Genomic DNA, 72089 nt, shown 5'->3' on the forward strand with positions numbered 1-72089 from the left:
CAAAACCCTAAGAATATGGTTTTCAAAGTGGAGGAACATGGAGGTGTGAATATCGAAGCTAAAGATAATGATCCCATGGAAGATGACGATCATGCACCAGAAAACACAATTGAAGATGATGGTACAAATACATTGATCCATGACACATTTAGTACTAGCACAGCTGATCATGATGACCTTGATGTTCATGATTTACCTCTTCTTGAGAAGGCATATGAGCCCCTTTACAAAGGCTCCCAAACAACTCTTCTCTCTGTTGTATTGTTGTTGGTGAACTTGAAGGTTATGAATGGTTTGTCCAACATAACAATCCCACGTATGTTAAGGTGTGTCATACATGTCATTGTAGTTAATAAATGGTGAATCATGTACCATTAATATTCTTTATATTAACACCTCAAACTTTTTTTTTTGCTGTAGATTGATAGGTGAGTTTTTCTTACCACCATCAAATATTCTACCTCGCTCATACCGAGAATTATCTACCATTATGAAAGATATTGGAATGGAGTATCAAACAATAGATGCTTGTCCCAATGATCATATTATATATCATAAACAACATGAATTTGGAACAGAATGCCCTGAATGTCATATCAGTAGATATCGAACAGATCGAATAACAAAAAAGGTGCCTCACAAGGTTCTTCGTTATATTCCCATTATTCCACGTATGCACCGATTATTCAGGTGCACTAGCTTGGCACAATTTATGGATTACCATGCACGCAATAGAAGTCGAGATGACATTATTCGAATGCCTGCGGATGGTTCAACATTTATGGACATAGAGGAAAAGTGGCCACACTTTAAAGAAGAGCCTCGTAATCTCAGGCTTTCATTGGCAGTGGACGGTGTCAATCCATTTGGAGAGTTGAGATCTGTTTACTTGGTGTGGCATATTTTTGTTATCAACAATAATATTCCTCCATGGATGTCAATAAAGAGGGAGCACATAATTTTGGCAATGATTGTTCCAGGTATTTTATCATTTAATAGTCATCTACATTTAATTATAAATATTGCAGTAAAATGTTCATAATAATTATGTAATGTTTTTGTTCATTCCACTAGGCAAGTACCAAGTTAAAGATATGAATGTATATATTGAGCCTCTTATTGATGAGTTGCTGGAGTTATGGAATGGTGTGACCATGTATGACATCTCTAGACCAATAGGACAAAGACAATTTCAATTCCATGCAATGCTTGTATGGACAATACATGATGCCCCAGGGCTAACACATTTTTGTGGTACGTTATAGTGTTCAAGTTGCGCATGATAATTATAATTATAAAAATTAACAGATTTAATAGAATTATACATTATCTTGTAGGTCTTCAAACAAAGGGAAAATTTGCATATCCAGTTTGTGGTCCAAAGATGAAATCCCGTCATTCAAAAAGTTTAGGAAAGCAGGTGTTTGATGAGTATAGACACTTCCTTCACAAAAATCATAAGTACCGGAATACTGAAAAACATCTTTTCAATGGGAAAGAAGAGACTACATCAAAGCCACGAAGAATGACTCCTTATGGAAGTTGGAATATAATAGAATTAATCGTCAAGGTAATGTCATTCCATCTAATGGTTTATGTTTGGAATTTGAATTTTTCTATCGTGTTTTGTTTACTGATGATGTAATTGATGATACTAAAGGTCGTCAAGGCATGGATGGCCACCTTCCAAAGGGACTAAAAAGTTATCCTAGACAATTCAGTAGGTTGCCTTACTACGAGCAGCTACAAATTGTGCATTTGTTTGATACAATGCATATTGGAAAGAATATAACAGAGACATTATGGAAAATATTGGATGGAAGGCGTGACAAAGAAAAAATTGTCAAAATTTGTAGTGACATTGTGGAATCCAATCATGCAATGAAAAATGTCATTCAATCAAATAGCAATGGAGATCAGATTAATATAAGTGCCCTTCCTTGGTTATTAACGGAGCAACAAAGCAATTCTATAAAAGAAGTCATATGAAAAATTCGATTTCCACAGGATTTGCTGCGAACATAAACAATCTCATATCAAAGAAGAGTGAATTTGGGCCAGGGATGAAAACACATGATTGGCATACCTTCATTAAGGTAATTTGCGTTCTTGTGTATTTACTATATATTTGTATACTGTGCATGTACTTTTCATTGTATTATGTTAGAAAACAATGAAAAGATCATTTTATAATTGTTGCAGTACGTTCTACCTCTATCTCTCCCAGACCACTTCGACAATAATATCAAGCAAGTCATATATGATCTTGGAAAATACATGAGGTAAGTAGTGATGTTTGTTCAATTTGTTGTATAGATATTATATTTGCCATTTGTTTTACTTGTTATGCAATATATTGTATATTATTTTGTAAAGTCTCGTTTATATATTTTTGCGTCTTCAATCTCTTTTAGGTGGTTGTCATCTAAAGAAATCCACAAGGAAGATATAAAATATTGGAAGAGAAAAATCCCTCATCTAATGTGTGAAATGCAAAAGTGTCTACCTTCAACTTTTTTCAATGCACAAGAACACTACCTCATACACTAAGTTGAGGAGATCGAATTGTGTGGACCTGTACACACTAGGTCAATGTGGATGGTTGAGAGGCACTTGAAATTTTTGAAGGCTTTGGTTCGACAAAGAGCACATCCTGAGGGTTCTATGGTGGAGGGATATATGGTATACCAAACTATGGTGTACATTACTAAATATCTTCCTAAGTTTGCAGCAAAAATCCACGTAGATCGCATTTGGGATCCCAACCCCATTAATAAATTCGAAGGGGAGCACTTGATGGGGAAAGGTAGATTGAAGAAAGTGAGAGGTAATTATAAGATGTTATTGTAGTAAATTAATTCTTCATCTTCTAAATAAATCAGTTGTAAGTGGTCTATTAATTATTTGTACAGTTGGTCGAGAGTGGGATGTGCTACATTTGTATATTGCAAACAATCTTGATTGGATGACGGTGTGGATTGAACGATGTCAACATTCTGGTCGCACATTAACATGGGATGGTGTCGCTTCATTGGTTAAAGAAGCTCATTGTAATGGAGATTCCAATGTTACACAAAGGGAAATTGATTTAGCATATGGTTTAAGAGATCAACAGGTACGTATAATTTTATTAATCACCCATATGTTTATCAACTCACGATGCAATAATTTTAATATGTTAGACATATTGCAGGTCAAACACCACAAGGCTATGTGTTGCAATGGTCATAAATTTCTAGGGTTCATTGTCTTAGGTTTTATTGGAATTCTTGCTTCTCTAACATGGGCAAATTTCTAGGGTTCACTTGCACAAATTGCTCTTGATGAGAAAGCTAGTATCATGACCATGACTTAAACAAAATTTTAACTTAGTCAAATTATCTCCTCCTCGCCTTCATTCTTCATCATTTGGATGTCTTTTGTCATTGGAAGGTAATTCTTGGCCACCATACCTCAATATTGACCTATGCTATACCCTAAAACCCTAGAACCTAGTCATGTTTACAATTGAGATCTTGGTGACTTGATCACTTAATACAGCTTAATCATGCAGGTCTCATCTAACTCCGACTTCAACACTTAAGAAAATCAACCCTAGCAACCAAGTTCTTTGGGAAATATCTTGCAACTTGACAACATGGGTATGATGGAGGAATGGAAGGTGAGACCTATAGAGGAGAGAGAGAGAGAGAGAGAGAGAGAGAGAGAGAGAGAGAGAGAGAGAGAGAGAGAGAGAGAGAGAGAGAGAGAGAGAGAGAGAGAGAGAGAGAGAGAGGTGGGAGGAAGAGATAACGACCTGGAGAGGGTAGAGAAAGAGAAGTAGAGAGGGATGGAGAAAGAGACCTAGAGAGGGGAGAGAGAAGAGAGATAGTAGAGAGGGATAGAGAAGAGAGATAGAAGAGAGATACCAATGTCAATCTTTTTCTATAAATTTATTTTTTCCGAAAAATCGGCCTATCATCGGCATTCCGACTCCAGACGACGACGACCTCCAAGAGAGTTCTGACGAGGATGCTGTGCATCCGACGACACTCCTCTGTTGGATTTTTATCCTTTGGAGTCAGAATGCCGACGATAGGCCGAGATCACGACGGTATTCTTTCGGGGTATGAGCATCCATGGCAGCCGTCGGAAAGGTTGGAGGTGATGTCGCAATTGCGACGACCACAAGGATAGTCGGAACTTCCGACACAAAGTTTTCGACGGCTTTTTTTGTCAGTAGTGCGATGAAATTGTGTCGGAATTACGACGATTTGCTGTCAAAATTTTGACCCAAATGTACTAGTGACATATTTTGATATTCTTGAAAATATTAGGCATTCCAATACAATGCTAGGTAAAAATATTAATAGACTTCATTATGGGGTTTCCAAAGTCAAATTATCTCGATGTAATCTCTCTTGTTGTTGATAAACTCATCAAGAATGCATATTTTTAAAGACTCTCTCATCTCCTACTAATATTTTAGATTACGTATTCATACAAAATATACAAAAACTTCATGGAATTTACTAAATCAAATTACCAAAAAGAGCCACCTCAAAATTTCTAATCAAGTAGAAGAATTTGCTAATTGAAGACACAACATGGAATGATGAACAATATATTTTAGAGTTGCGAAACATTAAGGGCAATGCTTTTCTAAATGGGAGGAGAATGTTATGATCCTAATATGATATATTACTAACTTGTATATATTATATATTCCTAAGAACAATGTGTTCAATACTTGTGGCATGCTTGACCTTAACATTAATTATCGTTATTATAGTCACATAAATCTGTCCATTTTAATTAAATGAATATTTGCTATTTATTTGGTTAAAAATCCACTAAGCCATCAGTTAATTAAATTAAAATTTAATTAATTCATCTTCAAACATTCTACTATTAATTAAATAAATTATTCAATTTATTTTAATTAATTCTTTAAACCAAATTCAAATCAATTAAATAAATAAAATCTATTTATTTGATTAAATCCCCCTTTTCCTCTTTTAAATAAATTAAATAAAACATTTATTTAAATCATTTATCCCCCCCCACTTGCATTTTCCTACAAATGCAACTTGCACACATTTATTGAAATAAATGAATTTTTATTTTAATAAAATCCTATTTTCCCTCACCCACCAAACCCACTTGCATTCCTAAACCCCTTCTAGATTCTTCTAACCCCTTTCTAATTAGCCTAATCCATTCCTTAATTATTGTCACATTCCTAAGCAACTTTAAGTCACTTCTCAAAGACTCCAAAGTCTTTGAAAAGCATTAAATACTTTGTGTGTTCAACAATTTAACCTCCAAAGTCTTCCAAAACCACTAATGGCTCTTACATGACCATTAATGGCTCTTACATAACCATTTATGGTTATTTCAACTTGCACTCATGTGTCTCCTCAAGCATTTATTGCTTTGACCATATTTATCCCTCTTGCCTTTGCACAAGAGTTTATCCATTGGATAAAAGCTTTATTCTTTGAATAAAGAGTTTATTCATTCAACTAACCTTAACCTTAACTCCCAAAGTCATGTCAAGCATTTAATGTTTATTCCCTCTCCTCTCAACCTATCTCACATTGACACTTGTCATCCTGGGATTGGGTTGAAAGCCCTCACATGGATCTCAAATCATTCAATCCTGACCCTTGTTGAGATTACTCAATCTCAACCATCCTTTGCTCCATTTTTCCTATAAATAGAGCCCATTTCTTCATAATCCAGATCCTGAAAACTTGTATGCATTTAAGCTATAGGCATTTTGAGAGAGCATTTTAGCATAATCAACTAATAATATTGTCATTTTGGTTAAAATAAATCATTTTAGTATCAAAAGCTTAGTATTAGCTTCTTTATTTACATTTAGAGCAATATTTCAATCTCAAACCTCCATAAGCATCCATAGTGCAAAAAGCTGCTGAGAGCTACACTATTTTGGAACTTGGAGAGGAGAGGAACAAGGGAGAAGAAACCAAGAGCATGTTAGAAGGCATTTGGAGATGCCTCATCATATTTACCTTTTTAGTTAGATATTTTATCATGCTTTTGATATCTCTTTTGATATGCTTGTGTAGGAAAGTATTTTGTTTGTGATTTCTGACACTAACGGTTTCCCTTTTCTTCTTGTTTGTGTCTTGATATCATTGACTAACCTTCTCTTTTCGCAGAGCATCATTTGGTGAACCCGACGTGAATCTAAACACCTAAAAAACAATTTTTTTTTTACAACTAACATGTTTGATTGTTGAACTTGACACACAGGTTGCGCTTTAGCGCTATTGATCACGTTGTAGCGCTATTGCAACTTGTTGTTCTAGTGCTATTGCTCTTACAATAGCGCTATTGTACCAAGTTTAGCGCTATTGACATTGTTTGAGCACTTTTGACCCTGTTTTAGTGCTACTGAACATGTTTGAGCGCTTCTGACTTCTCTGTCATTTTCTTCTTTTAGCACATTTGTGTTAAATAGCACTTCTGTTTAAACACAGAGTAGTGCTATTGTAACAGAACGTTGTAAAAACGACCCTGTAACCGAAAAAAGAAAAATTCTTAGGCTTGTGGAAGCCCACCATAGGTTCGATTTTTACTAACTATTTGTCTCTTATGCAGGTCTAAAAACCAACATCTTAAAAATCAAAAACTTCCTTTTGGTGTTTTAAAAATTGAACAAACACAAAATTTGTTTTTTTTGCAAGCTTAGGATCAAAATTTGTGTTTGGTGCTATAAAATTAAACAAAACAAACTTTTGTTTATTGCAGGTTTAGGCTTAACTTTTCATTTGGTGCTTAAAATCAACAAAAACAAATCCATTTCTAGCATCAAACTTAAGCAAAACTGTACAAGCCACACTTCAAATTTTGGTGCAATTAAAACTTACAATCCACTTGTTTCAATTTTTGCAAGCGATTTACTTCAAGCAAATGTGTTTTTTATTAAGTTGACCAGGATTTCATTTTTCTAGTTACTTAAACATATTGCCTTTGAAGTTAAAAAGAACATCATGATTGTTGAAGCAACATCTCCAAATAGTTAGAACACATTGCAATGATGGGTTAAAAAGAATAAATGTTTTTCGTGCTTGGCACACTTGTGCAAAAAGTTGGTCGAGTGGTCCTACTTCTAACAGGCACTATCCTCTCCCTTGGCTTTCGTGGTCCTAGGTGCAAGAGAAAAGTGTTAGTAACGCTCAAATTTTTATCTTTTTAAGAGAGGCTTGCCAAGAGACACATCACTCTTGGGAACGACCTCACGCAGTAAATCCTTCGAGCCGCAATAGAAATCAGGTGAGAGCGAAAGCTGTAGCTTTGGGTATAGCTATTCCTACAGTGTAACTTGTCGAAAGGACAAATGGGCCCCACCACAGGTTACAAGACTCTTAAGTGAGTCACTGCAAAATGAACTTATGTCCAAAGACATCGAAAATGACTAAACACCTTTAAGTAGTAGCCCACCCATTCGTTCTATTGATTGAGAATATTTGAGATATAATTCAGTGCAAGAGCATAGATGGTTTTCTCCCAAGATACTCACCATACATATTTCCTCGAGTAGAAACATAGCTTTTTGAAAAGTCACTTGTGGCTTGATAAAAGTGGTGACTCCCCCATCATAGGGATCATCTATTTGTTATACTTGCGCAAGACTTAGTATATCACATCCTTACCTGCCACGATGGGATTCATAAGGTATGTAGTACCAAAATTGAAGAAATATCAAGATGTAGGCTGAATTTATCACAACTGGCCATTTGACCTTAGGGATACAAAGTGTTTGAAGTGTCTTCGTGTTAGTCAAGACCAAGTACAAATTGAGCTGACTTCAAGCTTTGGAAAGAAAACACCTAAAATACACTTAAAGGAAAGAGTCATACAAAGTCCAAAGATTGGGTTGATCTAGACCCATACTCATTTGTGCCTTTTTAAGGCAACATTCTTGTGTTTGTGTGCTTGCTTTGTTTTCTTGTCAAAGAAGAATCAACAATCAATTCTAAAACAAATATTCATCCAACCAAACATCTTTCAAAACAACCAAAAATTTCAAAAACAAAGTGCAAACAACAAAGTATCAAACTTTATGACCATTCTTCACATCTTGCGAAAGAAGAATCGTCATCAGAACATCAACTTGAAAAGAAGACCATTGAGCTCAAAGGCTCTGATCAAAAGGAGGAAATTCTTCTATCTCAATAGACAAATCTTTGTCTCTCATAGAGTTTTTCTATGTCACATGCGTCTCTACCTTCAAGGCAAAACAAACGAATTTGATTCAGAGTCATTGAACCGCAGAGCTTTTATAGCAATATAGAGCTTTGAGTTATCACAAAAACCAAGGAGGCAAGATTAATCCCAACTTATTCCCAAACGTTTGTATCACGTACAACATAACTCAAGAAATGCCACCAACACCCGAAAGGGAAGAGGTAGAGTTTGTCCCTTTTGTAACAAAAAGCTTTTATTGAAGTTAAAACATTTCATCCATTACCTCATTCATACATCATCACGTCATCATCAATCCATTCCAACTCTCAAAATATTAAGAGGTTCTTGTCCTAAATTCTCTTTTAGATATTGCTTGAATCAAATACATCACATCACTTTTTAGATTGTTTCTACATCTAGGATAAGCTCATCCTAAGAGACACATCTACGCAGGTTAAAACTAGTTCATGAGTGAATCCTCTCATTACTAGGTAGTTAAATCTGTAACACATCTCAGATTTCTCTACACCTTATCACATCAAACCTTATAAAAAATGAACAAGCAATTCAAAGAAGGAATTTCGGTGACATCTACCTTAAAAGTGCTAGAGATCCACATGCAACACAATTCACCAACCATCAATCTCTCATTTCATCAAAAACTCATCATCATTTTCGCTCAACTTCAACAAAAACTTGTAAACAAAATGGCTCAAACCCGATCACAGTCAAGGCAATGAGAAGTAGAAATTGAAGAAGAAGAGGAGGAAAATCTCAATGAATTCCAAGAAGCACTTGGAGGAAATGCGAATGACGAAAACCCAAGTACTCCTACTCCTGCAACAATAGAAAGGGCCCAGCATAACCCTCTCTTTAACAGACTTTTTGACGAAATACTCAGGAGCAATGCAGATGCTCACTTTTTAAAGCTCGCTCAAGAAGGAGCAAAACTCCCCTCTGACTTTGATCTTGCCCAATTAAGACAAGCATCAAAACGACAAAGTCGCCATGAAGAGGAAAGAGGTAGAGATCCCATCAGATATAACATTCCTCGAGGTAACCCACCACCTCCTCCTCCAAATGAAATGGAGATGTTGCGGCAACAAGTCAAAAATCTCGCCCAACAACTTCATAGTGGTGTCAAGACTAACCAATTCTCTCTCAGTGACATCTGTCCCTATCCTTTTGATAGGAATCTTTATATGCCACCCTTTCCATGAGGATTCAAAACACCCAAATTCGAAAAATATAGAGGAAAGGGAGATCCTCACGATCATGTCAGAGAATTTCATTCCGCTTGCCCCGAAGTGGCATATGAAGACACATACCTAATGCGCCTTTTTCCCCAAAGCTTGGGCGGAACAACCACATCATGGTTTTCCCGACTACCAGGTGGCATTAGGACCTTTGAAGAACTAATCGAAAAGTTCTTGGCACATTACTCTCATAACATTGAATGCGATATCACCATGGCTGATATGTGCAACACTAAACAAAAACCAGGTGAACTATTCTCAGTATTCCTGCAACGATGGCGTCAAATGTCTAGCAGACGTTCTCTTCAGTTACCTGAACGAGAACTAGTGGAAATATTCATTTCCAACTTAAACGAAGAAATTGAATTTCACCTGGATGTCAAAGACATAGACTCTTTTAATGACATGATCACCAAGGGTTTGAAATGTGAGTGGGCCCTCATCAAGAAAGGAATTATCAAAATCTATAATGAACCAAAGGATGGTCCTCGGCCACACTTCAATAGTGATAAACCAAGTTCAATAGTGATAAACCAAGCTTCTGGAACAAAAACAAGAATATGTCAACGATGGGGTTGTGGATGCCAGAACTATCAAAAGTACACAACCTGGGGTTCGGTTTGCAGGACAGAATCCTCCACCTCAGAATAACACAATTGTTCCTTCAAATCAAGGTCGCATCAAATCTCATGATGAACCTAGACGTCGTCAGCAAAAATAGAAACAAACATACACTCCCTTAGGGGAACCCATCGAAATAGTATTGCGACAACTCATTTCTCAAAATTTGGTCACTCTACCTAAAACATCAAACTATGAGACTCAGGTCAAACCTGCATGGTGGAGAGATACTGAACACTGTGATTTCCACCAAGGGAGAGGACACAAGACAAGTAATTATCATAGATTAAAAGATCTTATTCAGGATCTTATTGACCGAGGTGAAATTGAAATCGAAGGACATGACCCAAAAACAACAAACAATGATCATCTGATGTTCAAAAATCCACTTCCATCACAAGATCAAAGGGGTCCTTCCACTTCCAGGAGAGGCACTGATACCACTGATTATACACAGGGTGCATATAATTATACTGTAAATCACCTGTATGATGCCAGTGAACAAATTTCAACTATAACCATAAAAAATCCCAACTCAAATTGCAATGTTGTTACATGTCGCGACAAGGTTACCATAAAGGCAGCTCCACAAGGCACCACCTCCATACCAAAGCAGTACAATCTTGTGGAACAATTAGACAAAACTCCTGCACTTATATCCATTTTAGAGCTCTTGCGCTTATCTCCATCTCATAAAACATTCTTGGATCAAGCTCTCCAAGAAGCGTCGGTCCCTACAAACCTGAATACAGACCAATTTCAAGTCATGGTTGGAAGTCTAAAGTCATTCCCTTGTCTCACTTTTTTCAAAAGTGACAACTCTTCCTTCCAGCAACCTCATAACGCCTCACTACACATTGAAGGATTTATCAACCAGAATAGGATCAAGCGAGTCTTGATCGACAATGGAGCAGGCCTGAATATTTGTACATTATAGTTGGTCACAGCATTGGGATATGCCATAGAATTAGTGGATCCCCGTAAGAAGATCACAATTAAGGCCTATGATGATGCAGAGCGTTCCTCCAAAGGAGCGGTGGTACTACCAATCCGAGTGGGCCCTATGGTGAAACACATCATCTGTCGGGTTCTAGACCTTCCTCTTCCATACAATCTATTGTTAGGAAGACCTTGGATACATGCCATGCAAGTTGTTCCATCTACCTACCATCAATGTATCAAGTTCCCACATAACGGTGTAGAGATCACAATCCTGGGCGATGCAAATCCCTTTGCATATTGTCATAACATCAGTCATCAACCAGAGATTACCGTTCCTAATATAGAGAAGCCATTTCCTCCACATCATATATAAGTCCAACCTCTCTTGCCAGTTCGAGCACCACTATACCCAAGCAAGAAAAGCTTAAAATGAAAATAGCAGAGGAAGGTCCTGGGGAATACAATTTGAGTCAACTCTTTTGTGTGGGACAAATGCCCACTTCTCCTAGAACATCTGACAAACCGCAACAGTTACTCCAGCAACCACTGATCACGCTAGCATGTGCTTTAACGCCTTTCATCCTTGGAAAGAGTCAAGAAGAAGAAACCCAAGATGAGAACTTAGCGGAATGGATCTATAAAGATCCCATCACCACTGATATACCGCAAGCTACGTTTCCTACGGATCAATATGACAAAGGCCTCCTCATTATGCAAAGAATGGGGTATGATGGTCAGAGTGCTTTGGGATATTGCAAATAAGGATGACATAAACCTCTGCTGCCGGAATTAAAGCCCAAAGGTAATACAGGCCTAGGCTTTGAAAAGGAGATCTTTCCTAGGCTCTGATTCAAGGGAAAACCCAACAAACCACTATATCAGCCTATTACAAAGAGGACACCTTTCATTATCAAAGCAGTATAAAAAACCATCACAATTGCCCCACCGAGGCTCAAAATCCCAACACCACCATCTACAATGCCAGTCATCCCACCAAACAAACTAGTAATCCCATCAGCAGCAGCAATAACATCAAAAGCACCATTAGCAGCAACAACTGTATCAGAACCTGCAGCCGCATCTACAACACCAACAGTTCCAACAGTAGCAACTGAGTCAACACCACCGATACTACCCGTATCAGATTCTTTGATCCCTATCATCCTTCCTGCAACTCTGATCATTTCATCTACAAAGGTACATCAACCGATCACACCCGCAGTGTTTAACACAACGGACATCCCAGTATGGTATAGTAATCGGATGCTGGAAAGTGATTCAGAGACCGACTCACATGAATGGGAATTTGATTCCATACAGCTTAACACTTCAGATGAGGAAGACACATCACCACCTCCACCTTGCAAAGACATCCCTGTTTACGGAGAAGCACAGATAAAGACCTCTTGGGTTCCTGAGCTGGAAACTTCTTCCACAGACCCTACGTCTCATCCTACGCCTGATTCTAACAGGGAGAGTACCATCAATGACCTTCACCATAATGTCTTAACCCTCACTGATACATCTAATGAACTTAACCTAATTGACGAAGTAATACCCATTATCCATCCCGAACTCATCGAATGGAACCAATCAAATCCCCCATGTCTTGACCTCTTCCAAAACGATGAGGCTATCATTGACTTTTTGGAATTAAGGGATAACCTACCAAGCGGGGATCACAAAGCTGGATTCGCCATAAAACTTAATAGCACAACATACTTCGGGGCGGATGCCAAACCTTTCAGCTGCAAAAATATAACAATAAAACATGGATCTTCCAGTGAAAACCACACCGTGGCACTGTTTGATTCAACAAAAGTAAAAAGAAAGATCGTATCCAACGGTGAAAACCTCTCTGAGGCACCTAAGGATGAAGGGGTTGACATTCTCCCTGCTAGTACACAACAAGAATGATCAATGATTCTCATTGAAGAAACCAAGGAATACAATGTGGGGACTCCTAAAACTCCTCACTTCATACATCTGGCATCTCTTCTAACTCCAGAGGAACAGCCTAAATTTGTCGAATTCTTCCAGAAGCGTCAGATCAACTTTGCATGGTCATATGCAGACATGCCTGGGCTTGATCCTGATTTAGTCATGCATCACCTCACCGTAGCAGAAGGAGCCAAACCTGTCAAGCAGAAGCTTCGCAAGATGCATCATCAGATTGCAGTACTAGTCAAAACAAAACTCAAGAAACTCCTAGATGTTGGTTTCATTAGACCAATTGATTATGCAGATTGGATATCCAACATTGTGCCTGTCGACAAACCAAAAGGGGGCATCCGCATTTGTACTGACTTCAGAGATATGAATAAGGCATCTCCTAAGGATGACTTCCCCCTCCCAAACATCGACATCATAGTGGACCTAACAGCAGGACATGCCATGCTTTTACTCATGGATGGCTTTTCAGGATACAATTAGATAAAGATCGCACTAGACGATCAACATAAGACAACCTTCACATGTCCATGGGGAACATATTGCTAGAATGTAATGCCTTTTGGTCTAAAGAATGCAAGAGCGACCTATCAACGAGCAATGACCACCATCTTCCATGACATGATGCATACTATGATGGAAGATTATGTTGATGACTTACTAGCAAAATCACTCACTAGAGAAGGTCATCTCGACATATTAGATAAAATCTTTGATAGACTGGAACAATACCATGTTCGACTCAACCCAAAGAAATGTGTCTTTGGAGTAACCTCCGGGAAGCTTCTAGGATACATTGTCTCGAGTAAAGGTATTGAGGTCGACCCAGCAAAGGTAAAAGCAATCATGGACATGCCACCACCAAAGAATATCAATCAGCTAAGGACATTACAAGGACACCTTCAATCCATCCAAAGATTCATTACACAACTGGCAGATAAGTGTCATCCTTTTACACACCTGTTACACAAGAACATCCACTTTCAGTGGGATGCCAAATACCAACAAGCATTCCAGATGCTTAAAGACTATCTCATGAATACACCATTGTTGATCCCACTAGATCCAAGCCGACCTCTACTACTCTATATATCAGCAACAAGTACAACATTGGGTGTACTATTGGCACAACATAATGCAGAAGGGAAAGAGTGTGTTGTTTACTACATCTCTCGTACACTGGTTGGCTATGAACTCAATTACACACCTATTGAGCGAGCTTGCCTAGCAGTAATCCTGGCAGCAACAAAACTAAGGCACTATCTGTTAACACACAAGGTACAACTCATTGCAAAGATTGATCCACTCAATTATTTACTCAGCAAAGCAGCATTAACAGGCCGCTTGGCCAAATGGGTGATGATTCTCAGTGAATTTGACATCGAGTATGTAGACCGTAAAGTTATCAAAGGACAAGTCATTGCAGATCAATTGGCCGATGCACCCCTCATAGGTGATCATCCTCTAATTTCAAATTTTCCAGATGAAGAGGTATTCATGATCACAACAACACAACCATGGAAACTATACTTTGATGGTTCATACACTAGGCATGGCTCGGGGGCAGGCATCCTATTTATCACACCTCAAGGTGACATCATCCTGAAGTCTTATAGGCTCACATTTCCATGCACTAACAACATAACAGAGTATGAGGCCTTGATCATAGGACTCAGGCTAGCCGTACAATGGAAATTACAAGAACTACAAGTATATGGCGACTCACAACTGGTCATTTGACAAGCAACAGATAAATATCAGACCAAGGATGATAAACTCATGCCATACAAGCAAATGGTGGACAGTCTAAAGGCCTCATTTACTACTATCACCTTTGAACAGATACTAAGATATCAGAATCGAGCTTCTGACGCTATGGCTACCATCACATCTCTCCTAGATCTTCCGCAGAATTCAACACACTACGAGTTCTTGGTAGAACAACTTTGGATCCCCGCTTATGATATCCCCGAATCCGAGATGATGTGTTGCCTTGTCGGTTCCGAATCCCCATGGTATAGTGAGTTTTACACCTACCTCCGGGATCACACCCTTCCTCCCAACCAATCGAATAACCAACGTAAAACCTTCATTCGCCAAACTGCTCGATATACCATTATTGCCGGAACCCTATACCAACACAGTCTTGATGGTACTCTCCTTTGATGTCTGGAACAAAATGAGATAACAAAGGCCTTGGAAGAGGTACATGAAGGAATTTGTGGAACGCATGCAAGCGGTCCGTCACTAGCCAAGAAACTCCTGCACAATGGATACTATTGGCCATCTATGGAAAAAGACTCCTACTACTTTGTCAGGAAGTGCAAGAAATGCCAAATTCATGGAGGCCTAATACATGCACCGACACAAGAATTGCAACCAATCACAACACCATGGCCTTTTTGTCAATGGGGCCTTGACCTTGTGGGTAAAATCCATCCATCTTCATCTAATGGCCATAAATTCATTATTACCACCACCGAATATTTCACAAAGTGGATCGAAGTTGTTCCACTTACCCAAGTCACCGACAAGCAGATCACCTCATTCATCTTCAATTACATCATCTGTCGATATGGTGTACCCATGTCCATCATCATAGATAATGGTCTTCCTTTCAAAAATCAGGATGTCCGTGAACTCTGTGAGAAATTTCACATCCAACACCGCTTTTCCACCCCCTATTACCCACAAGGCAATGGTCAGGTTGAAGCATCAAATAAAAACATATTGAGAATCCTCAAGAAGACAGTCAATGATGTCGGTCGTGATTGGCACATTCAATTGAATCCAACACTATGGGCATATTGAACTAGCATTCGAACCCCTATAGGTGCAACTCCCTACTCACTGGTCTATGGAGCAAAAGCTATCTTACCTATTGAGGTTGAAATACCATCACTACGGGTTTCCTTGCACAATCTCATCGATGATGAAGCATACAGAGTATCATGTCTTCAGAACTTAGAACTACTTGATGAGAAACGACAAGCGACATACAATCATCTCAAAGCCTATCAGCAGTGTATGAGCAGAAGCTATAATCATCGAGTTCGGCCTCGTACATTCGAGGTAGGTGATCTTGTTCTTCGAGAAAATCCTCGTAACCAACCCAACCGAGAACATCAAGGAAAGTTTGAATCAAATTGGTTGGGTCCATATGTCGTCACTGTTGTATTTGGGTTCGGAGCATATCAGTTGGCTACGTCAGAAGGAGAACCACTAGCAGATCCGATCAACAACATGCACCTCAAACGGTTTTACACATAAGCTACACAGAGCATCAGGCTTCCATGTATACTGGCAAAAATACCCAAAACATCTAGATAAATGTCCTAAAGAAAATACAAAAACATCAAAATATTAAAAAAAAATTATGCATCCAAACGGTGAACAACCACTCCAGTGGCACCTTAGGTAAGTACGATGGTGAAAACCTGGCAAATAGGCGCCACTCGTAAAAGAATATGGCTCCATTATCTTTCAGACTTGTTGCGATCACATCTGCTTCATACATACATCCATCCATCTACCACCATGGCTTGTTATAAATCTGAAATTAAGAAAGTACTGCATGCGTCTTGCATCTCGCTTTTTCGTAGTCATGACTAAACTGGGGGCAATGCCCTTAACCTATTGATGGAAGTGGATTCTACACTGTCTTGTGATTCATTAAAATTCTTCATTCAAAACTATCTCACAAAATACCCAAAACATTCAAAACAAGCATCAAAATACCAAAAACATTCAAAAAACAAATTCAAAAATCCAAAAACATCAGAAAACATCAAAAATCACAAAAACATGGCAACACCTTGTACATACTCATCCGTGCAGATACCAAACAAGCATTGAAAAATCCTCGCACAATGATCACTTCTCAAAATTGACCAAACAATCGACATCAACAATCACACCGTCTTCAACAAGGATGGATCCTTCCTTACCTGAACAAAGACAATATGACGTTTTCTTTGACAAGAAAATTGTGTTAAGCTATCAAATACTTGGTTGATTAGTGAAGTAATTCATTCATTTATATGTATCAGGTTCTTATAGCATTGTTTGTATCTCTTCGGCGCATTATTCTGATGAAGTTATGGGGCATGTACTAATGGTGTCTATGTGGGAAGTTCACTAAGCTACATGATCTTATGCAAAATGCAGTCATAGATCACTACGGCTTGCTGACTACAGCATATACCTCGACCATATGAGCATGAACCATTACTAAGGATCCATATTCTTTATTCTTTATGTACATACTGTTTGCTTACGAGAACAATGCTCTTTCTTTGGTTCCTCCTACCTCATCCAAATTGGATAAAGGCTTTGTTTCTTATTAAGGTATGAACTTGTCTCAGGATATGATCAATTCAAGATCAAGGAGGACGATCCAAGTCATGCATAAACGGAAATGATCCTTGTCTGTTCCGCAAGCAATACTCTGGTCGACTTGACCCTTATATCAAGTCGTTTGTATTAACTTGCTATATCAAATCCATGTAAGAAATACCCAGGTCATCTTGAATCATTATGTCAAGATGCTTGTATTCTCTTCCAACATTTTAAAGCTCAGTGATGAAAATAGAGCACTATGGATCGTCATTTCATCTCATCTGATTATATATTGCATTCCGTTGCATATCACCCATCAATTCACTCATTCATATGTATGATTTATATGCAAATGTGAACAAGGTTCATATGAACGGTTATGTGAAAATTAAGCTGGTCTTGGATACAATCACGACCGAGTACTCTGATACATCATCAATGCATCATGCAAAGTCTCAAAAACCTTGCATTCCTCATGGTCATATCATCATTACATTTAGTTGCATTTTGCATTAAGTACATTCATGTCATTCTTAATTAAATTGCATATAGTTCATCTAGTTTATTGACATTAATCTTCATTAAATCATTTGCATCATTGCATAATCATGATGATTAGATTCATTAATGAGATCAAATTATCCTTGATTCTATTAAACCATTTACTATGCATTCATTTAGTATCAGTTATCCAGTTATCATTTTATTATCCTATAGCCTTTATCATTGCATACATTCATCTATTCATTAGTTGAAAGGTGCATTCATTCATCCATTATTAAGTGTCTTATTATGCTCATTTTAGGATTCATTTACATTGCATTCATTATCCCTTTTTAATTGCATTAAGGTGCAGTTATTAAACTATAAGTTGTAGTATCATCACATTATCATTTTTACTTAATCATATTTAGGCATTTAAAATCATAAAATCATTTGTCTCCAAACATTAGTTCATACCATTTTATATATCCATTATACATATGCATTCATTTAGACATTATCATATAAACATTTGTACTTTACATTTTGTTTATCCATATTACATTCATCTAAAAACATCTAGATGCATAAGCATACATAACATCATTTATTCAAACATTGCATTAACATCATTTATTCAAACATTGCATTAACATCATTGCATATCATTATCTCATCATTATATCAAAATAGGAAACACCAAAATCCTGTTCATAAATCATCATAAGCATACATTATCATCATGGCATTACATACATAAATGCATCACAAACAAATAAAACGTGCACACATGTATAAACCTGCATTCATATGTCAGTATCTAACATTGTAAATCATCATAAAAACATGCATATACGAATCATCTCATCAATGCATACATATACACGTATCCATCTAAGTGATAAACTCATACAAACACCATCATGCATAGCATCCATACATCACAATATGCATATCATCAAAATATGGGATCTCCTCATATATATCATCTCATGTATTAGAGTACAATGAAGTCTACAAAATCGGCTACCAAGAGCCATCCAAGATACAGTCTAAAAATAAATACATATATGCAAAAATGCTCTCTCAGATGCCACTCTAACCAGATGCTACACCACCATCGCCACCTGCTCCCCCATTGGTCCCCGCACCACCTGACCTGTCTCTCCGTGGAGGCCCCATCAATCCCCACTAGCTCCGACACCCCCTAACTTGTCTCTCCGTAGAGGACCCATCACACCCCCACTGCTCTGCATCCTCTAGGATCGCTTTGATCTAGCCTGTCGCATTTGCGAATAGCTCAGTGCTCGCTGACTGGATGGTACCACCTACTCATATAGGCCCCACCAATAATCAACCTCTCCACCTTCTCTCCGTACCTCCCTCGCCAATGCCTCCATAGATGGCCCCTGTCCCTGTACTTCCTCCAAAACCCTCACTCTCTCCTACAACTGGATCACCCTGTCCATGGCCTGATCTCTCTCCTGCAACACTACAGTTAGCTCTAACTTTCGTGCAAATAGTTGCACATCCCTAGCTGCCACCTCCACCTCCAAATCCTCCACCCGTGTCTCAGATGCCTCAAGTCGAGACTGCAAATGTACTATCAGTCGCTCTCGCACATCTCCACCTGATCCCTCTCCTGTCTCCATGGTTGCCTCATTGGTATATCCCTCTCTAGTGGCTCCCTCCCCTCTATCCATCGGTATCTCCCTCTCCATACCTCTCCTGCCCAATCTCACTCCTCCCTGCATCAATGATTCCTGCGATATCCGCAGTGGCAATCCGCCTCTCCCTCTCCGCTGGATCCGACTACCCAACCCACCACCTCCTCCACCACCTCCTCCATCCCCTCCTCCTCCACCATCTCCTCTCCCTCCTCCACTTGCTATCGGTCCTCGACCTCCTACCCTCCTCTGTCTCCGTCCCCTTTCATCCCCAAAATCGGGCATTGGCTCTGCTGGATCAGATATCTGTCGAATCGGATGAGCCGCTAGGTACTGCGTGTACTCATCTGACACCCCTGCATCCACGACCCTCGGTCGTATGTCCCAAGGTCTCGCCTGTAGCATCCGAAACTCCGCCAGTGCTTGGTCATACGAAAGCACTTGCCCCCATGCATATCTCTCTCGTATCACCCGAGCATACTCCCCTGATCCACTAGGCAGTCCCTGCTGCCGTCTGAATTGCCTCATCACTCTGTCGGGCACCTGTCTCTCTACATGGTATGAGGTCCTCCCAATGAGGAATCATGTCATAAACACATAGGGCAATGCCTCCGCATCATCATTCCAGGGTTCGCACTCCAGGTAAGGTCTCCATATAACTGCATCCAGATCATCTAATGCCCGCCGCCACCACTCTAACTTCCCCAGGTGGAGCTGACTCATCATACCGCTATACATGAACATATACGGCTGATCCACTGCGCGAATCCTGAGACTCACTGGTCGAGTCACTGGTAGGTGCTCCCACGCCCAAATATGCAGCAGCATCACTCCCACTGCTAAGGAGCCCCTCCCACGGTATACCACCTCATGCAACTCTTGATACAGGTGTGCCAGCACACACGGTTCCCAGGCAAAACGGGTCCCCTCTGTAATCATCTGCTCTATCACTTGTCCCCATCCAACGGCCAGACCATGAGAGCGCCTATCAGGTTACAGTAGTCCTCCCACAATTTCGGATACGACTGCTAGTAAAGGCTCGTATAAAGTCGCAATCTCCTCCCAAGCAATGGAGCCATCATCAATGAAAACATCCTCATCGAAGAACCTCTGTACTGCTAGAGTCCCCCAAGATCTGTCATATGTCACCAGCTCCCCCCGAATCGAAATACGCAAGATGCGCCACACATCCTTTAGGGTCACTGTCATCTCCCCCTATGCAAGGTGAAAAGTGCATGTCTCGTTGTGCCAACGCTCTGCAAACGCGGTAACCAATCCGTGATTCATTCGAATCACGGGCATGTGCATCACATCATACAAACCAGTAGCTGCAATGCAATCGATCTCGACCTCTATCAGCCGATCCCGCAACCCCTGTGTCGTCGGATGTCTCTCGCGTAACTGCAACATGCGTAGATCCTCCTGCACACGAACATCAATCACTTCTCATCAGTTGTTTTGTTTTCAAACTTTCTTGCAAGTTTAAACCTAAGACTATCAACAGATACTTTGATCAAGTATCTTCGGGTCTCAACAGGTACGCAATCATGGCACACCTAGACTTCAACATACATTTCTCCTAATGACCTAAGTCTTATTAGGCTGTTATAGTTCAAAACAACTCCCACTTTGCCTCCCTATCCATCCATCTTTGACATTGAGAGATTTTCACACAAACTGGGGGCATTCCTTATCTTGCAAACAAAAGCGCTATTTTGCACACAAAAGCGCTACTTCTCTACAATAGTGCTAAACCCCTAACAAAAGCGCTTAATCAACTATCCAAAAATGCTAAAATTACAAAAGCGCTACAACAACAACACAATAGCACTGATTAACGACAAAAGCGTTCAATTAAGCACTCAATAGCGCTCATCCATCAAAAGCGCATAAACTAGCCTACAATAGCGCTAAAAGTTTCAAAAGCGCTCAAACAACACCTCAATAGCGCCATTGCGGCACAATAGCGCTAGTTAATTGGACAATAGCGCCAAAACGTAGTTTCAGTGCTATTGTTCCGATTTAACTTCGACTCAGCAAAAAAATGACCAAAATGCCTAAAACTTGAAAATTCAAATTTGCGTACCGCTAGTCCGTAGTCGTCTGGCCGCTGGAACCAACGGACTCGCTCGAATCGATGCTCTGCAACTGGTACCGGCATCCTGACTGCTGCTCGCTCCTCTCAAAAGTCAATCTTAGAGCTCTGGTTTCACATTGGTCGCGGTAACAAATGATCCTGTTTTCACCCCTTTCTCCCCATTTAAACTCTTCACCGTCACCGTAATTTTCCCTCGCTCACCGCCGTGGTCCCCGTGAACTTTTCGAGCCTCCCATTTTTCCATTTTACCTCCGATTTCTTCTATTTTTCACCTACGTTACTAACTTCTTCTCTTTTACTACCCTGCCAATTTTCATTCTTTTTCGAGAGATCGTCCGATTTTTCAAAAATTTTCGGTCTATCTCTCGAGGGGGCATACCACCCATTAAATTTACATTTTATGGGGCATCTCTTTACACCTATTTTTCTTTCTTTGAAACGACGCGATAAACCGCACCATCTCAAAGAGGGGCAAACGTAGTCACATAGATCTGTCCATTTTAATTAAATGAATATTTGCTATTTATTTGGTTAAAAATCCACTAAGCCATCAGTTAATTAAATTAACATTTAATTAATTCATCTTCAAACATTCTACTATTAATTAAATAAATTATTCAATTTATTTTAATTAATTCATAAAACTAAATTCAAATCAATTAAATAAATAAAATCTATTTATTTGATTAAATCCCCCTTTTCCTCTTTTAAATAAATTAAATAAAATATTTATTTAAATCATTTATCCCCCCCAACTTGCATTTTCCTACAAATGCAACTTGCACACATTTATTGAAATAAATGAATTTTTATTTTAATAAAATCCTATTTTCCCTCACCCACCAAATCCACTTGTATTTTTAAACCCCTTCTAGATTCTTCTAACCCCTTTCTAATTAGCCTAATCCATTCCTTAATTATTGTCACATTCCTGAGCAACTTTAAGTCACTTCTCAAAGACTCCAAAGTCTTTGAAAAGCATTAAATACTTTGTGTGTTCAACAATTTAACCTCCAAATTCTTCCAAAACCACTAATGGCTCTTACATGACCATTAATGGCTCTTACATAACCATTTATAGTTATTTCAACTTGCACTCATGTGTCTCCTCAAACACTTATTGCTTTGACCATATTTATCCCTCTTGCCTTTGCACAAGAATTTATCCATTGGATAAAAGCTTTATTATTTGAATAAAGAGTTTATTCATTCAACTAACCTTAACCTTAACTCCCAAAGTCATGTCAAGCATTTAATGCTTATTCCCTCTCCTCTCAACCTATCTCACATTGACACTTGTCATCCCGAGATTGGGTTGAAAACCCTCACATGGATCTCAAATCATTCAATCCTGACCCTTGTTGAGATTACTCAATTTCAACCATCATTTGCTCCATTTTTCCTATAAATAGAGCCCATTTTTTCATAATCCAGATCCTGAAAACTTGTATGCATGTAAGCTATAATCAACTAATAATATTGTCATTTTGGTTAAAATAAATCATTTTAATATCAATAGCTTAGTATTAGCTTCTTTATTTACATTTAGAGCAATATTTCAATCTCAAACCTCCATAAGCATCCATAGTGCAAAAAGTTGCTGAGAGCTACACTATTTTGGAACTTGGAGAGGAGAGGAACAAGGGAGAAGAAACCAAGAGCATGTTAGGAGGCATTTGGAGATGTCTCATCACATTTACCTTCTTAGTTAGATATTTTATCATGCTTTTGATATCTCTTTTGATATGCTTGTGTAGGAAAGTATTTTGTTTGTGATTTCTGACACCAACAGTTTCCCTTTTCTTCTTGTTTGTGTCTTGATATCATTGACTAACCTTCCCTTTTCGCAGAGCATCAATTATTACCTTAAATACTCTTAATCAGGATGAAGGGGTATGCCCTTGCATAACCAAGCTTATAAATAAAGGTGGCAATGTTTCTCCCAAAGCATCATATTGAATCTATTATTGAATTCATATATTATCATCTTAAATTTGGAGGTCATCCCTCAAAGTGGTGTACTATTTTTTATTTTATTTTTGCATTTATTTCCAAGAAATGTTATAACATAGGATGCCTAAATTATTACCTTTATAGTTACAAGGTGGGGTAGATGCACATTTACTTGGAGAACAAGAGGAAGCTTTACTATAACAAATTTTGTTTTCATACTCATAATAATAATCAAGTCTAGATGCACAAGTAGGAGAACTAGTTTAGTCCTTATGTAAAGGGTCCACGATTAATAAGATTACAATATGTATCAATTATCACATCACTTTTATTCTTCTCCAATTCACCACAACAATCTAATAGTAGTAGCAATAAACTTGGTTCTTGGTAGTATCCACATCCATCCTAATACTCACTTAACCTCGTCATGGTTATATTATATGCACTACTTAACTTTGACTATTATTTACGATAGCCTTTTGTGCCATTCACCTAGTCAATGAATATTCATTACTGTCTATCACTATTTCCCTATTTTCCCGATATATTATATTTTGCAACCAAGTTTACCAACAAGTGATGCTTCTTCGATTGAAAGGCAAAGGGTGACGTTTGTGGGCAAGAGTTGCAATTGCATGTGGTAGATAAAGCAAATAAATGATATTCATGTGATGGTGAGTAACAATGAGAACCGATTTCAATTTTTTATTTGTTTGTTTTGTCATTGTTGCTTAAGGTTTGAAAACAAATTTGATTAAAATAACAAATAACTTTTCAATTAGTAGAGCACTTTATGGTTACAAGTAAAGTTGTAGGTTGAACAACACTATATCTAACAAATAAAAGGGACATTAAGTAGGTGTGATGTTGACTACCTATTTATTTTCGACCTTTTTGCTTATCCATTTTTTTTATTATCATTATTTAATAAAATTATACTTATCCATGATGCTGTCTATTCCATAATCTATTTAATCTTATAAAAATGATTAAGAGCATTCATTCATTACATGTTATTTTCTTACACCTCAATGTGTGCGCTGAATGGAAGGCCCAAGTCATTAAAACCAAAACATTATGGCTAGGCTATTATGTGAACATCCCACTTATGCAGGCACGCACGCGCATACCTACACTGTATCATTCATCTAAGGTGTGCTGGCAACACTAAACAGTAGCATGAACCGCGGACAATATCTCCACCGTGGGCTCCAGACAGACACATTAGCAAATTTGTAGGGGATGGCGCCCACTTAGAGGAGGGAAAGGGCAAGCGCGTAAGGCAACTTCACAGCCGCTTTACACGATCGCACATCCTATGGTGGTTCTCCTTTCTCACTTGGAGGGTAAGTTGCAGGGGATCTCATAATATTAAATCCATGTATATCTTCTGAGCTGGTGAGAGTTGATATATGGAAAAGAAAACAGTTGTTGTAATAGAGGTGGTCTGTGGAGGAGGAAAGAAATGATCCAGCTACTATTTGTTGTGTTGTTCGGAGAGGCAGCAGTGGCATTGCTGCTGATGATAAAAGTGGGGCCTTTGAGTAAGCTCAGCATGGATGCCCTAAGTCAGCTCAAGACAGGGAAGGGTCCTGCAATGGTTAAAACTCTTGCCTGTACTCTTGCTCTCATCATGTTGTCCAGCATCACCAGCATTCTCAATATTCAGAAGAGGACCACCAAGATAGGCACCATGACTCCCATGGACCAGATCCTCTTGAAAACCCACTTGCTCGAGGCTTCTCTCATGGGTGTGTATTGCTCCATAACTTCACTTCCTTCTCTACTAGCTTTAGTTTGTTTCGATATGAAGTGTAAACATTTAATTTCAAAAGCCACCTGCTTGAGGATTCACTCATGGGTGTTTCATATCTAGCTTATCTTGTTTGTGACACGATGCTCAAACTTTTAATGTCAAAACCTACCTGCTTCAGGATTCGATCATGTGTGTGTATTGCTGTATTTTTTCTTCCTACGTAATTAGCTTAGCTTGTTTATGACATGAAGTCCATAATTTTGATTTTAAAACCTACCTGCTCGAGGATTCACTCGTGGATGTGTATTCTTTTTCGCGAACTAGCTTAGATGTTTTTGAAGTCCAAACTTCTAATTTCAAAATCTACCTTTCTGAGGACCGTTTATTACTCTGATTTTTCGTCGTTTTCAACTAGCTTGGCTTGTATCTGATATGAAATCCAAAATTTAGTTTTAAAACCCACGTGCTTGAGGATTCAGTCATGGGTGTCTATTGCTCTATGCTTTCTTCGCTCCTAACTAGCTTAGCTTATTTGTGATATTGAATCCAATGTTTTAATGTTTAAACCCACTTGCTCGAGGCTTCACTCATGGATGTGTATTACTCTACACTTTTTCTTTGTTGTTAACCAATTTAGCTTGTTTGTGACGTGAAGTCCAAATTGTTAATTTCAAAACCCACCTGCTTGAGGATTCTCTTACTGGTGCACATTACTCTATACGTTTTCTTCGTTTTAACTATCTTAGCTTGTTTGTGATATGAAGTACAATCTTCTAATTATTAAACCCACCTGCTCAAGGCTTCACTTATGGGTGTGTATTGCTCTATACTTTTTCACTGTTAACTAACTTAGCTTGTTTGTGACGTGAGATCTAAACTTGTAGCTTCAAGGGTTGTGTTTGCTTATTACTTGTATAGAATGTTAGATACATATTGTCTAGCATATCCAGATGGTATGTTAAACTGGTGTTAGGATCTATGGTGAACGTATGGTCAGGAGATGCGTTTTCCAGAAATAACTTAATAAGGTCAACAGATCATCCCTCTTGATGACTTTTTATTGAATGCTACAAGTGCTTCTCCAGAGCAGCCAGGTCATTTCCTCAAGATTTGAACATTCGTATTGTTTGCTGCCCTGTTAAGTCAATGTTTTCATGTAATTCCGGTTTTTCTAGTTTTAAGCTGTGTATTTATGTTGTGCTTTGCATGGGAAGTGCGCCTTTGCAGTTCCTTTGGTATACTTAATGATGTTCTTCTAGCAGTCCCATGGGTTAATTTTAGCTTTACTGGATATTGCCGTATGGTATTAATTTAAATTGAATTTGTTCTGGTTGGATTTAATTCAAGATGTGGTAAAAATCTGTGTTGGATGCGGGCATTATTTCCAGTTTTAAAGTATTTTAATGACTAGTTTCCTTGGGGATCCTGACTGAGCTTCGTAGCTGGGTCAGGCTAGTCATATCAGAGGAAGATTCAGATGATTAAGTCCGTTGGAATGATTCTGCCTTACTTTCATCTTGAGAAAAGTTGAATGTCTTGTAGAGGTTGCACTTTATAGGTTCTGACTGATCGGGATTCCCACTTTTATTATTTGAGTGATATGTTATATCCATGGATGGATTTTTACCCCAGTTATACCTATTATAGTGTTCTCCTATGGTTTAATCTTCTTTTATAGGACACTGGGACATTTGTTCTCTGACACAGCACACTGATTCCACAAAGGGACTAAACTTATCCTTTCTTGGAGCAGGGTTCATCTTTGTATCCATGACCAAAATGATTGTTTCTATATTTTCTGGCACTACATAAAAAACCTTTGCAGCCATCCTGTCTGGAACCTGCACGCCATTTATTAAAATAATGTGTGAACAGTGAATTAAATCTAAGTTATTGATATCTGTTTTAAATGTTAAGAATCCGATATTATTGTTCCAAATAATGCGATTGTAGAAGGTTAAAAATCTGAGTTGCATAAGTGTTTTTGACCGTGACATTATAGGTTCAGTGAGCTTATTGTGGAGATGTTGTAGTGTTGTCTCTGTTTGGCTGATTGGTTTGAGCTTTGTTTCTTGTTGAACATGCTCATCATCTACCATATAAGTCGGCATTGAAATTTATGTTTTTTGTCTTTCCTGTTTTACCAAGTTGAGGTTTTGAGTGATACCTGAGGGACTCTTGGGACTGCCAAAAAAATAATGACAATCTTTTTTTTTTCCAAACAGAAAAAAAAAGTGACAAATCCAAAGCCGTTTTCCCTTTTCTGCCTTAATACTTGTATGCAGTAAAAGTGGCAAAACAATGAGAAGGGTGATATAGAGGAAGACCCCTTAAAAGAGATCCCTATCTAACAGTTTTCAAAAGGAACCTTAGTGATACTTGTCATCCAAAGTCTTTTAGAATGACTCCCCTAAACACAAATATCTCTAATTAATAAATTCAATTTATTTTTTCAACACACAAGGAAGTATTCTAAATTAATTTTTCTATACAGGATGCGAGGAATATTCTAAACTCAACTTGGCTAAAGACTTGTAAGGAATATATGAATAATTGTAAATACTAGCTAGAAGCATAAGTTGCGAGAAATGTGATATGTAAGGTTCAGATCCATATTATGAAGGTGACACCAGGTTGGATCATGCCAATGAGCTGGTGCAGGGGAAAAAAATTCTGGAATATAGATCCATGGTGCATAGAAAGTTATTTGTCATATGGATTTGCTATGATACAGAAGATGGACTACAGAGGCAAAGCAAGAGATGAATGTGCAAGAGGTGCATCTCAGGTAGCGGTGCTGGAGCAGTTGACACAGAAATGCTCAAACTTGGAACAGAAACAGGGAGCTGATTTCCCTTGCCTTCCTTAAAATGTAGATGCACAGAAGGCTTGAATCAGAGATGAGTCAGATTTGAAAATACATCAGGAGGGAGAGGCCAAAATTGGATGGCAAGGAATTTTAAAATAGGTGCTGGTACCAACTGATATGTCCTCAGATGAACAACGGAAAATCAAAACAGCAGAAGATTAGTACAACAGAGATAGATAAAAATTTAGCTGACAAAAACTAATGCCGTACTGAAAAAAATGTGGATGTCTTTTATTTCCAACCCAAGCTTTTGCACCAAACTTTGTGAGATGAAGTTCGCTTGAGAACAAGTATCAAAGAGTGCATCCACTTTTCTATGTTTAAGCTTCACTTTGATATGGAACAATTTGGTAATCTTGTCCTAATATTGAGCATCATCTTTGATCACATTTGCTCCTTTCCAGACAGTCACACAAGAAATTCGTTCATCCTTGTCCAAACTACTTTCAGTCTTGTTCACCTTGTGTCTATTTGAAGTGTTCTTGTTCTTCTTGAACTTTTTGATGGGATGTAGCTGTAGGTGCAACTTCTAACAAGCCTCTCATTATAACCTTTCTTCTCACAATGTTTGCAAAATCTCTTTTCTTTTCCTTTATTGCTGTTTTGCATAGGAGCATTTATATTTTCCTTGCCCGTCCACTTGTTTTTACCCTTATTGGAGTCATAACCTTGTGACTTTTCCAATCTTAGTCTGCTGTTTATTCTTGCATGAGCCAGATTTTGTCTTATCCAACTCCAAATTGTTAGGAAATCTTGCATTCAAACCCTAGTTCATTTAATCCATTTCCAACATAACCCCGTGATAGAAAAGCATGCATACAAGCTTATAGAATAACCAAATGCATAGATCAAATAGACAAGCCACAAGATAACACAAGATATACCTTCGAAAAACCCTCAAGAGGGAAAAACCCAGCCTTCAAAAGCATCCATACTCGATTTATTATTCAGTAAATAAACAATACATGCACTTACAAAGTTACAATGAATGCTTCTAAAAACATCTAGCCTTTCCAATGCATCCTCCACGTGTCCAATTATAAATCCACACATCCCATGCCATGCTTCACATATGCACTCCTGAAAATGACTTAACAATATGACAGCCCACTCACCTAGCCAACCTTAACCACTAAACATGTGCTTGGTTTTATAAACTCAAGCTCACACAAGTACAACCAAGTGGTAATATAAAACCATGAGAACACAAAACTATTGACCCCACATTTAATATTGGCCTGCTAAGTTTGCACATTATTAAATATCTTAAGTATTGATTAATTATTCTATGTTTCCTACACACATAAAATAACTAAGCCAATGTTGCAATACAACTTTACAAGCGGACTGAATAATTACCTAGTGTGGCTGAACACATCTCCTAGATAGACCGTGACTAAATTATTATTTAATTTTAACATTATAATAAATCATTTTATGCAAGGTGTACAACACTTTATCCTGATTCCTAACACAAGTAATGCACTTCCACACTTGCCTCACCAAGATTTTGAGGTTTAGCTATCAAGAAAGCCCTTTGAAGTCTCCCCAATAATCCACCCATGAATTTCATAAGCACATCTTTATCCATCATGTCCCAACCAAGTTGTATCACCTTTTTCCAAATTTCACTTGTGTAGTAGTCTTGGACATTTTGTCCTTTTTTTTGATGAAGAAGTGCCATTGGATTGCACTTTCTTCCTCGTAGCATATAGGGAAAAATTGCTTTTTCAACAAGTCTTCGAAGTAGCATATACCTCATGCCATATCAAGGCATGGTTTGATAACTTCAAATGCATGAAGGAGCTACTGCTGAGACTTCAACTTATGCAAGTTGAAGTAGACTTCCATTTGTGAAATCCATTGGTCTAACTTATCTACATTCTCTTCAGCATCAAATGGTTATATTTCAATTTTCGCCTCAGCTTTAAACAGAGGATTCTTGCCATTATTTGAGTTTTCTCCATAGCCATAATTGCTCTCTTCTATACCCAATTTTTGCATAATTGCAAGCAATACATGAAAAACATGTTCGTTTTTCCTATATGATGATAAATTAAAAGGGAACATCTGCTTCTGATTTCCAAAATGATAAAATTTTTCCTCAGCTTCATCCATATCCCAGTTACTTTCATGTTCCATCCTCTTGTTTTTTGTTCTACCTCGGGTACCAATTTCAGGTTTAAAACCATTCAATTCTCTTCTACTTACAAGTAGACAAAAAATATAAGTGTACAAAAAACATACAACTAACAAGTAGACAATGATTTTAACACATGATGTGACTTGGAGAAACCTTAAATAAGGAAAAACCTAGTTTGAGGGGCAAGGACCCTCATCTCCACTATGCAATAGTTAGGTACAACCGAGTACAATGAAGTATGGTCTGAATATGAACTACAAATCTCCTCAACATAACTAAGTACAATAAAGTATGGTTTGAACTTTGGATATTCAACAAGAGCTTGGACAACCTTCAATCAACTTCTTTGTTCCATAACCTTGCTCTAAACATGGTAAAATTATGCAAACCATTTACAAAGGTAAATATGAGTTCCAACTGTCATGCCCCTGAATTTAACAATCTTAATCAGCAAACCAATCATAAGCAATGAAATTGTCTTACGCAGTAAGACATCACAATTTCACGGAATCGAACCAACACAGATTGGGCTTGCAATCACCTAAATCATGTCGGGTTTGCTTAATGTTAAAAAGTGCAACTATCTCATTTACAAATTATTATTTAATTCACATGTATTAAGTGAATCGGTTCAATAAGATTAAACGTGGATCATGAAAGGGCAGCAGTTAAGATAGAAAGGTGCCTCTTCACAAATGGCATAACTGCAGGGAAAGGTCATGATCCTCCAGCATGGAAGACGGTGTATAAGAAACCATTCTAACACCCAAGAGAAGACATCGAAGGACTCAGATCTAGCATTCCTTAAGATATTAATACTCAGGCAGTCCGTCTGCATTTTGGTATGAATTTTCTGTGCAAACATAGTAAGTGCTGTAACATTACTTATATCTCTATGTCTGCATGTTCATGATTAACCATATACTGCTATGATTGCTCATATTTGTCATAATAATATAAATCTGATTAGTGATACTCTGTAGTTAATTTATTTCATGTAAAATATATATCTTCATATGTTCTGAGTGTTTTTCAGCCATGATAGAGGAAGAGGATTACAAGTAGGGGAATAGTGTTGGGGTCATCTTCTAGGTATGCCACATCATGGTATATAGCCGGGGAGTCCCATGGGGCCAAAGGGGTACAAAGGGTACTGCCTTTGTGCTTAGAAAGGATGGAAATCCAGGGCACCCTATTGTGAATGCTCCTCATGCTATCTACCATGGTAAATGAGCGCATTAAGAATGTTCAATCATGAAAGTAGGATAGAAGTGGCAAGATTGAGGGGAACGGTTATAGGACACCTCACTAGGTACTCCACCTCATATGGATGGCATGGGCCACATGATGCCAAGGGAGGGATAAGGTCCGCCCTTGGGCCTAGGGTAGAATTTCTCTAGGGCACCCTATCGAGTCATCTCTTCTATGGTTGAGCCTTCTCAAAATTGGTTTGAGTAATCTTGTGATTTTATCTATATATCTAATATATATTTTCTGCTTTCTAATGAAAGAGATCCATTTTATGAATTATGATTATGAATAATCCCTAACTTGTTTGCAGTGTCTCAATCAAAGTGAAAAGGTATTCCCTAATCCCACTTGTTTATTTGGAAATTGAGAAATAGGGCAAATTTAGGGCCTTCCCAATTGAAGGACATTACACCAACCCATGTGTAGTGCTTACCTTTGGTTTTCATAACCTCCTACACATCCCCCAAGAGTGTGGACATGCAAACCAATGTTTGGAAGGTGAAATGAACAAACCAAACCCTTTAAATTCCAAGAGTCGAGCACCTAGAAATGAGTGTCAATTCTAGTATAGCGTGCCCTAGTTTTGCTTGGTGCTGGACACATGTTTGCTAGTTTTGTCAGAGGGCAAACACATGTTTACTTCTTGTGAGAAGTGACAAACACATAAAAATTGTAGAAAAACTCTGGTTTTGAATTTTGCATGCAAACCTGTCTTTTTCTAAATTGATTCAAATCATCCTAGGTCTTCAACAGCCATGCATATCCTAGATCTTCAATTACCCTGCATACAAGTTTTTGATGCTCCAAAACTGATAGAAACTAACTCTTTTCTTGTGAAGGAACTCTAGACTAGTTGTTTCTTGATTAAATGGAGAAATGACCAATGATTTGTTTGGGAACAAGACTCGATTTTTCAAATTGATTGGAGGGTAGTAGGGATGGTCTGAAACATCTTGAGAACATCCAAAACATCTTGATGATCTTCTGTTTAAGTCACATACATCAGCATTAAGTGTAAAAGGTAGATGACAAATTTTCCACTTGTGCGTAACAACAAACATGTCAATTGTTGACACAAGCATGCAAATGTTGTGGCAATTTTTTGATTGATGGAAGTAGTAGAAATAATCTAAGATGAACAGTGAGTGGAATTCAAAAGTTTTTTTAGATGAATCAATTCATTTCATGTACTTTTCTCCATTTTGGCAATATAGAGGAATGTAGGAACACCGTATTTGTTTAAAACACAGATTCTATAGGGTTGGCCTAGTTGGAAAGCCTTTGTTTGATGTTCAATTTGCATATGCAAGTGGGAAGAGTCAAGATTTCATAGTTGTATGAATTGAAGAATAGGTGAAAGAGTTTAGATGTTGTCAAAGCTCCAATTAGTGCAAGGGGCATTATAACCCTTGTAAGTGGTGCTTGAGATAGTGAATGAGATGCCTATGTCATGTTCTTGTTGGAGTGTTTCACCCATTTAGGGTATTCTCTAGGAAAAGCTTGGTAACTTTTTGGTCAATCTTGTGTGTGTGCTTTGTTCCATTTCCATGTTATGAGTGTGTGTACTTTTTGTCCCCTTTTGGGTGTTAGATAGAAGTCTTGATTTTTTGCATTCGTTGGCACAAGAATCTATTGTTGATGATCATCAGAGGCATAGCCTCTATGTGTTATAGATAAAGTGGTATCATAGTTATGTTAGATCTTCAAATTGAAGTAGTGGATGTGGTAAGCCATCCACTAGGTCTAGTGGAAGTGGAAATCTAACTCCCTACGAACCTAATATTGGCACAAGGGAATGGAAAAGGGCTAGGAGAGCAATGGCAAGAGAGGAATAAGATGGAGAGCTTTGTTTCAAATGATTGGAAGACAATGCTGCTGGGATTTTAAGTTTAGTTGGGAAGATTGATAGGTTGGCGAACATATGTTGGTTTTCATTAAGAAACTTGGAATGACAAAGTTTCACGAGGAAGAAAGGGAATTGAGAAGGCTGAATTTGAGCATGGGGAGTCATCTTGTAGTGGGAACTCCAAGGCTAAAGCAAATATTGGCATGCAGCTCAATGATGGAGAGATAAGTGGTGAGAAACCTGATCAGTGGATCTCCAAAATGTTTCTATACTTCAGTCTTTATAAACTCACCTTTTGTCAACAAATTTACTTTGCTAGACTCAAACTAGCCGGTCATGCCTTGAGTTGGTATCGAAGTTATGCAGTGTCTTTGGAATGCAGAAAAGTACCTTAGATTTCCAAATTACCATAGAGTTTCAATTGGAAGACTCTAAGGGGCAATTGAAGAAACAATTTTATATTATATACTATGAGAAGAAGTGAGCTATGCAATCACACTATTTTTGGCAATGACAAGGGATATGTACAAGACTACACAAGCAAGTTTTGGAAAATATTGGTTTAATTAGGCAAAAAGATGTCATGGACAAAGAGGTCTTGATGAAGTACATTGGAGTGTTGTTGGGACATCTCAAAAGACCTATTCTAATGGATAAACCCTAAGATGAAGCATGTTCCCAAGAACACTATCTAGATCTAGATTCTTTGTTCAAGCAAAAGCATAAAGATAAATGACAAAACCAAGGAGGTGGGAAATACAAGGACAAGAACAAAGGTAAATTCAAGAAAAATGCTAATAAATTAGACTTTAGTCCTATAGAAGGGCAAAGGTAAGGAGAAGGTCAGTTCCATTGTTCACATAGTGACAAGATGGTCATTCAGATAACAAGGGCTGGAAACTACACCTTGCATTAGCACCTTCATGGAGGAAGGAGGGTGATACAAGCACTACCTTCGTGTCGTAGATGAGAGCTCCAATTCCAAAGAGGCAGAGGAGCTTACCAAAATTTTCCATATGAAAATGCGGATTAAGGACAAGAAGGATGACTTGTTGTTTGATACATGTTCAGAAGACAACCTTATTTCTCAAAAGCTAGTTGGCAAATTGGGGTTTCAAACCATGGATTATCCTGAACCTTGCATTGAATTGGCTCAAGGAAGGAGTGGATATACCAAATCAAGAAGCAATATAAATTATTTCTTTGCATAGGTGCTGATTAGAAGTATGAGGTGTTGGTTGATGTCATTCCTCTTGATGTGTGTTGTGCTATAATTGGAAGCCCTTGTATTTGAGGGAAGCAATGTATAGGAGGCTTAATCAATACGAGCTTGTTGTTAAACGGAGTGACATAGTGCATTCACAAACAAAGCTAAAGTAAACCATGGTGGGGGCATCATAAGCGAAGTTCTTAATCAATGCTAGTGGGAAATTTGCTCTTCTTTTTTTAATAAGAGGAAACGGGGAGCATGAAGGAACAGAAGTTGAAAGGGTTCAAGGCTGTACACTCATCAAAAGTAATAAGAAATAGGTGAGATAAGTGATTCTTAAATTTGTTACTTGCAGGTTCAAAATCAGAAACACTCATCAAAAGTAATAAGAAACAGGTGAGATGAGTGATTCTTAAATTTGTTACTTGCAGGTTCAAAATCAGAAACTATTTTATGTAATTTGCAAATTTTCCTCTGTCTATCCTTGGCAAGTTGACTGAAGCAATTGTTCATATTGGGATTATCATAGTTCCTGACTACTTTTTCTGAAAATAGTTTCTAACTCTGTTTTGTTCTTCAATCCATTTAAACAATCTATATTGTTGAGATGCCAAATAGATGGATATAACATGTGTCCATTGAGAGTGAGATATCTTGTTTATGTCAAAAAATTACTCCATTTGTGATGCCTATGTGAGAGGATCCAAACTGTCAAATTCACACATAAATTTTTTGGGAGCAACGTTTCATCTTCCAAAAGGAATTTCGTCCAGATGATATTTTTGATGTGAATATTGTGCATCTAGTGAAAACTCTATGGTTCTTTAATCTGAATTCCTTCTATTCCTTGAGTGATTGCCCTTTGTCTATAACTTCTGCACTAGTGTTTGCAAGGTTCTCCATGATTTGTGTGATGTCTTGTAACTATAACAGACCATCTTCTTTAAATTAAAATTAAATGTGCAAGTTTTGCGTATAGTTGTTTCCTTATATCGTGCTTCCTCAGTTATTAGTGTATACACCTAAAATCAACCACTATCATTTGGTCAATTTTATTTGCTTTTTTCATCTATCCTAGGCCATTCCCCCCAAGACAATTAATTTAATTAATCTGCCTTACCTTTGCCTTCCATCTATTTAATTAAATAAGTACCCCATTTATTTAATTAAATTTCTCAAATCTCTCTCACCTCCTCTTTCCTCCAAAAATAATTAAATTAAATAATTTTATTCCTCTTTTCTCTCTGTAAATGTCAAATCCTCCAACTTTTCTCACATTCCCTCTAATCATCACCTAATCCCTACCTAATTCTCCCCTAATCATTTGCACATTCCCTAATCCATGGATTAGGAAGGGGTGAACTCCTTGCCATAAATGGCCACCCTTGAAGTCCACTCAACTTCAAATGCTTTCTCCTTTTGGGAGAAAGCCCACATGGGCCCTCTTCCAAAAGGTCACATCAAAGGAATTTAAAATTCCTTCATTCCTCTCATTCTCATACCTTTGTAGTGTGAGAACAAGAAATGCCTCTTCCTTACACTCCAAGGGTACAATCTCCCTCTCAAGCTCTCTCATGTTGCCACGTGGCAACATCTCATGGTTTGAGAGGACCCAATCATCCTCCACCATTGATCCTTATCTTTGCATCCTAGCCCATCATTCTTTTGCTCTCTCATTCATACTAGCAAAACACTTGGCCATTTTTCATAACTCTTATGCATCCAAAAATCCTTTGAGCACGGTTATGTTGTCAAAATCCTGTGAGCACAAATCGCATAGGGAAAACTTACATGACAAGGAGATCATCATACCTGGTTTGCAATGAATTCTACTATATTTTGATCTCTTTTCAGCTTAATCTTGAGTGTTGTTTTGTTTTGTGATTTCGAGTCGTTTTATTGCTAATTCCACTCCATTTGAAATCACAATCCATTGCACACAATTAGCTCCTTCCGATTTCATGTTTTCATTCAAGGGTTCTTGACTAGGGTTGGCAAATTTGGGCTTCCATTGAGTTGAAGGACCTACCATACTGTAGAGAATTTCAGAAAATAAGTTTAGCAGCCATTTGTGGATTATGACCACTTTTTGGAAAAAATCTTGAAAAACTTTTTCTAGTTATCCATAAACACATGCTTTATTCAAAGAACTCCAACAAACCCATAAAATGCACACTATTAACCACTCATACATGGAGGTTACACACACAATGACCTGTGCAAATGAATAACATACAGAGTGATGTTAAGACACAGATATATGGAATTAACAGTGAAAACACACAAACTGGATTCACCCTGTTACCCCGGAGAAAACCCAGCTTAAGGCAGAAAACTATTAAAAGGTTATTTATAAAAATTTATAGTGCCAACATCATATCAACAAGCTCACGTTACAATCTTGGAGCTTCTATTTCACCTGCACACTCTCTCAATGTGAACTAATCTGCTATGAATCTGAATGAGTCAAATATGGACTACAACCACCATTACAATGAGAGCCAACAACTTCCCAAACATGGTGAAACAACATAAAATCGTCCTACAGCTTCCCAAAACATGCCAATATGGAAAAGTAAAACCAATCAATCAAATGGAAGATCAAATACTTGAATTCTTCAAATACTAGATGCTGCCTTTGTCAGGATGTGTTTTCTGGTTCCTACTGCTATGTGTTTGCTTTGGTGATCAGCATGTTAGCCACTTTCTACAAGTGACGAACTAGCTAAAGTAGATTTTTCTGGTCATTTTGGGGATTGCCACTTTGATTTATGACTACCCAGAGATGTCCAATTACATCCCTGACAATTATCAGCCATTATCGCAACTATTTTTTGTGGATATGGTGACAAATTCCTCCTTTTAGCTTCTTGTGGACACTTGAACAAGTTAGAATACCATGACCTTAATGGTCTAGTTGACTTCAAGACCCAATTTTCAGATCACCCAATGATACAAGATCACCTCAATTAGAATACTGTGCGAGGAGACTGAAGCCTTTGAAGTTGACTGCTTTTTTAGCCTTAATTTTGTGCTAAGAAAATTAACTAGAAATCAGATTTGCAGGTCAACTTTACAAGGTCATATCTCCCTTGATATTGCTTCAAATCCTTATGACAACTACATTTTGAAATCTTTCAAAATTCTATTTCCAATGACTAAGATCTCCTTAAAGAACCTTGCATGACAAGAACGACTATCTAACAGACAGGCTATTTTTTTATTGAAAAAAAATCAATGAAGACCTTCATATTACCCAAATTAATGCTTTGACACCATTTGCAATAAAATACTTAGCGCAAGGACGAAATATAATCAACATTTGTAACAGATCCACAAGATACGAATAGCAGAATGGATGCATAAACATAAGCAAATTATATTTCTTTTTGGAAGGACATATGGCCATGGTTCATTTGACTCCGTTAAACTTTTGAAGTGCAGATTCTGATGTTGTCAGTGGATGCAAGAATGTGTGAGCAATATCAGTACACCTGCGTATCTCTTGGGAAAGGTGTTATGATGTTACTATAGAACATTCTGAGCTCTATACAAATCAGGTCTCTGTTGTAAGCAATGGTTTAGGATATGGAGATGGTGGTGTATTTTGTCTTCATCAGAAACATGTTGCCTTGCTATTTCTCCTATTTACCAATTCACAACATTGAACCATAGCATGAGGATTAAGTAAACATCAACAGATCCCTTTGTACTGGCTTTACATCAGATTGGGAGGATGAAGACCCTTGTATTGTATTATTTTTTTTTTTTGAATATTCTGAATTTTTTGGGTTCCCCATATTTTTCTAGCTTTTTATTGATAATATTCCATGAAATTGACAATATCTTTAGCTTTTGGTTTGCCAAGATATTCTTGAGAAAGATATTTGCTTTTATGTCTTATGTGTTTACTGTCATTGAAAGTGTTCTATGTAACAGAAAGCATACAGATAGGCAACATCCACAAGATGTTAGCCAAATATCAAGGTTAACTGTAAGTCCTCTGCTGGACAATTGACAGGTAGGGATTATTTATAGTATTTAGATTCCATGCATTTTGCATACAGGAGAGAAGATTCTACATTTTAAAATATGGATTTATGTCCATATATTTACTTGGCTTTTCAATGTTCTATGTTGATCTCCATAGACATTACACAAGAATTTTTATAATCTGTCATTCCCTGTTCTCATTTTTTATTGGCTCAAGAGCTTTATTTATATGTATTCAACCTCACTCCTTGCATTTTCCCCTATGACATAGCTCTTTGGTTTGTGTTGTCTTCTTACATTTGTGACTTTCATCTTTAAAATAAGGTCAATGTTATCGATGGTGGTTCAAAGAGTTTTTTACTCAGTACAGTTTTTGCTAGATCTCTGGAGAACTCTGCCATTCTCAATGTGCTGCACACCTCTTTGACTCAAATCATAGTTTGAATGGATTTTCATAGCTCTTCATAAGAGGGTTTATCATAGCCTTCAATCAATGCCACTGTTTTCATGATTTTTCAGCTTTGGTTAACCACTATTTTCTTTGGTTCCTCCGGTTATCATTGTTTGGTGTTGGTCAATTAGTTTATGAGCCTGGATTATATTCTTTGCACCTGTGGTTTAGTTCATCTGTTGTTCATATGCATTTGAAGTATATCATATATGCTGCAATATTTTCATATGGCTGTAGTTAGCCCTTCAAAGAATAGTCTCCATTCTGTATTAATTCGCTACTTTAAGCTGATTCACTTAGAGCACAAGGTACCAATATTTGCTTATTCAACAGGCGTAATATTTGGAGTCAAACACAAGTTGTATATTAAGCTTTAGCATAAACTAACTAATTGTGCAACTTTTTGATAAATACATTGGAATATATTTAATCTTCAATCAAGATTAGGCTGGGCATTTTATCTTGGTCCCCAGGAGGTTGTGCTTTGTGTAAGGGTTCATTTTGGATTTTAACGTTGTTTGATGTCAAAGCAACATGCTTAAGAGCTTTCTATTGACATGGTAGGCTGTCTTTGGATAAGGGAGCATTTTGGACTTAATGCTATTTGATGTTGAAGCAACATCATCAACAGCCGGCCTTTGGCATAATCATTTGAGTTCTCCTGAACTTTGTTTCAAATAATTGGATAAAACAATTGCACTGTGCAATGTTTCCTTGCTCACTTATTGTTCACTATTGCTGCAGGACACTGCTTTAGTCTGATGTTCTTTTCCAAGTTCCATGCCAAACATTTTGCAATTTTTTTTACAGTGCAAGATACTTATTCTTTTAATAATTGCAGCGTTTTGAGAAAAAAAAACACTAAAGCTATTTTACCGAATTGGCAGAAAAACCATGCTTACCCAGGTATGATTTATTTTGGAATTGACATTGGGTACAAAATGCCTGTGGAATTGGGCAGGGTATTTCTTTTATGGTCAGATTTGCTTAGAGTCATCAACACACACCTTGGCAATTCCAGGTTAGATAAGGTTTTTCATAGTGATCCTAGTGGGCAAAAATATCTTCATTTGCCTGAAACCCTGAACTACAGTCATTTAATGTTTTCAAATTTCAATGTATCATGGCATTACAAATGTCAGTCATGATAGAAAATACTCGTATGCACCAGATAGTTAGTTGTGGAAAACTGTTATGAAATCCTCCGATGCATCATGTAATTAATTGTGTATTTGTCTGTCCATTTTGTGATTAATGGAGGAAGCACCAAAACAAATCTTGGACAAGAAGAGATTTAGAATGGCAATTGTTTTCACACTATTATGAGATGTGGCAGGTATGATTTTTTTTTTTTGGGCATCTTTTGATTATGTGAGATTCTAGAGAATGCTTTCATACTTACTATCACACACTATTGTTGTAAGTATTGTGTTCTAAACAGTAAATTCAGACTAGAGTTTTGGTGGGATGGACATCCTCAAAGGAAAAGTAACGGGAAGAGCCAACATAAGATCATGTGATAAGATTAAAGGAACATTGTTCCATCACGTTTGTAAGACAATCTTTGAAAATGGGTGATGTCAAAGTAGATGTGTGCAAATGGTAAATTTACTTAAGCCACATCTTTACAAAGGTTTTGTATAATGGAATCACACTTTAGGTTATGATTTTCTTCTAATTTACCCACATCATTTAATGTTAATGATGACAATGATGACGTTGGTCTTAATGAAGACCCATATGATGCTGATTACTAATTGTATAATTTTTATGTTGAACAATGAATATCTATTATGACAATTATGACATTCAAGTTTGACAAATTGATGTGGAATTGGTATTATTGTATTTCAAATTTGTAATATTTGTGGTAATTTTGTGTTGCATATACACAATAAGTGGTATGCTGGACTTAATTCCTGTTTTTAAGCTGCAAATATGTGTATATTTGTGATTTTTATACTTTTTTTTTGTGTACATGTACCCAAAACATACCTAGCCCAATTTTTTTTTGCTGTACCTGCATATTGTACCTATGTATTCATGCCAGTATCTGATTCTGATTCAGTAACTTTGGGATTTAAGTTAATCCTGAGCTGCACAAGCTTGAGTTCTAAACACATTATAATTATCAATACCACTTTTACATACTGCTCAGGAGGGCTGGTTCATGGTTCAGTTGTAGATGCCACTTTGGTGCCTGGACCATTTAAATATGGTTGGTCACAATATCAGGGAGAAACTCATTGAGTTTTATGTTGGCACAAAAAACAACTATTTGTAGACGATGACAAAAAGATATATAGTACATGATGTCATTGACAATGCTATGCAAATGACAAATATATATCTAATGCAATCAGTAGGCCATAGAACATGTACATTTATCCTAGATAGGCTAAGATGCCGGGTTCGTGGGTTTTGGGGCCCAAATGCGATCTGGGTCCACGCGGGTCCGGGTCTGCGTTGGGTTCTCACAGGGTTCAACATTTTCCCTGTGGGTTCTCCGGCGAACCCAGGGAGAACCCACAGGGAAAATGGTGAACCCTGTGACCCAGGCGAACCCAGGCGTAGACCCGAGCAAACCCACGGGCTAGGCGGGTCAAGTCACTAAAAAGTGACTTTTTTAGATTGAAAAACTAATTTTTTTTGCCTTCTTTTTCGGATGCAACTGTTGATGATCTAGTTAGAGTCACTTTAAATGATGATGACGAGATACCTACAGCTGATGGAGCTAGTGGGAGTGGCACTTTTTTGGGTTCAAATGATTTTGAATTTGAACTTGGAGCAAATGATGATGATATTGATCTAGATCCTTTTGATGATTGATGAACATTGAACTTTGAAGATAGAAGACAATTATTATTTTTGATTGTCAATTTTGTAATTGTAATGATTTTTCATTCGAATTGTGAACCTGGACATATATGAATCTATGAAACATAGATATATATTATAAGGCATATGAGTATATTACATAATATGATATTATTGAAATTCTGAACTATCAATTGAAATGGCATTTGGCATTGATCAACGATGAAGTATCATACAATCAAATGTATTTAGATTTGTAATTTTGTATATTTCTTTAAATTTTTGCATATAATATATATATATATATATATATATATATATATATGGACGAACCCAACCACGAACCCAAAAGGCAAATTTTTTTTTCCCCGAACCCACCAACCAGGTTCGCGTCTCCAAACCCGATCCCGAACCCGAACCGGTAACTTAGTAGATAGGTCTTAAAATAAATATTTTCTTAATAATAGCAATAGGTAAAATGAAATGAAAATTAAACTATGCAAGAGTAGACATTTTTGGGGATGTGGGTTTGTGAAAGGAGCATGTCTCGAGCATCCCTTTTCCCTTTTACCTATTTTTTCCCTCACATCCTGGGGACGATTCTGAAATGTTTCTTGTTTAAGTGGAAGGACAATTTGGGAAGTCTTAATCTTCATTGATCTGCCAGGGATGTCCTGACTTCCCCATATCAACAGTTGGAGAAGAAAACAGTTATGTGACAAAAAGAGAGGACGTTTTCAAACAGAGATTTTCATTGATCATTAATAATATAACAATCAGATATTCATGTTTACACTGCACATATAGGTGTCCACATTCCACTCAATTTTGGATTTCAATTTCTGTTTTGAACATTGATCAATCATTATTCAATTTCGTTGATCAAAGGTGTTACTGTTATTTGGATTTAGCTCTTTAGAATGTTAGCATGTCTCCAGGATCCCTTTATCTGTTTTTTCCCTCACGTCCTGTTAATGATTCTGAGATGTTTGAGTCTTGTTTAAGTGGAAGGACAATTTGGGAAGTCTTGACACCCTTGTGTCAGGGATTTCCTGATTTCCCCATCTCAACAGTTGTGAAAAAGAGAGAGGACATTTTCAAACAGATATTTTCATAATCTTTAATAATATAACAATCAGATATTCATATTTACAACGTCACATATAGGTTTCAGCATTCCACTCAGTTTTGGATTTCAATTTTCAGTTTTAAACATTAATCGTTCATTGTTCAATTTCAATGCCAAAAATGTTACTGTTATTTGGATTTTAGCTCTTTGTGATCTTAAATGATGCATAACAGTTTAATTATACAATGGAAAAGCTATAAAATATTTTCTTTTATTATTTCTGTGCATAATTTGCTTCACCCAACCCAACCTTTCAGAAAATGCATTGCGTCGTCTCTCTGTGCTCCCAACCTAGAAACTCAAAGAAACACACTTTTATACAGTGATATCGGAAAAAAACATTACTAGCTAGGCTGAGTTAGCTTGATCTTAATCTGTCGTCTCTCAACAATCAAATAATACTTGGATCTCAATTGTGCTACCATCAACATCACCATAAATATCAATATTCTATTTTAACTATCTCTTGTCACTTCAAACAGAATTAACTGCATCTGCATACCTCTGAGTCATCCTCTAGATTGACATTTTTATAGATCATTCAACGGTGTCATTGTTTTTATTTTTTGTTGTTTTGAAGAGTATTTATGTGGGAGATAGTCCATTAGAGATAGCAGAAGCTTCTAGGTATATGAGACGTGATAACATTTTTTTGGTTTGGTCATTAATGCAATGTTGGCAATATGGGTCATCTTGATGTGAAAATTAATAGACAGCTAGTTACGGGTTTGGCTGTAACCTGTTAAAGTGGGACCTTTGAGATCTAACCAACCTATCCTCTTGTGTCGTATTGACGGAGGGAATCATATTCCCCAACCCAAGGGGATGCATCCATAACGAACTTAGATTCCTGTTTTCAGTGGAATCAAGAATACTGTTTTACCCTTGACGCAGCTTTTGGTCACATTTTCTCATAATCTCAAAGTATCTTGAAGAGCTCTCCTGGACGATAGCTTTATATGGCGTGGGTTTCATTTCGGTCAGTTATGCTTTTGAATCAGGATTATGTAACTTAATTGGAGTAGCACCCAGTGGCAAAAACTTGACAGTCTTCACTTGCTTCTATTTTTTAGTAAGTCGCCAGAGTTGCAAATTTAAGAACTCAAACTGCACATGCAGATGACACATGCACCTCTGATATTTTATGACTTTGATGCAGGTTTTTTTGAATGTTATTTACAGGATTTTTGCTGTTTCTTGCATTAACCATTGATCGTCTGCATCACCATCTTCAGAAATCAGGAGGGCTTAGGACAAATGTAGACTCGTTTAAAAAGCAAGCTAGAAGTTTCCAAGAAGAATATATGCGTCTTAAAGAACAGAAAGTGGACAGAAGTTCTGAGGTGAAGCTTTTGAAGGATGAGATCTCTGAATTAAAGCAGAAATTGCAGAAGTTGACACAGAAGTCAGAGGAGAAGGAAAAAGAAGCACAAGATGCTGAGGCCACTGTTAAAGCTCTCCGGAAACAAGCTGAGGATTTCCTCCTTGAGTATGATCGTTTACTGGAGGACAATCAAATCATTCAGCTCCAGTTAGAAGCATATAAATGAGAATGAATAAAAGGCATATGTTGCTTCAAATTGCAAATATTGGTGAAGGTTGTTCTTGATGTGGAGCTGGATGATGTTTTGTGAATTGTGAAGCATTCAAAGAATAGCAATACTAAAAAAATATGCAGGCAGAAAATAGTTAGGCTAGCTGTTTTTAAATTTCGTGAGTTTCTTTGAAGGATTGGCTGGTTCCTTTGCCACTTGATTTTCATAACAAATGCAAAAGAAAAAATATAACATTCAAGGAAATGTATTATTAAATGCCTTTTGAGTTAATGTGAGGATACATGTGGTTTAGATGTCTATAATTAAAATTTTAACTGGCTTTGGCATCTTCATTCAAATGATAAAATTATTTTTCTTAGTTATCTTAATCTACTTATCCAATTTCAATGTCATATGCTAAAATTTTAGCATCCAAACACTCTTTTGATGGGGCCCGTCCATCTGGTTAGCAATTTATATGAATGCAAATTACCATCTCTTTCTACTTTGTATTTAAGAATCTCGTCTTGGAAATGGCATACATCAGTACAATTTTGTGTTATAGGCACTTGACTTCTTGGAAGATGCTCTCAATGCATTCCTTGCAGCATTGCTGTATCTTAAGAAAGGAAAACTGAAGGTGGTATCTAATTTGTTGGCTTGCCTCACACTTTTAAAGGACACTTTTGAATTGTAGTTATTGACCAAATTCAATGAAGTTTGTTGCAATTTGTTGATTCATCTAAATATTACAGGCCATAAACAATTGTTACAAATTAGTTGCGGCCAATATCCTGTTTTGAATCTAGTGGGCTAGGCCAAATGAAGATGGAGCATTGTCACAGTAAAGACCCGGCTTAAAATGTGCCCAGGAATCCTGGGCAAGCTGCTTCTAGGGAATGGCTATGCAGCTGACAAAATGGCCTGATGTGACATTTTTTGGATCATTTATTAAATAAATTAAAAATCACAAAACAACTGTCTTATGATTTTTAATTTATTTAATAAATGAAAAAAATTGTCACATCAGGATCGTTCTGTCTGATGGATAGCCATTTTCAGTTTCTAGTACGAGCAAGTTTCAGTGTCTTTATCTAGACATGGTGAAGCGTGCATACCCCAATTGGCTAGCAATTTTTTTTAACCAGTAGATTATATCTATGATAGCCCAAGTCATTTTTATATCCATGATAGCAATTTTTTAAACCAGTAGATCCGAATTGTTGCTACGGAGGAGGCATTCATGAAAGTTTAGAGCTGTTTTATTTTTTTAATAAAGGAAATGGTCAACATAAGTTGATTTTTTTTGAAATTTGAAAATTTAAAGAATTATTTAGAATATAATTAAAAATAAAATATACTTAACATTATATTTAATTGCTGAAAATATTTCTGAAAGTGAGGTAAGATTGTTAACTTGAAGCCTTAGTCATGGGAAAAATAATTTTTTTTGATTAAAAAAGCAGCAAAACGCAGGTAAAAAAGTTAACTTACAACAGCAAAAAAAACAGAACACTGACAACACAGGGCATAACAGACCACTTACAGCACTAGCAGAACAGCTAGCAACCCACATCAAGGGTGGGTAGAAATTTTACCCACAATTTGTATGATAGCTATCTTTCTTCCCAACAACAGATCAGACAAATAAAGAAGTATGATAGGTTTGACAGGTTTACATTATCATAAATAAATATAAATTATACTATTTTAATTCTTGTTAAAATAAGTTCTAATATTTTTATTTAATATTAAATTTGATCTAATGATTTATTTCTAAATAGAAAATTAGATCTATCCATGGTTTATGGTTCTTTATATAAGAATAAATAAATAATTAGTGAATTTTAATAATTTACATTGCTTTTATTGTAGGTTAATATATTTTGTGGGTGTCATTTTATTTGGTTTTCAAATTCTATTGAGATCTTTATTTAGTTCTTTACCTTTGTTTACTTTCTTTTATTTGGAAGCTTAATTTTATCTGTCCCCTCTTTATTTCTTTTATTTTTCATTCATCTCTAGTTTGCTTTCTTATTTTTATCATTTTATTTACATTTGGTAGTTCTTTTTTATTAGTTTATTTGATTGCTCCCTCTATCTCTTTTTTCTTTTTTCTTTTAAAGTGTTTAATTCATCCTTTGCTTGTCATCATATGTTTTCTTTTACCTTTTTTTTCTATTTGAGTTTTTGTTTTTGTTTGTTTTTTTATTTTTATTTTTATTTTTTATTTTTTATTTTTTATTTTTTATTAATTTATAGTTTTTCTTGTGTTCTTTGGTGCAACCTGTTTTTCTTGATCTTTCCCTCCTCTCTACTCATTTATCCCCTCTCTATATTGAACTCTCTTTTTTGCTCCTTGAACTCTCTTCCATCTTAATGATGGATCACAGAGTGTGATCTGAAGTTGAAGGTTAATTTTTTTTTTTGAAATTGTATAATATGTGGAAAATATGGGAAGATATGATTTTCAAATTTTATGAAATTGTACAAAATGTGAAAAATATGGAAAGATGTGGTTTTCAAATATTATGAAATTGTATAAAATGCAAAAAAATATGGGAAGACATGGTTTTTAATTTTTTTTTGAAAATATATACAACTTACAAAATAGGAGAAGATGTGGTTTAAATTTTTTAAAATTTTATACAATGTGAAAAAAATAGGAAGTTGTTTTCAATTCTTTTGAAATTGAATGAAATGTGAAAAATGTGGGAAGATTATGTTTTAATTTTTTTTAGAGATTTATTTGGAAGAATTATAGAAAAATTGGTGCCACTTTTTGGGTGAAATTTTTAGGGCTGAAATCAGTTTATATTATTTAAAAAAAATGTTTGGTAGGATCAAATTGATCTTTTGAATCCATGAATATACTACAACATTTATAGTAAATTCCTAAGTTGATTAAAAGTGTGAACTTTTGTACTTTTATTTTTTATTTTGGGGATATTTACACAATTACTTTTGTTATAAGAAACAATATCTTTTGTTATAAGAAAATCAGGGTTAGATAGATGTTTGAATTTGGTAGATTTAGTTTCTAAGAGGTGATTAGTTAATTTGGAAGTCATTTGATGTTAAATTTAAAATTTTGAAAATCTAAAATGTAATGTCATATTAAGTTTGTTGGACAAGGATGACATTTTTAAAAAGGGGAAAAGTTTAAATTCTTATGTTGACATTCATGAGACTATATAAAAATTAATAACATTTTAATGCTTAATTATTTAAGGTTTCATTATTTGTGTGTGTACAACAATAAAATGGTCAAAAGTTTGCAAGTACAAAATAATAATATATGCTATTGCTATTGCTATGCCTTAGCCTCATCTCCATTTCAATCCAAATTAGAGTCTAAAAGTAAAATATTATCAATATGAGGGATTGACTCATTTGGTGGAACCTTAACCTATCCCTCTTGTGTTTCCTTATTGATCTACGTCGCATCTTTGAAATCAACATCTCATAATACAATCAAAGTTTGTCGATGGTTAGGAGTTTGTTGATCTTAAAGTTACAAGGCACTATGTTCATCCATCAACTTATCAGCATGTAAAGAGGATAGTCCATTTCCCTTGATTGACTAAATATGGTCAATTCTTCTTTGTTTGACTAAATATGGTCAATTCTTATTTGAAGTAGAGGAACTAGCAGATTATGAAGGATGTGAGTGACATTCTCATCTCTAGTGTATTCTTGCCATGGTATTTCCACCCTTAAATATGATTAAATTTAGTTAATGCAACCCCATTTATCCTCACCTTTGGCTTGCAAAATGTTAGGGCTTAAAGAATGACAAAAGAGAACTTTAAAATGTCCGGTAAATAAAAGACCTATGAAGTAGTGTGCTCATAATGTTCAATCATTATATTCCAATGGACTTGATATGTGTCAATTTTTAATTTGTCACTTTCATGACAACACAAAATAGAATAGTGAATGAAGAAATTCCCTCTTCAATTTTGCAAAGGAAGCTTAATCTATTCCTAAATATAAAACAATAAACATGTTTACTACAATAAACATTGCACAATTTGTTCTTTAAGGTTTCTATAAAGACAAAATAAAAAAAAACAAATTTGACTTAATTTATTTTTAATCTTAGGTTAGAGCACAAGATTGCAAACCTCAATCTTATCAATGAGTATCTCAATTTTTGCAAAGGTAAACTACAACGTGATTGAATAGTAATGTTATTTGATGATTAACTTAGAGATTATCAATATCACATCCATAACTTAATTGATTTGAACATTACAATGAAAGATAATCAAACACTATTGAAAATATAAAGTTGCTTCATGAATTTAAAAGTTAATGCCACCCAAAATTAAATAAAACTTCTTTGTCACTTATTCTTACACTTAGTGATTGCAATAACATACCTTGATGTTAATGAAGATTTAAACAACATAAGATGACTTCAAGGATTCTTCTCCCCGAGTGTGCAACTCTTTTAACTTGTGAGCTCTCATTACAATGAATCCTTTATGAATGGATTTAAATCAGAATGATTGATACAATGTACTCGTAACACTTGTTTATTAAAACCATATTATTCAATTTATTTCAATAAAACAAACCTTATCATATCTCTTCAAATAAAAAATAAACTAGCAATAGCATCTTAGAGTGCAATGAGTACGCCAAAAAGGTGTGGAAGGTCAATTTGATACTTTTTTGTCTTTTTTTGCATACACTTGTGTAATACAAGAGATCAATTGGTAGGTCCTTTAGAAAATGATTTTGTTTGTGTAACAATGGTCTCAATGGAGAAGTGATAGCTTCAAATAAGCTATGTTTCCACTTAGAGGGATCCAAACATGATTTAAATTAAACCTCTAAATTAGGAAGATAATCAGGCTTCATTTCCAACAAACTCATGTTACGTTTGCAAGAGGGAGAGAGAGAGGGAGAGAGGGAGATAGATGGGGAAAGAGTGAGTGAGAGAGAGGAGTAAGGAGATAGAGATAGAGAGGGAGAGATAGATAAATATAGAGATAGAAAGTGATATATAGAGAGATGAAGGGAGAGGGAGAGATATATGTGCTTAGATAGATAGAGAGATAATGAGATAGACATAAAGGGAGAGATGGAAGAAGAAGTATGAACAAATGGACATAGAGAGGCGAAGAGATATAGATATAGAGGTCTATGAAGATGGAAAGGGTGAGAGAGAAAGAGAGATATGGATTGATAGAGAGGGAAGATTATAGTTTATTGTTTGCATACATTTGTGTAGTGCACTAGGTGAATTGGTAGACCATTTACCAAATGACATTGTTTATGTAAAATAGGTCTCAATGAATAAGTGATAGCTTCAAATCAACCATGCATCTACTTACAAGGATCCAAACATGACTAAAAAAAACCCTCTAAATTAGGAAGATAATAAGTATCCATTACCAAAAGTTTCATATTATGTTTTCAATACGGAGGGGAAATATATGGATAAAAATGCATAGAGATAGATGGGGAGAAGAGTGTGAGAGATTTGTGTATAAAGATAGAGACAAAGATAGAGATAGGGATAGGGATAGGGATAGAGATGGAGATAGAGATTAAGATGGAGAGAGAGAGAGAGAGAGAGAGAGAGAGAGAGAGAGAGAGAGAGAGAGAGAGAGAGAGAGAGAGAGAGAGAGAGAGAGAGAGAGAGAGAGAGAGAGAGAGAGAGAGAGAGAGAGAGAGAGAGATGCATATATATGAAAATAAATAAATAGAGAGGGAGAGAGAGGGAGAGATAGAAGAAGAAATATGGAGAGAGTGGTAGAGAGAGACAAAGAGATAGATATAGAGGTATAGAAAGAGGGAGGACAGAGGGAGGGAGAGAGATGTACACATATAGACATAGAGGGAGAAATGTATAGAGATAGAGGGGGGAGAGAAAGATAGAGTAAGAAAAGAAGAGAGGGACAAATAGATAAAGAGATAGAGAGTGGGGGAGGGAGAGATAGAGAGAGGGAGATACAAAGAAAAATGTAAAGATATATAGAGGATGAGGGAGAGGGAGAGATAGATATAGATATAGATGGTTGGATAGAGAGATATAGATATAAGGAGACAGAGACTAAAAAATAAAGAGAAATAGAGGAGAGAGAGAAAGATAGGGGAGATAAAGAGAGATAGGGAGAAAGAGGGAAAGATAGAGATATATAGATAAGAGAGATAAACATATATGGGAAGAGACAGGGAGAGAGGTACAGATAGATTGATAGAGGATAGAGAAGGAGTGAGGGAGAGAGATATGGGGGGAGATAAAGAGATAGAGGGAGGGAAAGGGAGAAATATAGGTAGAAGAGGGGAGAGAGAGAGATAAGAGGGGGGAGAAAGGGAGAAATAGCTCAAAATATAGAGGGCGAGGGAGAGATATAGATAGAGGGTGCTATATAGAGATAAATTGGAATAATGAAATAGAGGTAGAGAAATATATTGATAGAAAGAGATAGAGAGAGGAGGGATATGTAGATAGATAGAGAGGTAAATGGAGATAGATATATAGAGTAAGATAGATGTAGTGAATAAGAGAGACTAAGAAAGAAAAATAAAAAGCGATAGTGATATAGATAGAGCAAGGTACATAAAGAAAGGGATAGAGGAGAGAGATAGAGAGATAAAGAGATAGTGGTAGAGAGCTATGGATAGAAGGATCTAGAGAGAAGGACCGAGAGAAAGATAGAGGGAGAGATAAATAGGAAGATAGAGGTCTAACGTAGGAGAGAGAGTGAATATAAGAGAGAGGTATATATGTATACATACATATGTATGTATGTATATACGTACCTATATATATGTATACACACACACACACACGCACACACACACACACATCTATGTGTGTGTGTGTCTCTGTGTGTTTTTGTGTGTGTGTGTACGTATATATATATATATATATATATATATATATATATATATATATATATATATATATATATATATATATATATGTATGTATGTATGTATGTATGTATGTATGTATGTATGTATATGTAAATGTGTGTCTGTGTGTGTGTTTGTAAGAGATAGGAGAAGAGAGAGAGAGTGGTAAGGAGGTAGAGATAAAGAGGAAGATATAGATGGAGTTGGAGATAAAGGAGAGAGGGAGCCATATAGAAAGAGGAAGATAGAAATAGATAGAGAGGAACACATAGAGAGATATAGATAGAAACATATAAAGGAACACAAAGAGATATACGAAGATAGGAATATAAAGGTAGAGAGATATAGATAGAAAGAGAGTGAAGATAGAGAGAAATAGAGAGACAAAATAGGAGAGGTAGATATGATTAGATATAGATAAAGAGAGAGAGAGGGAGATAAAGATAGATGCTCAACAAGTGTTAGAGAGAAACAAGGCAACATAGACAAGTAATAGAGAGAGGTATATAGGGAGAGATGGAGAGGGGAAAGATAAAGAGATATGGAGAGAGGGATAGAGAGGATGACAAACATGTAAAAATAAATAGAGAGAGAGGAAACACAAGTAGATATGTATAGAAAGGAGTGATAGGGAGAGAGGGAGAGAAAGATAGGGATAGAAAGAGGGAAGGATGGGGATAAAAAGGAGAGATAGAGAGATAGATGTAATTGGGGAAAGATAGAGGGGTGAGAGAGAAATATATAAAGAGTGAGAGATGGAAGGAGAAATGGAGATGGATAGGGAGTTGAATGAAGATAGAAAGAGGGAGACAATGAGAGAGGAAGGTGGGGAGATAGAAAAGTAAAGATGCAAAAGTGATAAATAGAGGGAGAGATAGAGAGAGGAATATAAAGAGAGTAAGAGAAAGAGAGGGATAGATGGAGTGAGTAATAGAGAGAGGGAGTTAAATGAATATAGAGATAGGGGATCAATAATATGAGGTAAAGGAGGTAATAGAGACAAGTAATCTAGAGTGAGAGGGAAGGAGAAACAAGGAGTCTATACATGTTTGAGTGAGAAGAAGATATAAAAGTAGAAATAGGGAAAGAGAAACACGAAGTTCGTATGTGTGTGTGTGTGATATATTAGGCGATAAAGATACAAAGGGAGAGAGAGGAAGAGAAATAGAGAGACGATAGCAAAGAAGTACAAAGATATATAGAAAGTTTGAGCGATAATGAGAGAGAGGGAGAGAGGGAGAGGTAGGATAGAATGGAGATAGAAAGAGGGAGACAATGAGAAGGGAGATGGGGAGAGAGGAAGGGAAAGATATAAGATGTGATAAATAGAGGGAGAGATAGAGAGAGTTACACACACACACACACACACACACACACACACACACACACACACACACACACACACACACACACACACATATCAAACTTAATTATAAATTATAAAATAAAATAAAATAAATTAAATGCAAGGTCAAAATACATCAAATTTCAAATACGAACAAAAATAATAAATATTAAACTTATTAAATTAATAAATAAGAAAAAGGTAAATTTTAATTTTTAAATTAATTATAATTGAAATATCAATAATATCATATAAATTAAAGTAAAAATATAAATAGTTAAAGATTAAATTAATTCTAATACTTTTAATTATTATTTGTAATTTCATAAAAAATACATAAATAGTTAAAATAAGTTTCAATTTTAAATTCAAATTTTATTCAAAATTAGAATTGAAAACTGTAAGAATTTGTTGAAAATAGCCAAGATCTAGAGGCACAATGAATATCACAAAAGAGAGAATAGATTTGATAAAAATAAACTATATTCTAATCAATATGCAACATACTGATCAATTGGATCATCAAAAATTACATACAATGTAGATGAGCCTGCTTATAAAGGCAAGGTCATATGGATATGTGAGCACACAATCATGACATGTGGCTCAACAAGGGTAGGTAAGGGTAGGTAGGAGGAGGTGGGATAAATAATAAAATATTTCACAAGAGGTGGATCACCCATCGAAGGTGGAATGTAACAACAAGATAAGACCACAAAAGGTGGAATTTATCCTACATACATCATCCCCATGTGCACACTTCCCTAAGTGTCTCATGTTCAAACTACTATGAGATGCATTATCCTAAGTCAACTTAAGTAAAGTGTAATTATGAGACCTGATTTACACCAACACCCTCCCTTAAGTAAAACTTAGGGGAATGTAGAATCAAGTCAACAATGCAAGATGGGTCCCGACTATGAGGCCATGTTAGGTACCCATGTACAAATGCAAATGCATGCAAACCAATGCAATCTCTCACAGACAAATAAAGAGAGAAAAACCCAATGGGAAAAAACTCCCCCCTAAAAGAGAGATGAAAACTATACAAAAGAACTCTCATATAAGAAGGAGAAGGACAAAACCCCATGTGAGGAAAAGTCCCCCCCATAAGAGAGAAGAAGAGAGACCAAGTAGCCCCCCCTCAATGTAGAATCTCCACCAATGGTAGAAGCTTGAAACTGAATGAAGAAATTGCTCCATGATCGTTGAACAACGTTCCTTCCCTTGGGAAGAAACAAAACCAAAGGTATATCCATGAAGTCTCCCCAATCATGAAGGGAAGATGTAAAAAAAAAACACATGATGAGTGAAGTATCTGAAAAATTGCTCAAGTGTCCCCATTTCAATGTTGAAAGTTAGCCCCTCCAAGTTAGGTGTACTGGTCCACATTGCTGAAAATGACACTCCAAGATCTAGTGGATATGAATGTAGAGCAAGATCCAAAGACTCACATGTCTCCTCTAAGGATAAATATACCTCCTCCAAATGTTGTACATAAGTATCCACAATCATGTCAACCTCAAAAGAATGATCATGTAGAGAATGAACAAGAGGGTCAGAGTGTTCCCTCGCAAAAATCAAAGAAGGATCATCTTCATCAAAGAGAAGATGAATATCATCAATGATGTCTCCCAAATCTGCAATGTAGGACTCCACAAACAAACCTGCAATGTCTATCAAGTAGTCATCCCAATGAACTGAAACTGGAAGACAAGGTATACCCTGCTACATTGAATCACAAGAAGGCAAAACTATTACAATATCCACATCATCAAGTGAAATAAGTGATGCGATATTAATAGGAGAAGATGAAATGCAAGGCTCAAGAACGGGTTCACATGTGAGAATACCCAAGTTCAAGTACCCAAAGTTCTCAATATCAGAATCATCACAAGAAGTGTGATCAACATATGAAGAATCATCCTCATCAATAGGAACAAAATCTGCAAAGGAATACAATCGAGATGCATGATCCACCACCCCTCTAGAAATAATAGCTGTAGTCTCTGATTCTCTAATGATAATTGAATCAGGTGTGAACTCCATAGTTTTCCTTGTCGCCCCATGAGTGATTTGATAGATGGAAAGAAGGTTGTTTATCAAATGGGGTACACACAACACATCAGTGAAGGAGTTGTCCCCAATGGCAATAGATCCTTTCCCAATCACATTCATATATGTATGATTGCCCATCAAAATCAGTGGCATGTGACAAGGCTCAAATGAAGAGAATATAGACTGCGAAGATGCCATATGATGAGAAGCTCTTGAATCTAGAAGCCATCTCCCCGAATCATGACTTGTAGTAGCACAAAGAGCTTGTCCCTTTCCTTTTGACTGCGAGGAAGGGGAAGGAGATAGATCCTTCTTCTTGTAAGTGGATGGTAAATCAATGTTGTTCTTCTTGAGGATATTGATCAACTCATCAATTTGCTTAGTCTGGCAACACTACTCATCATGACCACTTTTCTTGTAATATGAACAAGAAAGATTGTCGTTATATGTTTTCCTCTTAGGCGAGGATGTAGAATCCTTTTGTTGTGGAGAGGAAGATTGTGCTTTATCTTGATGTGTCTTAGGCTTAGACTACTTCTGCTTCTTGTTAGAATCCCTTTCTTGATTCTCTTGATTAGCCACCAAAGCCTTGGACTTGGAAGGCTTGAGAATCCCCATGCTCAACAACTTAGATTGCTCGAACATCAACATTTTTGTGAATGAATGAAATGAAAGCATAGTGAAACAAATACCCACTTTCAAGCGATGGGTTTGGAAGCTAGAAACAAATACTGCATACTTTGATGGAAGCTTTCCTAAAAGGTTGTAGACCAATTGTGCATCCTTCTTATCAATGCCACAATATTTCAATTGCGCTCTTAGCTCATTTACCTTGGTGACATAATCTTCGATTGTATCAAATTTCTTGCGATCCAACATGGTGAGATCATTATCAAGTTGATAGCCTCTAATCTCATCAATTTGACCATACAATTTTCCCAAGACATCCCATGCATCCTTAACTATTTTACACTTGTTAATATGAAAGATGAGATCCTTTGATATGTACTTCCTCAATGTCCCAATTGCCATAACATTTTTAGTGAGCCATTCCATGTGAGAATTAGGATCAAATGGTGCAGTTATAGTTCCATCTATAGACACATAAATTTGTCCACTTAATTAAATGAATATTTAGTATTTATTTGATTATTTAACTATCAATCAATAATTAATTAAATTAATATTTAATTAATTCATCTTAACCCTCTTCTCCTATTAATTAAATAAACTATTCAATTTATTTGATTTAATTCACTTAACCAAATTCAGACCATTAATTAAATAAATAAATCATATTTGTTTAATTAAATCTTCTCTCACATTTAAATAAATTAATATTTATATTTATTTAAATCCCCCAAAATCCCATCTCTTACATTTAAATAAATTAGCATTTATTTAAATCACCTTTATCCTCCACCCACTTGCATTTTCCTACAAATGCAAGTTGCACAACTATTTTAAATAAATAAATTATTTATTTAAAATCCTATTTATCCTCACCCACTTGAAACCTTTAATGGTTTCCCTTAAAGTCTTCAAACTTAATGGCTTCCTTCTAGAGTCTTCTCAAGCCTTTAATGGTTTCCCTTAAAGTCTTCAAACTTAATGGCTTCTTTCTAGAGTCTTCTTAAGCCTTTAATGGTTTCCCTTAAAGTCTTCAAACTTAATGACTTCCTTCTAGAGTCTTCTCAAGCCTTTAATAATTTCCCTCAAATTCTTCAAGCATTTAATGCTTTATCTTCCTTTTTCTCATGTAAATAAATTAAGATTTATTTAAATAAAATAAAAAATTCACATTCACATTTAAATAAATTCATATTTATTTAAATATCTATTCAAATGCAAATTACACCATTTAATTGAAATAAACAATTTTATTTTAATTGAAAACCCCAAAATTCCTCCCACTTGCATTCTCCTACAAAATCCACTTGCATGCCTAAATCCCTTCTAGATTCTTCTAACTCCTTCTAATTAGCCTAATCCTATCCTAATCATTGTCACATTCCTAAATAAAAGGAAGTCACTTCTCAAAAACCTCCAAAGTCTTCAATAACCATTAAAGGCTTTATGTCTTCAAATGGTTAACCTCTAAAGTCTTCCAAACCATTAAAGGCTCTTACATAACCATTTATGGTTAACTCACCTTTTACCTTTGGTTAGAGACTTTCCTCTAACTTAACCATCCTTTTGACTCATGGGTCTCTTCAAATCATTTATTTCTTTGACTAAGGTAGCCATTTAACCCTTGCACATTCATTTATCCCTTGAATAAAAGGAATATCCATTAACCTAACCCTAACCCAACCCCCTAGGGTAACCATCATGTCCCCTCAAGCATTCAATGCTCCTTATCTCTCCTCTCAAGCCTCCTCATGGTGACACTTGTCAACATGGGATTGGGTTGAAAGTCTCACATGGATTGAATATCTTTCAATCCTAACCCTTGTTAAGATTGCTCAATCTTAACCCTTCATTTCCCCATTTCTTCTATAAATAGAACCCTTCTCCTCAAGCAAAGATGAAGCATTAGAGTATTGTTGTTATACTGGTATTAGCATAGAGCTTTTTCATAGCATCACTATCTACACTTGCATAGCATTTGTTTATCACATCCAACCATCTTGAATCTCCATATGACATCCATGGCTAGTGATAAAAGCTGAGAGCTACACTCATTTGGGACTTGGAGAGGGGAGAAACAAGGGAGAAGCATCAAAAGGCATCATGGAAGCATCTTAGGGAGGCTCTTCTCCTTTCTTTTGTTTTGCTAAACTTCTTTCATGTTTTTTTGAAATCTCTTTTGATATGTTCGGAATGGTTTTTAGTTCTTTGTTTTGGTTTTATGGTTGGAACTAACTTATTAACATTTAACTTTGTTGTTTCCTTGTCCCCATTTCCATGACATCACCATCAATCTAATGAGTTAATCCCTTTTCCATTAGCTTACTCCATACATCAATTTTCCATGAAGCACAGTTATGTGGAGTTAAAAGTGGAAATTTATAACCAATAGCAAAAAGTTAAAAGAGAACAAGATAAAGAGAGACACAATCACACAAGACACCCCCCCTCCCCAATTAACTCAATCAAAGAACCCCCCCAGAAAAAATAAATAAAAAAAATGATGATTTGACACTTTATGCTTAGTGCATGTACAATGGCCATTTGCAAAACAAGGCAAGGTGGAATTTTGATTTCAACTTTACAAATGCCTCAAATAGGCTAAAGGAGACCCCAACAAATACTGCAAGTGATCCAAACTGAGATCCAAGCAAAATAAAAGTACCAAATAGGCCAAAAATGACCAAATATTGAAAGTACAATTTCTACTCAAAATGGTGAAAATATGATAGCACCACGTGAAAGTAGACAAAAAATTATGCTCTTTAAAAAAAAAATGGCACATGAAAAGGAGCTCGTATGAGCCCGAACGAAGCCTTTGAAGTTGCAAAATCGAGGATTGGACAGGTATAGTCATGAAAAACTAAAAATTGTGAAAAATATGTCTATCAAAATCATAAAAATCCACCACCACTGTGAAGAGCACAAAAAATTAGTCCAAATAAAAAAAAGTTGCACTAAAAAAGGAGCTAAAATGAGCAAGATATGGGCCTCCAAAGTTGGACTGCAAAACTGTAAATCCCATTGGAGAGGGGGTCCAAAAATTTCAAAAAAGTATTGATGCAGTGTTGATGTCATCAAATGATGAGCTTAATTTTGACGCTAGTCTGGCTGTCATCCAAACTTCACCTTCATGCTGCATGACATGTCTGTATCGTATGGAATGGGTGACGTGCCCGAATCGAAAGCTGGCACGTGGCGTACTCATAGTATGGTAATCTGACGTGGTTGTTTGCATGGTAGGGTGAGTTGGTGATGATGTGGCATTGTTGAGTTAGCGGGTGACTGTGCTGTAACAGTGCAGGTTGAGCGAATAGGCAGTGGCCACGTGGAATAGGTAGGTGGCTATGCAAAAACAGTGTGGGCTTGTCGAGGGCTGGACGTTGCTAGGGTAAAGGAAAATGTCATCGTGAGAAAGGCAGCCGACAAGAGCTGGACTGGACGATGACCTAGGTGCTGGCAGTGATGGGTGGGTCGGAGGGTTGCCGAGAAAGTGTTGCAGGCAGAGGTGTGAGCATGGTGCCGAGGGAGCTGATAGAAGCCGATAGAGCTGACAAAGTCGACGGGTGGAGAACCAGTGGCCTTAGCATGGATCGAAGATGAAACAATCGACGAGAGAAAACTTACAGAATAATAATTGGAACAGTATGGTGTTAGGGGGGGAACCCCCCCGTAATATACAAATTTTGATTTAAAAAAAATAAATTATTGTTCAATAATATAAAAAGAATATTTACATAAAAAAACTGTGGAGTAAAATAATAATTTTGAAAGAAAATACTGCAGAAAAAATATAATTTTTTTAAATTATATTTTTAAACAAATTTGTACCGCACAACCTTATAGGCTGATAATTCTCTTGATGCTTCTGGATTAGATTGTGTGTGAAATTTTTAACATCAACATTTTGAATCACACTTTGTGATTCATCATCAGGATGAGAAAAGAGTTCAAACGAGATTATAGGTTGAATTTTTCCTCCAAAGGTCAAAATCTTATTTTCACCAAATATTTGTGAATTTATACTCAAAATTCATGGAAACGGCCTTTTGGACGCAACAGTGAGGTCAAAATCGCCATAGGACGCCCCCAAAATGTGTCGCTCCCCAGATCCAAAAAATGAAGGCTCCAAAAGCTTTCCAAAAAGACTATTCAATGAAGCCCTAATGACTCTGATACCATGTAAGAATTTGTTGAAAATATCCAAGATCTAGAGGCACAATGAATAGCACAAAAGAGAGACGATAAATTTGATAAGAATAAACTATATTCTAATCAATATGTAAAAGACTAATCAACTGGATCATCAAAAATTACATACAATGTAGGCGAGTCTGCTTATAAAGGCAAGGTCATATGGATATGTGAGCACACAATCATGACATGTGGCTCAATAAGAAACAAGGGTAGGTAAGGGTAGGTAGGAGTAGGTAGGAGAAATAATAAAATATTCTACAAGAGGTGGATTACCCACCGAAGGTGGAATGTAACAAGATAAGATCACACAAGGTGAAATTTCTCCTACATACATCATCCCTATGTGCACACTTCCCTAAGTGTCTCATATCCAAACTACTATGAGATGCGTTATCCTAAGTAAACTTAAGTAAAGTGTAATTATGAGACATAATTTACACCAACAAAAACTAAATACAAAGTTAAAATATATTGAAATTTAAATATTAATAAAATAACAATTTTAAAAATTAACAATTAATATTAAAAATATTAAATTAATAAGTAATTAAAAATATATATTTTTATTGAAAACATACTATCTACACGTATTAAAATATTAAAGAATTTTCATTTAATAATATTAAAATTAATAATTTATATAAATATATTAAAATATAATAATTAAAATAAATAAAAAAGACAAAAAATTAACAATGTTAAAAAAATTGAATATATAATTAAGAACTATTTGTACTATATATACATGGTATAAGTAAAATAATTTTAAAAAAGTTTTAAAAAATTAAAATGAAAAAGGTTTTAAGTTTTTAACTAAAAGGATTTTATTGACATTAGTTAGCATAGATATTTTAAAAAACAATACATTGGTGAACTTAGAGTTAATGCCCACCTTGTCGCAATCTACAAAAAAATAGACAATTCAGATTTATATCATTTCACACCACTCTTAATAGCACGCCAAGCGAAGTGCAGGTGTAGACACCTAAAATTGTCCAGTCTAATTAAACAAATATTTTATTTATTTAATTATTTTAGCCTAATTCTTCTATTAATTAAATAAATCTTTATTTATTTAATTAATTCATTTATCCTCTTCTAGCCTTATTTCTTATTTAAATAAATACATTTATTTAGTTAAATTATCTTTTTCCTAAATTAAATAAATATCTTATTTATTTAATTGATCCCACTTCTTCTATTAATTCAACAAATCTTTATTTATTTAATTAATTCATTAGCCTTTTCTACCTATGACACATGTCATTCATCTCTTAATTCATACACTACCTACCCTTTCATTATTTTCTTATTTCCTCCACCTACCCTCTAATCATAGCTGACCATTTATCTTTTACACCTTTCAATCTTATCCCTCCATTTCTTACAGTGTCTTTTATATAAGGAGATGTTTCCTTCATTATCAACCCTAATCAATTCGATCTTTCATATGCAATCCTACTTGCAACCACATTTCCGTTCTTTGTTGAGCTCTTGTGCACATATAAAATCTGAGAACAAATATATCAAGCAAGATCAATGGAGATAGGAAGCATGGAGATCCAAACCCTATTGGACATGTGATGGTATAATCTTTGTGATTTTATTTGATTTGCATTGTCTTAGGTAATCTTCATATGTTATGGTGGATCTTTGTTGTTGTTAGGCTAGGGTTTTGTGGTTGAATTCATTTAGTTTTTCATTATTGTTGTATCCATTTTCACCATATACATTTTGGCATGCCCGATGGGACATGGATTTTTGTTAGATCTATGTTTTTTGCAGATTTTTCTAACCCTATATTGCTGTTTTGTAAAACAATTTGGAGAATAACCTTGTGTAGCTAGGGTTTTGGACACAAAATCAAGATCTTGGAGAGATTTGATCATATCTCACAAACGGCTTGGAAATTTTGCACCAAATTTTTTTTGCAAGTTGAAGACAGTATCAAAATCTCTCAAAGAAAAATTCAAATCTATTGGAGAATATTTTAATTTTCTATGAATTTTGTATGAATTTTCATAAAAAATTAATTTTGAGAGCAAATGAGCGAATTTTTTGGATTTTCTTATATTTTTGGAAATATCTCATAATTATACACAGGATCTATTTTTTGTGATTTTAATTTTGATGCAAAATATTTCCCTTAAAATTGGATCTTTAAAAATTAGGGTTTTTCCTTATTTTGATTAGATCTCACAAACGGATTTGAATTTTGGCATCAAATTTTTTTTTCAGGTCAAGAAAATTATCAGAAGTGTTTAGTAAAAATTTTAGATTTTTTGGATCAAAGGTTCATTTTATATGAATTTTTTATGATTTTTCATAAAAAATTAATTTTGAGAGAAAATAAGTGAATTTTTTGGATTTTCTTACATTTTTGAAAATATCTCAGAATTATACATAGGATCTGTTGTTTTTGATTTTAAATTTGATGCAAAATCATTCCTCAAAAATTAGATCTTTGAAAATTAGAGTTTTGCATTATTTTACTAATATCTCACAAACGGCTTGCATTTGTTGTAAAAAATTTTTTATGCAAGTTTGGAAGACCATCATGACTCTCTAGTAAAAATTTAATATTTTTTGGATCGATTTTGCATTTTATATGAATTTTTTGAGCAAATTAGCAAGTTTTTTGGATTTTCTTACATTTATGGAAATCTCTTGAAATTTTATAGGTGCTATTTTTTTATAATGAAGCAGATATTTGAATTGGTCAACAAAATGCATTGTCGAAGGCCCCTATTTCACAAAGTCTTTTGGATCTAAAATTTACCTAACTTGTGTGCTTGCAGGAAGGGGTGATCATTTGAAACAATCCAAACTACTAACAAATCTTTGTTGCAGGACCTTGGCAAGGGTTTTTGATCTTTATTGTGTGCCTTGTTCTCATAAACTAGCAAACACTTCGATTGGTGCACTAAAATTGAACCATTGTCTTTTGTGTCTTGAGCAAAAGGCTCTTTTTGTTTAATCTTTAGAGGTCCTATCTCCCCGTGTGGTCATTAGGACTACTAGTGAGGAGAGAATGACCCAAGTGGTAGCAAGGAAAACCCACCTCTTCCGAACCACTATAAACAACTGTATTCATGGTGAAAACTATGGATAACGTGTGCTGATTAGTTCATATCGACACTATGTCTCCCCATAAACCCGTTTGATCAAATTTATTTGATCATTTGTAGGGCGTAACCCTTACCATCTAGGAGCCTTCTGTATTTACAGAGCTGAAAGTGCCGCATGTATGGCCACACGAGCGGATGCCCTTACTAGCACCTTTTTGTTTTAGAAGCCAAAATCCTTCTAGCTGTTGGGGCAGGAGGTCGGACCTCTGGAGCAACCCACACACATACGATTCTTAGTAGAGATACAAATTTCGCCACGGGGAGTTTTCATGGGGACTAATGCTTAGCTGCCCTAAGAAGTGAGTGTCGATGGTGGAGCCAGTGGGATCAAGCATCTAAGTATCCACTCTGAATAACATAGCCTTATGTGGGAATCAACAACTATTGTCCTGGCCAACCATAAGAATTGTGCTTGTCTTATTTTGAACTATCAAACATTCAAGATCAAACATTAAAACATTGTGTCTTTTGTGTCTTCAAGTGTATGCAAAACAAATTTTACATCAAATAACACACTTTTCTTGGAGTCTTTGAGTCTAAACACTTGCAAACATTGAGTCTTTATCATCATTGTGTCCTCTTGTCACGAAAAATAGTCAAAAAATTCAGATTTGGTCACAACAACAACTTCACAAATTGAAAAAATTTACAGTCCAACAAACAAGAGCAATCACTTTCAAAATTCTTGAGCTTCCTAAGCTATCTCTTCAGGTTTTCATCTAGCATTCAACCTATCTTTGGGTCTCACAAAGTCCATCATTGCTTTACACCTTACATTACATTCACATTTGTCTAAACTTGAGTCAAAAGGTCACTTGCTTGTTCTCATCATACTTTGTCAACACACTACATACAACAACATTTTGCTAAGTGGTCCCTCGTCAAGGTCTATCACCTTTGGGTCTTATTTGGTCTTACTTAGAGTCAAGGTCAACTTACCTCATCAAGAGAAACTATCATCTCTTTGGAAGTCACACCTACTTTACTACATACATACTTGGTCTTACACTTTGGACATTGCAAGTACACTTCAGATTCATTTACATTCCATCCAACTCTTGGTCTTCCATACTCTTTCCATTTTCACCTAGTCTCACACATCTTGGTCAATACCTAGTTCATGGTTGAAACCCGTTCCCAAAACTCTAGGAGAAAAATTAAAGAGGCTCAAGAGTCTACAAACATGAGTTCCTATGAGTTTGACAATGATATCTTTTTCAATTCTGATCATGCTACATTACCTGACATGGATGCCTATAGAAACATTCCAAATGTTGAGCACATGGACACTACAAACAACAATGATACACACAATGACAATATGGACAACATTTCAGTACATTCAGGAGAAGTGGAAGACTCCATTATGGATCCCCATTTTAATTGATTGGTTGAGGAAATAATGAGGAGAGATAGACAATACTTCTTACAAGTGATGGCACAAAGTGGAGCCAAGATCCCTTGTGATTTTGACATGTCTTAAATAATGGAAAATCAACCTTTGCAACAACCTCACCTCAACATGGATCAAAGGAGGCCTAATAGTGGAGGCAATAGAGAACCACATATGATGCCTGAATCACCATCATCTTTGTTTCAAAAACCAGAGGTCCCACATACACATGGTCAAGCATATGGTACTCACCTTCGCAGACCATTATGGAAGTCTTATGCAGAAAAATATGCTCAATCACATACCAATGCTAAGGATCAACCACCAAGGCAATTGGATATTCAAAGGCATGCTCAAAATTTGGATACAAGGAAACCCCGTGTCAAATTTGGGGGCAACACAATAGAACAAACTCATGACATTCCTATAGAGTATGGTATACATGGACAAAATAGATATGTCGTTCCTCAACATGACTCTATACCAAGTGGTCCATATACGCAACATCATTATAGACCTCCTCCATATGAACATGTGTATGATCAATATCATCCGTATATGCAACATGCTCCTCCTCCAATTGGTGCCTTAAGCATAGGGTATGGTCCAAGAAGTCGGTCTCCATCGAAGAACAATTTGGAGCAACAAATCAGGGACTTACAAAAGAAAATGGAGGACATAAATACACTGAAGCCAACATACACAATGAGAGACATATGTCCTTATCCATTTGACAAGAGCATTCCAATGCCTCCATTTCCTACACACTTTGTGATGCCTAAGTTTGATAAATACAGAGGCAAAGGGGATCCTAAGGCACACATACGATAGTTTTTCACAGCTTGCATTGAGGTAGCAGCAGAAGAGACATATTTGATGAGATTATTCCCATAGAGCTTAGGTGATCAAGCTATGGAATGGTTCTCCCAACTACCACCTGGAATTAAGTCATGGGGTGATTTAGCAGAGGCATTTATCCAACATTTCTCATACAACATAGAGACAGACATATTAGTCACTACCTTGTGCAACACCAAACAAAAGGATGGAGAATCTTTTTCATCATTTTTACAAAGATGGAGGAATCTAGCCAGCAGATGCTCTTGTAAAATTCCACAAAAACAAATGGTAGAGATGTTCACCCAAAATGTTAACAAAGACATTGGTTATGACCTAAGGAAAGCTTGTTTGTCCATCGTCAAGGACGTCATTGAAAAAGGCTTAGCAACAGAGAAGGTCCTAATTGAACAAGGAGTCATTAAGATATTCAAGGAAAACAAAGATGACTTTAAAGGAAAATATAAGCCAAGATTTTGGAATAAAATAAGAACACAGTCAATGATGGTGTTGTTGATGCCAATACAGTATGACCCAAAATCATTTTTTCTGGATCAAGCTCTACAAACAATCAGGTGAATACTCAAATAACTTCCAAATCGCGAAGGAAGTACACTCCATTGGGAGAACCACTTGAGTCAGTTTTCAAGAAGCTAGTGGCAAACAAGATAATAACAATTCTAGATCTACCTCCATATGAGCCAAAGGTTAAACCAAATTGGTGGAATGATGGTGAGTATTGTGAATTTCATAAGAGCAAAGGACATAAAACAGGAAATTGTCACCGACTGAAGAACATCATACAAGATCTTATTAATAGAGGTGACATTGATATTGAAGGGCATTCATCCAATCAAGAACATGAAATGTTTAAAGAACCATTCCCAAAACATGACAAGGGAAAAGCTAAAGCCACAGATGACCAAACCAACTATACCAGAGCATCCTATAACTATGATTCAACTATCAATCACATTTTGATGGACAATTATGTCTCTACCATTATCATCAAGGACAAAACGCCTGAGACTTCTACCCAAAGACCCAAGATTGTGCTAAAAGGCATTGGATCATCTTCCGAACCTACCTCTGAATGTAATGTCACAACTCATCGAGGTAAATTCACTTTGCAAGGTGCTCCAGCTAAAAACACCACTTCCACATCAACCAAATCTGAGTATGACCTTGTAGAACAGTTAGGGAAGACACCCGCACTCATCTCCATCCTTTAGCTCTTACACATATCCCTTGCACATAAATCCATTCTTGACAAAATCTTGAGAGACACTTCTATCCCTATTGATTTGAACGTGGACCAGTTTCAAGCCATGGTGGGATACCCTTCCTTTCCACACTCCCTTACATTCACAGAAGTCAATGACACCTCCGTAAGTCAGCCACATAATGCACCGTTACACATTGAAGCCTTCCTACACAAACATCGAATAAAACGAGTCTTGATAGATGGAGGAGTAGGTCTGAACATTTGTACTTTGAACACAATAATACAATTGGGATATTTTGAAAAAGCTGTGAATGCTACAAACAAAATTACAATCAAGGCATATGATGATGAAGAGCATTCATCCAAAGGCACAGTCACCTTACCTCTCAGAGTTGGGCCAGTTACAAAGGATGTGGTTTGTCAAGTCCTAGACCTAGATCTCACATACAACATATTGCTAGGACGTCCATGGATTCATGAGATGAGCACAATACCATCTACATATCATCGATGTATCAAGTTTCCACACAATGGAGTTGAAGTGACCATCAAAGCTGATCCAAATCCATTCATATATTGCAACAATATGCGACCTCGATCAGAAATAACAATCCCAGTCAATCGAGAAGCTATTCCTTCATCAGCATATGTGGATCCAAAATCCTTGAAAGCTTCTACATCGAAGCAAACAAAGTTCAAAGAAAAGTTCAAGGTTAAAGACTTGGGATGTGGTGAGTATATCTTTCATGTTGATCAACTCCCACTATCTCCTAAGGTATTCAGTCAACAAGAACAACCTACAAACAACTTGGAATACCAAGGAATTGGGTGTGAACCACCTAGTGTTGTGGCTACTAAGTCCGAATGCAAATCTCCTCTAGTGGTGCAAGCACCTCTTGATATCAATAGTCCTAAGAGTGGTTCCATCGAAGAATCTATTGAGCATATCGCCAACCCTCTTGAGAGATCATATAGCTTTACCATTTCATCCACTCATTCCATTTCCACTCCTCTCCTAGACTTGGATCAACAAAATTACAAAAGCCCTTACTCATCGGGGATCAAAAATTAAGCCTTGAAAAGAAAAAACTAAAAGTCAAAACTAAAAAAAATTCCTTTAGTCCAAATCAAAATCAAAAGCTATTAGACTCTGCAAAAGTCAAAGTCAAGGATAAAAATCCTATGAAGAAAAAAGAGAAAGAGATGGTCTCCCCTAATATCAAAATCATTGGGGGCAAAAGTTCTAAAATTTCAAGCCAAAAAGTATACTTGCTAATCCTAAGTCTCCATCATGCCATCCTACTTTCACTTCTTTTCGCAATCATAAGCCTTCATGACTCATCCACTTGTTCCGCACATCCTTTCCCTTCTGGCGATACATCATGGACCTTTAATGGAGCTTCCTCGAGGGACTTTGTTATCAAGGATGCCCAAACTTCTTTAGGTGACACACATATGGACTTGTGTAGTCCACATGCTAGCAATTCTATCTCAATTCCTTTATCAAGGAAGACAGTCATTCGAGCTACACATCATTCAGTCAAGGAACGATGCCATTACAATCACACAATAAAGCCTCACACATTTGAGGTAGGTGACTTGGTTCTTAGAGAAAATCCTAAAAATCAACAAGACAGAGAGAAGAAGGGCAAGTTCGAACCAAATTGGCTTGGTCCTTACATCATCACAACAGCATATGGATCTGATGCATATCAACTCTCAACCACAGAGGGTGAACCCTTGGAGGATCCTATCAATAGCATGCACCTTCGCAGGTTTTACACATAGCTCTTTAGCATATCCTAATTCAAAAATACAAAAAAAATCAAAAATTCAAAAATACAAAAAAAAAATCAAAAAAATAAAAAATACAAAAAAAAAAAATCATAAAACATAAAAATCATTACTTGGTGAAAACCTGGCAAACAGGCACCTTGTGACAACAAAATAATAATAATAATAAAAAAAAATAGAAAAATATTTCGTCCAACGGTGAAAACCACTTCGGTGGCACCCTGGGCAAGTACCATGGTGAAAACTGGGTCACCAACGCCATGCGTAGAGACATTGCTCCTCCCTCCTTCAGGATTCCATCTCATCCTTTCACTTTGCACACACGCACGACCTATTCATCCATAATAAACTTACCCATTCCTGTCATGGCTTGCTATTGATCTACCCAAGATTGGTTAGCCATTCATAATAAACATTCCTTTTCACCCCTTTCCATTCATAATAAATCAGCTCTTATCTGTGGCTAAGGAAAATCCTACGTCTAGTGATGGGTGTGGAACTGAGAGCATCACAAGTTTTGAGGAGTACAGTTTCTTCCACTTTTTTTTAGTGTATCCGCGCACAATCCACAATAAAGCAACATTTGCATTGCCAATCCACAATAAAGTTTTGACTTTTTCGCAATAAAGTATCAGTTGCATGGATTCAGTCAATTTCAGATGAGACACAACAACAACAATGGACTTCAACAAATCAAATCTTTCAACAGACTCAGACAACATATGGTTCAGTGCTACCTATCCTTTTTGTGAAAGTAAACATTGTGACCACAGTCAAATAAGACTTATACAAGTGACAAGAGACACTAAACTTGAGGACTACAGTGAATGTTGGTGTCAAGTCTTGGTTTTCTTTTGATTTTTATCTTTTGGTGACATGTCTTTTATCTTTTCCGAGATGTCTTTGACTAGAGATTCTATCTCCAAGATGTCTTTGACTAGAAAGGCGAGGATGGGGTATCGTCACCTATTTTTCTTTGATGTCTGTGGATTGTCTCTTAGTAATGCTATGACTTGTCCAAGGATATGAGGACACTGTGAGTCTAGTGTGAACTGGGGCATTCCTTGTTTGTGACTGTCTTATCTCCAAGCAAATAGGTACAATGACTTTCTGGGTTGAACATATGCCTCAATTGTCATAACCTATTTTGCCATAATAAAGCTCAATGATGATAACGCACAAGAAACTCTTTCACTTCCATATCTTCTATCTTTCATCCCCCTTTCTTGATTGACTTCCATCATCCTTCTTGAGTCCGTGTAGCCCGCTATCACATGACTGAGTATAATGACACACCAAAAACATTTGCATTTCATGTAGTTGCACCTGCATTATCACATGTTAAGAATTTCATACATACATATAGATATCACAATTGCATTACATCCTGCACACAACACATGTTAGCACATTTTACATTTTCATCATGTAAATAATTATTTGCATTATCATATTCATCTACATTTCATACATTCACACATGCATAACATATAAAAACATAAAAGAACAAAAATATTGCATTTCATTATGTACATATTTGCATCCATATCATAACCATCACATAGAAACATACATCATGAAACATCTCATCACATAGGTACACATGCATATAGCTGCTGCAAAGATGAATCATCTCATATATATATAATAAAATTGTCATGATACAATGATGTCAAAATACATATGGCTACAACCAACCCTCGTGTCGCCCTATCTGGACAGAGGAATCTGATGGGATGGGGTTTGGGATAGACTAGCCTAGTCTATGCTCTTGGATCCTTTCCTTGGATCACCTGGTGTTCTCTACACACCCTAGGGTCTCTAGGACTTCCCTTTGCTTGAGGAATCCCCTGACCTTGCCCAATCCACCCACCAATGAGTTGCAATGCTGCTCCTAAGGTCTCACCTACTCATGAGACTCATAACCCCTTACTATGGCTAATAAGGGCTAATCTTGTTCCACACTTTCCAAGGTCTTAGCAAGGTTAAATCAAGTCTTAAACCATGTTTTACATCCCTCCATGTGCCCCCAAGAAGTTGCTACCTTCATCCTTTCTACCGATTTCACTGTTTTGTGTTTTTGCTTACAAAACATGGCTACAAGGATTAGGACCAATTAGGCCTCCTAACCGGTCTTCTAGGGCTCCCTCTCACAAATGATGCATAAACAACCCTAACTCCCAAAATGGACTGCCATTCAATTGGCAAGGGCTCAAGGATTTTCTAGGTTTTGGGCCTCCAAATGGCCGTACAGTGCCTAGGGCAAATTTTGGGGTTTGTAAGGGTTTGTGAGGGTTTTGTGGTCTGCTTGGGTCACAGTGAAGGTTTTGTGTGTTAGCCACCTTGTTTGGATTGGTGGAGGCTCCTCCTTCACACCAATGATGCTTCTAACACTCCTCTACACTTCCTCCAAAGGATGTACTCTTCTTTGTCCAACCTTGCTCTCCAAGACGTCTGCAATTTAACCTCTCCTAACCAGGCACTGTCCAGTCTCGCCTAGGAGTAGGTCTTTGCTTGGCCTTCCTGCATTTTCAAGGGCCCTGCTTGTTTTGTAGTATGGTACAAGGTCTGCACTCTCATTCCCCATGGTTTCACGGTGGTTCCACAACGGGGAATGGAGGTAAGACTTCATTTACACAATCCTGTCCAAAACTAGACATTAAGAAGACAATTTACAAACTATTTACAAACTCACTCAATTTGCAAGTAAAAACCTAAACTAATTGCTTGAAATGAAAGTATTTACACCATGACAAACATTCCACATAGATTCAGACATTTCTCAATCCATTAACTTGCTTGTTTTCTTCATTCAAACTGACTTGTAACAGTTTTATAGTCTCAGTCTGATCTCTTTGCTAGGGCCGTACAATGTCTGACATTCGACCCATGAATTTAGGGTTTGAAAATAATTATACTACCTTTGCCTCGGTCTATGTGCCCAAACTAGGGTTTTCCATGCTAACCTAAAGAACTTGACATCATGGTGGAAAAGTTGCTTGACAACTTAAAAAAGTTGTCATGCAACTTTTGCAACTTTTGAGCAACTTTCCTAATGTTGCTTTTTATGACTCCTAGACCCACATTGGGCCAACCTAAGGAAACCACCATGTTATAAAAGACCCCTAAACACTTCAAGGACCCATGTACCCTCCATTTTCAAGAAAATCACAATCTTGACTCATGACCCCTAAGATCTCCACTAGGACCCTAACTAGGACCTATGAGCACATGGCTCATTATTTTATGTACAATGGCTTCATAAGAAGCATAACACCAACAAAAAAAGAAAAAGAAAGAGTTTGGAAGGGTGCTCCTACACCAGAATCCACTAATCACTCCTATCAGTATCGCTGGTAGCGCTAATCCGATCTGTGTGATGGTATCCCATGCCACATGTCCAACCCTCATCTCTAGTCCTGGATCTCGAAACACTCATCTCAAGGCATCCCTGTCTCCATCTCGATCATAGGGTATCAACTCCCCGTCAATTGATATCCTCAATATCCTGTAAACATCCTCCAAGGTGACTGTCATCTCACCCATCAACAAATGAAATGTACAAGTCTCTGAGTGCCATCTCTCAGCAAGCGCAGTCAGCAATCCCATGTTCGCCCGAAACTCAGGCACATACAAAATATGTCACAAGCTCATAACCTCAATGGCAGCTCTGTCCTCGAATGTCAGCTCTGGTCGTAACCTCTGAGTCGATGGGAATCTCTCTCATGACTCCAACATAGGCAAGTACTCCTGCAATAAAGCAAATCAATCATGTCAATCCAAGTGACACTCACTGTTCATCACAAAGTGTTGCTATTTTTCCTAGTGACACTCACTGTTCATCAAAAAGTGTTGCTATTTTTCCTAGTGACACTCACTTTTCATCACAAAGTGTTGCTATTTATCCTAGTGGTACTCCCTGTTCATCACAAAGTACTACGTTTTTTTTGCACTCCTTGTTCATCACAAAGTGCTGCTCATATTTGCACTCACTGTTCATCACAAAGTACTGCTCCTATTGGTACTCCCTGTTCATCACAAAGTACTATGTCTTGGTACTCACTGTTCATCACAAAGTACCTCGATCTATCCTATCTTA

General features: G+C 36.6%; 1 protein-coding gene across 1 annotated transcript; it reads left to right on the top strand.

Moving 5' to 3' along the window:
• Positions 1-24629: 24629 nt before the first annotated feature.
• On the top strand, positions 24630-44860 carry LOC131035011 (uncharacterized). The gene is made up of 2 exons (XM_057966646.2): positions 24630-25258; positions 44155-44860. The coding sequence occupies exons 1-2, from the start codon at positions 24973-24975 to the stop codon at positions 44520-44522; spliced, it is 654 nt and encodes a 217-aa protein (XP_057822629.1). The 5' UTR covers positions 24630-24972; the 3' UTR covers positions 44523-44860.
• The last annotated feature ends 27229 nt before the right edge of the window (positions 44861-72089 follow it).

Source organism: Cryptomeria japonica, chromosome 4, assembly GCF_030272615.1.
Source record: "Cryptomeria japonica chromosome 4, Sugi_1.0, whole genome shotgun sequence".
NCBI classification, from domain to species: domain Eukaryota; kingdom Viridiplantae; phylum Streptophyta; class Pinopsida; order Cupressales; family Cupressaceae; genus Cryptomeria; species Cryptomeria japonica.

What these genes read in the sequence shown, in the direction of transcription:
- LOC131035011 (XM_057966646.2), top strand. Translation starts at nt 24,973, where the DNA reads ATGATCCAGCTACTATTTGTTGTGTTGTTCGGAGAGGCAGCAGTGGCA. An exon ending in GCTCGAGGCTTCTCTCATGG is followed by an intron (nt 25,259 to 44,154) that starts GTGTGTATTGCT and finishes TGTTATTTACAG; the next exon opens with GATTTTTGCTGTTTCTTGCA.